Below are 61,558 nucleotides of genomic sequence, written 5' to 3'. Positions count from 1 at the left end.
CGGCAAGCTCACAACGGCCTTGGGCGACGAGGGTGTGCGCTGGCAGCAGTCCGCCGACAAACTCAGCGACGACATCGAGCTGCTTGTGGGCGATGTGTTCATTTCTGCGGCGTGCATTGCTTATTACGGTGCATTTACTGGACCCTACCGCCAGGAGCTTGTCAACCAGTGGACTGCGCAGTGTCAAGAGCTGGGCATCCCTGTCACCGACGGCGTCACGCTAAAGGGCTGCTTGGCCTCTCCTGTTGAGGTGTGTGTGAAGAGCTGCTTGTTTGCGTACAATTTGACAACCAACCCTGGTCCACTGGTGATCACTGGTGACTCTGCAGGTTTCGTTTCATGCCCTACTTGAGCAGGTTTTGAAAGACGAGCAGATTGTGATTCAGTCGCTGTACAATGCTTTGTAAGCTCGTTGACACTCAGCAGTACGAAATCCAATGTCTACAGCAAACCTATCACACACACATTCAAGTTGAGGCGTTTCAGTTCGTTGGAGTTGTGCCAATGTACCTGTGAGTGTGGTAGTGCTGTTAAATGATACATCATTCTCTCACATAGGTAACAGAAAGAACTAGAAACGATACATTATCAGTCTGCGTAAGCACAACCATCATAGGAGTGAGCTTGGGCGCAGGATTGGCCTTTGGCTCTGATGCAGGCAAACGCCATGTCAATGCCAGCGAAAAAAGAACACTTTTGCAAGGTAACAGCAGCTGTCGTGGGGTCTTTTACGGGTATGAACTACCTGTTAAATAAGTGTTACCCTGTGGGTATTTGGGCGCCTAGCAGGCAAACGTTGGAGGGCGTCTGCAGGTAAGGGAGTGGAACATCTGGGGTCTGCCCACGGACGATGTGTCCATCGACAATGGAATCCTTGTGAAACGCGGTCAGAGGTGGCCCCTAATGATCGACCCGCAAGGGCAAGCAAACGCCTGGATCAAGAACATGGAGGCAAAGAACGGCTTGAGGGCGATCAAGCTCACAGATAGCACGTTCCTCCGAACCCTGGAAAACGCGATCCGCGTGGGTAGCCCAGTCTTGATAGAGGACATTGGGGAGGCGCTGGACCCCGCCCTCGAGCCACTGCTAACCAAGGCAATCTTCAACCAGGGCGGCCGAATGCTGATTCGGCTTGGGGACACTGACGTGGACTACGATCCAAACTTCAAGTTCTACATCACCACCAAGATGGCCAACCCGCACTACCTTCCCGAAGTCTGCATCAAGGTGAACTCTGCAACTCTACCCGTAGTCCCACCAGACCCTTTGCATCATCAGTACCTGAACTAATGACCCTCGAACGAGTTGCCATGCGGAATAAGCACTCTGAAGTGCTGATGCATTTCAATCACAAGCGTTTCCGAAGACGCGTGTGCCTGAAATGCGCCCTTATCTGCTGCTTGCAGCTCAAACAGTCCAATGCTTGCCTGGTGACATCGCCATGTTCAAAGTGTATGCAATGCACATGGTTCTCCTCAGCGAAACACGAGTCATTGTGTTGGCATATGCACCGGGAAAGGGTGCTATGTAGCAAGCGATATCAACCATGGCATCAGTGGCATTGGGCGCCTGTTGCCACATACAAGATTTGAATTGCTTCGTTAGTTGCTGTTGCTGTTGAGGCTATCGATAGGGTCTGACGGACCTGTTGGCGTTGCAGGTGACAATCATCAACTTCACTGTCACGATGAAAGGCCTAGAGGACCAGCTGCTAGGAGATGTCGTTCGCAAGGAGCGGCCGGACTTGGAGGCCAAAGACCGGCTGGTGGTATCGATATCAAACGACAAACGGCAGCTGAAGGACCTCGAAGACAAGATCCTCAAGCTTCTCAAGGAGTCCCATGGCAACATCCTGGATGACGCCGACCTCATCAATACCCTCAACAATTCGAAGGTGCCCCCTTGTTTGCAGGCGCATGTGCTCGGTGCAGTGTTTTGCCAGGCCGAGTGTGTTTGGGTCCAGGCGCCTGGATATACATGAATTTTGGGGACAGAAATGGGATCTTGTTCTGACAAAACACTGGCCTGGTTGATCTGTAATGCGGTTTTTGTTTTACCCTGATGGATGCATTGTGTCAGTCGTGCTATGTTTCTGATTGTGGGCCGATTTCCAACAACCGATGAGGGCTGCGTGCGATCCATGCTCGGCATTTCTGAGCAACCTTTCAAGCCTCATCACTCACACCGAGCAAGTGTCACTCGTGTTGGATGCATTGTGGTCCCCGGGTGCTCAGCAATAAGGCACACCTGCATGTGGGAGCTCTCCACCATCTCCACCATCAGAGATTCTCAGACGAGAACGGTGTTATCTGAGCATTCATACAGCATCTTCGTGGTAAGTTACTCCCAGCAACAAGCAAGATAGTTCTAGTCACTATGTGTTGTTCAGCTTTGTCTGCAAGACAAGGGTCGTACCTGGCAATGACTGTGTCATTGTAGTCTGCTAACAACAACTGAACTCCTGGCAGTGTCTAGAACAGTGAGTGACAGTGCGACTATAAAGTGACATGTCAACACGCAGGTGACATCAGGGATGATCCAGGGCAGGGTGAAAGAGGCTGAAGTGACGGAGCGATCAATCAACGAGACGCGTGAAAATTACCGCCCGGCCGCGACACGAGGCTCCATTCTGTACTTTGTCATTGCCGACCTCGCACTCATTTCGCCTATGTACCAATACTCGCTCCTCTTCTTCACGCGCTTGTTCCTCCTGTGCATTGACCAGAGCGAGAAAAGCTCTGACGTGCCTGAACGCCTGACGCACCTGAGCACCTACGCAACGACGTTCATTTACAACAACGTGCAGCGCGGCTTGTTTGAAGAGCACAAGCTCATATTCTCCTTCCTCCTCACGACGGCGATTAGACGGCATGAGACGTCCGGTCCAATCATCTCTGCTGCGGTAAGACTCTCACTCACCAGAGCTGAGTGCCAGGATCCACAGCGAGGGCGCGTTTGCATTCGGTCGTCCTCCTCCTCCCTCTTGTAGTCCATAAAAACGTAGTCTTGCTACCAAGCCCCCCCCCCTCAACCCTAGGATAACTGACTGGTTTTTTAGGTCAGTAGGGTACCTAGAGCGTGAAAAGCAAAGCCACGTTACTTGCATCTCTTTGCTGATGCATGCGTTTGGAGTCGCCGATGTCCATGTGGATGCGGTAGTGTTGTTGATTAGAAGCACCATCCTCAAGTATGCGCATGCGTGAAATTTTCATGCTACATTTGCCATTGCTTAGTGCTGTGGGATGGTGTCCAGGAATGGTCGTACCTTGTTCGGGGACCGACTGGTGTGGTGAACGCCACCAACCAGCCGCAGGCAGACTGGCTGTCTGCGCGGGTGTGGCAGGAGGTGTTGTACATGGACGAGACCATACCGGCCCTCAAGGGCCTGGCGGCAGCCATCTCCGGGAGTCTCGATGCCTGGAGCAAGTGGGCCACCTCGGAGGAACCTCAAGACACTCCTCTGCCGGGCGAGTGGGAGGAGAAGGCGCGCGACTTCCTGCGGCTGATTGTCATGAAAGCGCTGCGAGAGGAGAAGCTTTTGTTCGGAATCGCACAATATGTTGGCGAACAGCAGGGCACGGACTTCAAAGAGCCCCCCCCTTGGCGGCTGGAGGATGTGTACCCTGACACAACCTCGCGAACGCCTGTGATCTTCATCTTGTCCACCGGCGCGGACCCAACCGCAATGCTGCAGCGCTTTGCGGACGCAAAAGGGTGGAGCCCTGGAGAGCGGCTGCATATGATCTCACTCGGACAGGGCCAGGGTCCGATCGCTGAGATGATGATCGACCAAGCGCGCAAGGTTGGCGACTGGGTATGCCTGCAGAATTGCCACGTGGCGAGCAGCTGGATGCTCAAGCTCGAAGGCATCGTCGAGGACATCGGGCGTGAGATGTCGGGTGTGCACGAGGACTTCCGCCTCTGGCTGACCTCAATGCCAACAGCGATCTTCCCGGTTCTCGTGCTTCAAAACGGTGTCAAGCTCACAAACGAGCCGCCGAAGGGCGTCAAAGCGAACATCAACCGGAGCTTCAATGACATGACGGAGGCAACGTATCAGGGGCTTGCTGCAAAGCTCGGTGCGTGGAAGAAGCTGCTGTTCAGTCTCTCGTTCTTCCACGCGGTGATCCAGGAGCGTCGAAAGTTTGGCCCGATCGGCTGGAATATCCGTTACGAGTTCAACCAGTCCGACCTGGAGTGCTCGCAGATGACTCTGCGCATGTTTCTCGAGGACAAGGAGCAGATTCCATGGGACGCCCTCGAGTATGTAGTCGGCCACATCAACTACGGCGGTCGCGTCACGGACGATAACGACCGGCGGTGCTTGATGTCGATCCTTCGGCAGTACATCCTTCCAAAGGTGCTGGACGCTGACTACAAGTTCACTCCTTCTGGCGTCTACTACTCCCCCTCCACCGAGGAGAGCACACTGGACGATGTCAGGGAGTATATCCGCAGCCTTCCGTTGTCGGAGGCGCCGGAAGTGTTCGGAATGCACCCCAACGCAAACATCAAGTTCCAGCTACAGGAGACTCGCAAGCTCCTGGATAATGTCCTTTCGATACAGCCGCGTGTGACGGGGTCTGTCAGCGGAAAGTCACCTGAGACGATCGTTTTGGACATGTCGGTCATGCTGCAGTCTCAAGTGCCGCAGGTGCGCAGGCAGCGATCACAGTACTTTGCCAGACTGCTTGCTTTGAGGTCTCAGATGCCTGCGAATAATGATTATTTGGGACGGAACAGGGGGGTCGAACCCCGCTGAGCAATCCTGTCACTTATGAGTTGTGAAGGAACGCTGTTTGGAAACCTCCAATAGAAGAAAGCACCGCAACGCCCAGAATTGCTTGGAAAGACATTTCAAGTAGTGTTTGAGCATACGAAAGCGTTTGCACGGAAAAAAGCAGCTTCAGCAGAAAGTGGAAACGTATGAACATACCATAGTCAATCTCCGGCCGCCAACTTGCTGCACGATTATGTGGAATATAATCGTAGCTCTGTGTCAGCTGTGCGCAAGCAGTGAGTGACGTACGCAATCCTACTCGGTCTGAGTCACAGAGTTTGTAGCCCGAGAGCATCGCTTGCCTGCTGAAAGCAGGGCTGTTTCGCATTTCGAAATGCTCATCAGCAGTCGCCAGTCTCGATACTTCACGCATCTTGTCTGGTTCAACCGGGCAGCAAACACTTGGGTTCGCCGTCTTTCGGTTGAAGCCACCCACCCACCCTGAAAATGATGAATTGTGTAGCATTCATCATTTTCTTGCTTCTTGTTCACCCCTCATTGTCACTCACTGATCCAGACACCGCCAGCTCAGGAGTTCAGTTGTTGTTAGCACAATACAATGACGCAGTCATTGCCAGGTACGTCCCCTGTCTTGCAGACAAAGCTGAACAGCACATAAAAGCAGATTTGTGCTGCGTTCGTATGTGGATACTAACGAACAAACAAGCTCTACTTCTTTGGGACCACATAAGATCAGGTTTGACGTCTTCCCTGCTCCTCGTGACACGATGGGCTCACTGATGATGATGCATCTTCTTACATAGCCCCCGCATCAACATGGACATTGGCAACTCCGACAACTACTTGGGAATCACTCGCGCTGGAATCGTACGGGAAACACTCGTGCTGGATATGTCACATTGAGGGATGCAAACATGAGTAAATGTTGCTCACTCTTGCAAGCAGCATGCAGGTAATGGACACAAGCAACGCAGTGCAAGGCTTGTTTGACCGCACCAGCACTGGGCAGCTTAATAGCCTCAGTGTTGTGCTGAGCCAAGAGATTGACCGTTTCAACAGGCTGACTTCTCAGATGCTCAGCTCGCTCGCCGAGCTGCAGAAAGCCATCAAGGGCCTGGTAGTCATGAGCGGCGACTTGGAACTGATGTTCCAGTCACTGCTGGGCAATCAGGTTCGCTGCCGATTTCTTCCAGCAAGATCTCTCGTGTTTTTGCCAGACAATTGGCAGTGCTGCACCCCGTTTTTAGCTTCCCTTGTGGTTGCATATTGGTATGAGCAATGGTCATGCTGTTTGCCAGCAAGATTGTCACTAGGGTGTGTGAAGGAGAGTATGCCGTGATGAGGGGGTTGATTGTCATTAGTCCCGCACATCCCTTCTTCAGGCGAGTTGCCAGTACTTCGCCAGATTGGGTTTGGACCCCGATAAGTGTCCCTTATATGCAATTCATGTTTTTGGGCATCAAGACCCAATCACACGGTCTGGTGAGTTGCAAATCAGCTTTGCAGCGGGACTACAAAGACAGGCCTCAATTTGCCCCTCTTGCCACACCTCCTTTGCACAGCTCTTTCCCAGGTATCCATATGGATGCAGTTGAGTTGTAAGCATACACCTCAGCATCCTCATCGCCGTCCAGGTTTCTTATCTGACAATGGTTGAATGGTATCGATGGATGGCAAGCGGGAACAGCACCTTGACGAGCCTCCCTGCATGGTCTCGGAAGTTCTGCGTAGTTTAGTGCACACCACAACATGTAACAGGTCGTGTGTTTGCAGGTGCCAGCTCTGTGGGCCAAGGTAGCGTTTCCATCGCTGAAGCCCCTGGCCTCATGGTTCCAGGACTACCTGCGGAGGATTTCGTTCATGAGCAGCTGGCTGACAACAGGGGTGCCCAAGTGCTTCTGGCTGCCAGGGTTCTTCTTCCCTCAGGGCTTCATGACTGGCGTTCTGCAAATGCATGCACGCAAGTACAGCATCGCAATTGACTCCCTCAATTTCGAATTCTCTATGACAACGTTCGACACTGTTGATCAGGTATGATGTCGTAAACTCACCAGAATGAGTCACATTCTTTCATAGGCACACACGTGCACGTTTGCTTTCGTGATCTAGTTCCACCAAGTTACAAGGCACTTTTGACGGAATAGAACAAAGGAAATGACAGGAAGTTATGAGAATCATGACAGGGTCTGTTTTGGTGCTGCTCGAGCACAGCTCATGCGCATTGTAAGAGATGTCTAGATGAAACTGCCGCATTCTTTTACGCCCTTTGATTCTCCTTCCCCACCAATGATGCCTGCACAAACTCCACTGTGCGTGCAGCAAAGCAAAACACACCCAATTCGGGAAGGTGTAACTTTTGAAAATGTTATTAAGCCTCAAACACATCAAATTAATATCATCATCAGGCATGCACTCCTGATTGGCCGCTCACTTGCCTGGCACGAAGCGAATTAACGCAGCGACTACAAACCAATTTCCCTCACAGTCCGGCTGCTTGATTTCTACAGCCCCAACTCAGGAGGCCTGTGACACGTTCTTTTAGCTTTAGGCTTGTCATAGCGCACGCTAGACAGAGAACCTATCAATACAATACCTTGCTTTCGTGCCTTGTGCTCAACGAATATCAATCGCACGTCCACCCAAAGGCCAGAACCAACATCAGACTTCTGCTCAAACTCGACGTGCCGTGCGAGAGGTTTGTAAATCAAACCAACCTGATTCTGGCACAGCTAAGATTCCATCCCTTTGAGTGCACTTTATTAATGCTTGTTGCCGTATGTGCTGCAGGTGGAGGAAGGTCCTGAGGATGGTATCTTTGTAGATGGACTTTGGATTGATGGAGCTCGGTGGAATAATGAAAAGGCACTACTGGATGATGCCATGCCGGGTGTCATGTATGCACCTCTTCCCATCATCCACTTCAATCCAGCCAAGGACTACGAGTTCCCAGCTGGGGAGTACGCGTGTCGCTGTACAAGACCTCTGTTCGGGCGGGTATATTGAGCACGACCGGTCAATCTACCAATTTTGTTCTGTATGTGTCTCTGGCCATCAAAGAGGGCACCAATGAGGACAACTGGATCTTGCAAGGAGTAGCTTTGCTTTGCATGCTGGACTATTGAATGTTTTGCATGTGATTGAGATCGTCGGCCTCAGATGTGTAAATGTTGTGAATCTGGCGAAATGATGTTGAATGTTGGCACACGTATTCAAACACTGGCAGCACACAAACCATCCTCACTGAAGGGACGTGCAAACAGCCTTACAAGGAATCAGGTTTTATCCAATGAGTACATTCCTTGAACGGTGACAATGATGACAGTACTCAATGCATAAGAACAAACAACGTTGGCATTTCGGCCTCTTGTCGAGCTTCACCTGTACAATGCTGCTGGGGCATATCAAATATACCATTCTGAGGTGAGGTGCTACAATTGTCAAAGGACAGTTCACAGACAGAAAATCCCTAACCCCAAATCAGTTGTAATCTTCTGCTGGTTCCACGGTTTTGTAAGCATGTGTACGTGGTGCTGCACACCGTGCCATGCACACTATGAGGTGATACACCTAATTGCGACTCATCACCGGACCGAATGACCAGGCCAACAGCAGTACGCTTCATCATTGTCCAGCGGGGTTTAGGAACCCAACGGTGATGACCATGTACACGGCGTAAGTGACCCAGCCAGCTGTGCAAGCCAGTGAGGAAGGCGGCCGCCATATGCACTGGCGGCAGCCAGGGTGATGACACCATGCACAATCAGCAATGCGCAACCCACAAGGACGGAGGAAGTCAACGTGACAGGCATTTCACTGCGGCCAGCTTCGCTCATCCAGTACGCAAACCCGGCAGGAAGTGACACTAGAATGTCGAAGAGAGGTCCAGCGTAGACTGCCGTCATGGCCGTGTTGATCTGGGATGACTTGCCCAGAGCCATGCTCGACGCAAAGTCTCCAAGACAGTTCCCTGCACATGGGGCCGCCTCTTGAGAACGGTCTGGCCACTCAGGTTCTGCCTCATCCAGGTTATAAGTCTTACCCAGGTCATGCTTTACTACAGAGTGCCACACAAAGGTTCCACGCCTCCTTCTGGCAGTTTTCTGATTGAACATCCTGTGTAGGGTAGCTTTGCCAGGGCTCTTTCCTATTTCTGGCAACGTAGCTCAGGGGATGCGCAGGTCAGGGCCTGTGGATGGCAGATCGTCGTTTGCTGTAAAATACACCACGAGGCATGATTGGGAGCTCTCACATGGCTGACGCCACAATTCACTGGCATCCAAATGCCCAAGCGCACTCCCCTGTTCACTGAATACTCAGAATTGGCCTAAAGCGTTTGGGAGTCGGGTCCCATGACAATGCCAGCGTCCGTTTTCAACGCAATACTGAGCTGCATTGATCCTCCTACGCCAGGGAGCGAGGACAGGAACAGCACGCACCCCACACAAGAACGGTACTTCCAAGTATATCGTGAGCGATGCCAGATATGTTTCCGAAGATCTCCAGCACTGCGACCAGCTCAACCGCCACCATCTGAATCCACAAGACGGCCACCCCAAACGATAGAAGCAAGGCCCCGGTGAGGAGGACGGTGAGCGTCTTTGCATCTGAGTCTGCATTTTTGTCGTAGGCAACCGCGACCTGCAAAGCGGTGATTTGTGTTAACAGCGTGAGGGGCGGTGCTTGTGCACACAGTAGGGCCAGTTGCTGGAATGTTTTCAGGTGCGTGTTGGATGATGAGACGTGCTGATAGATCATTTTGTGTCTGTTTATGTCATGTACAATCTGACACACAAGGGCAAATCGGTTTCCAGTGTGTGATGTCTGACGTGACGCTTTGATTGTATAGGGAGGTGCGAATTCTATTTTCGCACCTCCCTATATCATCTTCACAATAGGCCTCTGTGGTGTAAAAAGTTCTCTTCGTGGGAGTGCTGTGTGGTGTAGGTGGGTTCTCTGTGGATCTTGCCGCGCTCACGTGCAGGCGGTTGCCCTCACGAATGAAGGGGTAGCAAACAAGAAACCAGCAGCGGCTCAGAATGGACACACACCTTTGGAAGCGGTTGCTTTTGTAACGTTGGAGGGGGGGAGCTGGAGAGGAAATGCTCTCCAAGGATCCCGTCATGGACGTCGTCGGACGAGTAAATGCAGAAGTCCGCTTCCATTGCCGCTGCATCCGTTGCATTTTTAGCAAGGCCCGTGTGCTGCTCAATCCTCGCCATCTGCTCGTCGGGGTTGTGCAGCGAGACCATCTGAATATCTGCGCCGACTGGCCCATGCATGGTCATCTCTCGCTTCCTGATCGTCCCGATCATTGCGGTAGCGCCGACGACGAACAGCAGCCACGTGCCAGTGACCGCCAGCCACGCCGCAAATGACATCGAATCACGGAAGTAGAGTGCAGGCACCTGGGACGAGAGGCACGCAATGACAAGCAGCTTGCCGTTGAAGTGGCTCACGCATGGCATGTCGCTGGAGGAGGACTTGATCTTCTGCGCGGGGTTGGCAGGGTCTGCGTCAGGGTGCAGCGGAATCGGGATCGTGATGCGCTGCAGGAACGCGAGCGGGGCTGCCACGGAGGCCCATGCCGCTCGAAACACCATGATCACGCTCTTCACCTGCATGAAGAAAGCTTGAGCGTCCGTCGGCGGCAGCGTGTTAGTCACAAACGTCGTTCCGGCTGCAACGCCGACTCGGCCGCTTTCGGCGAGCGGCGACTTACGCGGGGGGGCGGAGTCATCGACAACAGGCACGGTGACCGTCAAGCCTGCGTCTTTGCGCAACCCTCCATGACCGGGTGCCGAGCTATTCAGGTCTGCGGGGCGCTCAAGGCCTGGCTCGTCTGGACCTGATGATGTCTTGATCAGAGCGGAAGGCCCTTCACCCCCGTCGGAAGCGACTTTTGCAGCATATTTGTCTTCGCCGCTCATGTCCACGGCGACGGATTGGGGGGATGCTGACGGGGGCAGGGCAGCCTCGAGAGGGTATGGCGCCGCAAAAGGGCGGCACTTCCATGTGACTAAGGCAGTCGGTGTGGCGGGCGTGGGGCTGCGGGTGGAGCTGCGGGTGACTCCGAGGGATTTGAGTGAGCGCCTGACTCGGACAACGAACGAGCGCGTCACCCGCTGCCGCACCTTTGCCCAGCGCTTGGCGCTACGGGTCATTTTGCTCCTAACGTCGAAGCCAATGATGCGGCCACGCCCAAGAAGCGCGGTGAACCTGCCGCGCCTTCGGGTGGGCGCACGGGCGCCCTTGCCGGCACGCCTGCGCTGGTGCGGCAGCCACCCTCGGTGATGGAAGTCTGCGATGAAGACCATGAGCAAGTAGCTAGCGTACACGACGATGCTGATGATGATGCAGGCCTTTGTGATGCTGCGGGAGCTCAGAGTCAGAAGCAGCAAGCCGGTTGCCAGCATGTACATCGTGATATCCCTCACCTGCAGCATGACACACGTGCCCTCAGCTCCTTGCTGCATGCATGGCATCTGGCTTGTCTACTTGCTGAGCGGCTGGTTGCCTGATTGCAAACGATACGGCAGCAAGGTAATGTTTGCTATGTTGCCATAATTTAGCTAGCCAGTGATGGCCAAGCTTCTACCTGATTACAGGAGCACTCAACGAACGACCGGTTACGATCGGATGGAACTTTCACGCACAGTGAAGCGAGTATACGCATGGGAAAACAAGACGACCAATTCATGTGCTCTGTAAAAACCTTCAACAGAAGGTCTCTGTTGCATTTGGATGTGTGTGAAATAATGTCAATCTGATGGCAGACATTTATCACCTGCTCCGGTACTGTGCCTCAGTCTTTGCTATGTTCACAAAATCCTGCTGTTGACGAGTCCGCACCATGGCTCCCCCGACTTTCATCTTGCCATCTGCCATGCGGATCAGCAGGCCGCCGATGACGCAGACCACCATCATGCCTGCGCCTACGCAACTTCCGAGTGCCATGTGATATCGGCCTCGCCGAATCGCGGCGACGTTGGCACTCATATCAGGGGCCTCGTTCGCCCATGCTAAGAATGTAACGGCTGTCAGTCTCGGGGGGCAGTGCAGCTGGGTGCTTAACCGCAGCAGCACAGGCGCCAAGAATGCCTCGGCGATATGAGAGACGTTCACAAAGAGCGCCCCCAGCCATATCACCAGCAAAACCTGCGTTTGCCTCGTTCACGTCATGCAGCTGGATCGGGTTTACAGTGTGCTTGTGTGCTCCATGATCACGCAAATCCATGCATATGCACGTTTCCTATCTGTATCTTCGGTGAGCGGTGACTCGTCGAGCACGTCATTCACAGAAATGGACGCCCAGCTTTGACGTTGCGGGACGTATCAACACAAGGTTCTTTCAGAAGATGTTTTACGATGTGCACGCCCAAGGCCAGTCATGACACGAAGTTGTTTTTTTCAGGAACCGAATGGTTGTAATCGAGCGTGCAATCACGCTCCAGTGTCATGTCTTGCAGTCCCGTGGAAAACACTCAATATCGTTGCGCATCACAGAAAAGGGAGGCGCACAGAAAACAGAAAGGTCATGAATCCACTGGTACCCATGTTACAGGTCAGAATTCTGTTGTAGTTGAAGAATCCCCCTGCAAGAGCAGCTCTCGCCTTTGGGTGCACAACGCGTTCTTACAGACACAGGCTACACACAGATGCAAAGTAGCATGAGACACATAGCAATTGAATGCAGCTGCAAAACCCCGAATTTCAGGTATGTGAAAGGAAGGATGCAAGGTGTGAGCTACGAACACCAAGTACTTCGATTTGCGACGCCTTTTCCTGATGCCGTCTGCGCGGTGCCTGTGAACCCACGCTGGTGATCCCTGATGATATTTCGAGAAATGAAACATGTCAAAGGAAGACTTCAGATGAATTTACCTCCAACACATGTGCTTTTCGCTAGCTCGCACGCTTGCGCTGCTGGCAAGCTGAACAGATTGTCGCACAGTGACATGTCTTGGACATTTGCAGTGGCCGCGTCCATAATGAAGTGCAGCGCTTTCAACTGACAGACAACATCTAGCTGTTCATGAGATATGATTGAGTTGCAAGTGGAGGCTAGCCATCTTGTACGATGGTGTACCTTGCTGCTATGCTCACGGCCGTGTGCGGCATTCCCAAATGGACTGTTACTTTTGACGAAAGATACACGAGATGCACATGCTTGGAGAGTGCGTTACCCGTATGCGCTCAAAAGGCAAACCAGTCACCTCAATCAAGGGTGGTGGTTGTGTCAGGGGACGGCTCTGCACAATGAATTATCTGATAGTTTCTTCGAGTTTTCCCTCGTTTCTGGTTTTCCCCCTCTGGCCACATGCCATCCAATTTCGTAAGTCGTCGTCTCAAATGCGGGGCTCGCACATCCCAGGCAACGTATACTTTACACTAGTGTCTAGAGCACCGGCTCGCACAGTATGAAGCAGGGTGTTATGATGAGCATGCTGCGCTGTTGCTTCAGCTCAGACGGAGGCTGTTCCTAGCAAGCATTGACGGAGGACAAAAAGGAGTATGGACACCATCGACTTGTGCTCGGATGGTGTGAACGCACTCGTGTCATTTCTTTGTTTCGCTCAATGTGCCATTGCTTTAACAGTTCGCAACCCTGGGACCATCGTGCAGATGAAGAAATCCCTCAGCCAAGCAAGCAGCAAAATCCATGCCAAGAACAGCCATCATCGCCTCGACAGCGGACGTGCGGTGGCTCGTCCGCTCAGGCGGTGCCAGCAAGTGCACTGTTCGGCGAAAGCTTCGCGCGCTCTTCAGCACCGAAGAAGAGAAGGAAGCTTGCAGTCCTGTTTGACGCTGCCGATCTTGAACCTCCAAACGGCTCCGACAATTTCGGTTACGGTGCGTGCGTTGTCTTTTGCATTCGAAGCTATTACGGTCTGTCACTGCATGCATGCCGTGCACTCAAATTCAAATATTAATCGAAGTGGCATGGGACACACGTTTCCAAACGGTTTTATGCAACAATTTCGTCAGCATTTCTCGTCTGGGCCGTTATTGGTGTATCCCTCGCCATACTCGCCATGGTCACGGTGTCAGTAGCCGGTAGGAGAGGCCTGGAGGAGACTCAGACACCTCAGAAACGACAGTCTGAAGGAAAAGCTGTTGACAATATAACAACATACCATGCTGTATCTACTCGCATCTGCATGGAAGTACACCTCTGGAATAGTTGGATAACATAACGCCCACAACAGCCCAGCAGAATGCCAAGCATGTAGTGTCATGGTAATATGCAGGCTCTGATGCGTGTGCACAAGCCGTGCAGGTGATGCCAGCACATCACAAGCTCACGCAACTGACGTACTGGCTGCAGCATATGCCACACAAGCTTCGCAAGTTGAACATGGCAGCGCGCAGATAGGACTCGCTGCTTCGCTGGATAACTCCCCAGGCGCAACACAGCGCGATAGTCCTCCCAGAGCTGCAGCTAAGCCCAGACAGCGCCTAGAAAAGGCAGCCAAAGACGCTGCCAAGCTGGTACTGTGCCACCTGTATCCAGCAAGCGTGATGATTGAGGCTCACAATCATTCCCAAGTAATACTTGGAGTTGCATCAATATGGATGCGGTAGTGTTGTAATGGGTACATCAATGCAATTTGCCTGAGAACATATTGATTTGCACCTGCAGTGGTATTGGCAGCAGCCTGACAGTGCCCTAACGATGATCTCCACAGCTATGTTTGTAACCTCAGTGCATACATTCGCTCGCGTTGTTGGCAGTGTTTCGCCAGGCAAATCGCTTTTGGTTCCAAACGCCTGCTAATACATGATTTCTGGTTGCTGGCCTGCAGCAAAGCAGGCAGTTGCACACGGCGCCGACTGTGCCCTTGACAAGAGCGAGGTGTCCCGCAGGAGAAAGAGCAAGCCGCAGCAGAGAAAAAGCAGCAAGCAGCAGCAGAGAAGGCGCGGAAGCAGGCAGAGAGGCAGCACAGAAGGCAGCGCTGGCCAAGGGCAAGGCTGACGAGGCGCGTGCCAAGGGGGCCAAGGCGCTGGAGGAGATTGAGGCTGTCGTTGACACAGGCCTAGTGCTGCTCAAGTGTGGCCGGCAAATCGTGGACGCCCTGCAACGAGAGAACATCAAGCTCCGCATCGAGCCGGGCAAAATCCAGGGCGTGGACGCAATTGTGTGGCGCCGGCACACTCCCTCGATGTACGCTTTGTTTCGACCGATGCCGTTTATGGAACAGAGTCCCTCGTGGATCGTCACGCAGCTTGTTGATGTTTGGGATGTTTCGTACGGCGCGCAGGGTTTTGCCTGTCGATGTGAGATGTGGGTCCAGATGCCCAAAAATACATGATGTTTGGGACAAAATTGGGGGTTGAAATCCGTTCTGGCAAAGCACCGGCTGCATCTCTCTTGGATTCGATGCGATCAAGTCACACACCGAGCAATCAATTCAGCAAGTCGACCTGGTTGTCGGGAACAAACTATGCAACGACAACACAGCACAAGCTGAGATCGCAACGCTTGTTTGCCCTTGCGGGGTGACTTGTCATCCTCCAAACGTGTATTGTCCGGAGGCTACACCTGACTGGACAGATGCCGCTGAGCAGTTGGTGTGAAGTTGGTGGCATCCAACCATGCCACATCCGTACATGTTTTTTTTTAGCAACTAACTTCAAGCGATCCGTTGGTTCGACTGCGTTTCACGTCAGTCGACTTGTATCTGATCGTTTGTTTGGCTCTTTGGTTTGGATCTTTGATTGTCAAAGTAAGCACGCTCGTCGCAGGTGGCCGGGGAGAACGCGGAGGTTGCTGTGCCGTATGTCCTTGTCATCCTTGCTGCGGAGAAAGCTACAGAGCTGCTGACCGACGACAGCAAGATGGCGTTGCTTTTACGCAACGTGGCTGACAGGTTTGGAGCGTCAGCACCAGTCTGCTGCTTCTAGGCTTGGACCGATACCTCACGAATCGCGAACGCCGGGGCTTTGAAAACTCCATGCGCGCAGGTCCGCCTCTCTCTGTCTCTCTCTTCTTGCACGAGCTTGGGTCTGCCAACCATCTCTGTCAATGGTCTTTTGCACTATGCCGCTTTCCCAGAGGTTCTGATTAACAGAACCTTTTGAACACCATTACTTAGATGGTGTTCAAAAGCAGGGTTGCAGGACTCTGTGGTCTGATTGAGCACGTTGGACTATGAACAGATCTCCAGCGTTGGCTTCTCACGCATGAGAGCAGACCTTCATGGGAAGGTGCCGATTTGGACTTGCCCATATCTGCGCTTCTGTTTATTGATAACACAGAGACACCGAGTCACCACAGCACAGGCCGTAACACAAAACCAAGACGCGCTCGCAACGGTACAACGACCCCTTAGGGCTTGTCAAAAACTGTGCATATATGAGTGCGTCATGTGTCGACTCTGCATCAGCGTCCTATAACATGTTCGGTCGCTCACCATACTTTGTACACAGCTCGAACGAGTCTCACAGCTGTGCAGGCTCATCGACTTCGGAGGAGTTGAGCAAGAGTACACTCATGGAGCGCCTGCTGATGCTTATCTTTAAATACAGAGGCGTCTCGTATCGCGACGTCTTGGACGAAGCTCAAGCAGCTGAGCACATTGTTTCGCTCTCCCTCGCCATTGCCCGACAACCATACAAGGTACGGGCCCTCTCCACTCAAGCGCTTGACAGCCATGCCCGCCGTCAATGCACTGTCTCTCACACGCCAAAATTAAGACACCGAAAGGCCGTGACTGTATTGCCTCACTTTCCTCCCCTTATCACACAGTCCGTGCTGAGGCAGAGTGATGGACCATCTGGCCCTGGAAGGCCTAGCATCTGCTTCTGATGCTGCCCTGCGGTGTTCCTGTGGCTGTCTTGAGCGACCCGCGCATACCATCGCATGTGACGTGCTCAGCGGTTGGAAGCAGCTGTTGCTTGTCGTGTCCGAATCGTATCTTGCGTATCAAGTAGCTGTCTCTCAGCACGTGTGAGCTGCGATGCCCTGAATGCAGCTGGTGTGAACATGGCATCGTAGTTCATGTTGTCCAGATTTGTGACAAGCACTCTTTATTCAGTATATCGTGCAGCCTATTGCTGTCTCGTGGAATGGGCAAGATTGCGTGGTTTGATTACACTTCTGCGTGATTTTCCTGACAGAGTATGTTGCCAACATCCATGTGGATGCTGTCGCGTTGTAGCAATGCGCCTATAAGGTCGTGCTGAGACGTATAGGTGGAAGGTTTGTCAGCATAGGAGACATGCACATGAGGTGTTGTGTTGCGCTCGTTCAGGGTGGTGGAGACTGGCTGACGGTGCATAAGCACAGCAGCAAGCAAATGCAGTCGGTACGCGGCAAGTGTGAGGAGGTAGGGTTGAGCAAAACTCGAGGGCACGTTTGCTCAAGCCCTGCACTCACTCGGCTCCATTGGCCCCGCCGATGCATGCGCAATCTCCCGCCGTTTCCACGGCTTGGAAGCCTTATGAGGCACATGCTCTCTCTCCCCCAAACTGCAGCCTGCGCTCCCATCGCTTCCCTGAAAAACTCAGGTCTGTACCCCCCCACTATAATGGGAACACATTCTGACGAAGGGGGTTGAGACCTGAGCTCCCCGTGGTATTCCTGCTGTGCATCCTGGAAAATGCAACTCGCTATCCTTTGTTGACATGGTGTCCCTGCAGTTTGGGTTGACATATCCCATTGCACCCACTTGGTTGCAGCCTGCTCATTCCCAGCAAGATGCAGGTTACTTCTGATTCTTGATTAGGAGTCTCGTGGTCATTGTCCGCGGTCACCCCCAACGCCTGGCATCACCTGTGCTGGCCATAGCTTGAGCCAGACATGTTCGCCTTCCTGAGTGACCAGATGTGCTCACGCTTCAGCATGTGATGTGATTGAGTCACATCCGAAACTTCGTCCTTCATACAAAGCTTGACCAATGCCATCTGCATAGCACTAGCATAAGCAACGGACGGTATGCGCCGATCTCTGTGATTTGGGTTTGTGCGTTCTGCACAGTGTCAGTGGACAGAGCAAAGCAACCTGCAATTTACCAGCCTGTAAATTGGCAAAGATCAGAGCAAAGGTAGCGTGGTAGGACATCACCGCAGTGCTTGGACAAGCCATCGTGTGTGCTGAGCTGTGGGTGATATGCAGGTGGCAGAAATGTGGGCCCTGTCGCTGCCAGCAAGCTCTACCATCTGTTCATATCCGAAGATCCTGACTCCACGTTTTGAAAAGAAGTCAAGATCAATTTACTGGGCATGACACATGACACATCTGCTGCGCTACCTTTGCAGCATTGCATCAGAGGCATGATTGGATAGTCACACCGGACTGCAAGCAACCTGGCACTTGTGACAACTGGCGTACTCCAGCATGCTTGCTTGCTCATGGCATTCTGGGCTTTGCCGCCATTGGAACAGCACCTTTTTTGTTAGGCAGGCCAATCTGACCGGCCCGCATAGGAGCCGTTGATTTTCTTGCATATGAATGTTGTGAGTCAAGCGTGATCGTCATGCATGTCTTTTTGTGTTTGCGACACTGAACTTAGAGTGTTTTTAGAGCGATACTGACCGCCATAATGGACACGATATTCGACAATGACGTCAGGATTCAGCTATCCAAGCGTGACGATGCACCATACTGAACGCCATTCCGAACGCGATATCGGTGCCAGGAATGAATCCCTCTGGGGGGGGGTCAAATTAGACAGCCATATCGAACACGATTTTCACGGGTGTTCCAAACGCCCAACCCTGTCCGTAACGCTGCTAGCGCACCACAGCGTTCAACACTTGAAAAACATACGATAATTTTCCCGTAGTCGACTTATATTTGTTTTGATCTGTATAAAGGCGGTCGCGCGATTCATTTCCGTGTAGTTTTGAGAAAGAAGTGTCAGTATGCTCCGCCTGGTCCAAACTGGCACAAGCATTATGAGGAATTGCTTCTAGACTTGATGAAAGACAATCCGAAGTATCGTCCTGTGGGTGGGGCGCTTGACGGGAAGATGGCGAAGAAGAATACTGCGTTTTGGGAGAAGCTGCTTGTTGATTTCCTTGCTCGACTGCCGGCAGTCAATGAGGAGATCAAGAAGTCCCAGACCCGCAAAAAAGCCATCAAGGAGCAGTTTACTGTCGATCAGCTCAAACGGAAGTACAAGGACCTGGCCGATAAGTACAAGGATTTGAAAAAGAAGTTCAGGGATCGCAGCTCCGACAAGATGGAACTGCTAGGAACTGGGTCCAATACAGCCGCGCGCATTGAGTGGGAAGCGAGAGAAGAAGATGTGAGGACTGCATGGCGTCTGTTCGACAAGTTCCACAGCATGAATAAGGACGTGGCGCGCTACGACAACAAGCACTCACAGGACTCTCTGACCCCTATCAAGCCAGTGGACAAGCAGCCCGCCATTCCCCCACCATCAGCGATTCTGCAACCTGATGATGATACTGCGGCGTTGGCGTTCCCAAACACTCCCGCTGTGGCGAGCAAATCGGAGTCGTCGTTCAAAATGTCGCAGGGCAGTGACAGCAGCGACGACGACAGTGAGGATGTGCAACCTGTGACAAAGCGTGCTAAGAGCTCAAATGATTCTACTGCTGTCACCTCGGCTCCAGCAAAACCGTCGGCAGACAAGAAATTCGGTGCGAAGCCGGACTGCGCCCCTGTCAACAACAGGGCCGCCCTTGCTGCCAAGAGTGCAGCGCATGTGAAGGCGCAAGCGTATAAGGAAGTTCAGGATGCAAAATGAATCAGTATGCGGCTATGTGGAGTGCTCGTGATGATGCTCGCCTGAAAGAACGTGAGTTGAAACTTAATGTGTTGCAGAATGGCATACACAGAATGACATTCACATTACCAGCGGTAGCGACGCGCAGACGAGTTTGTCGTTACAATACAAGTCGAGCATGCCATTGCAAATCATCAACTTATATACAGTTCTCTAGTCCACAATGTAGTGGATAAGCTAGAGACCTACGAGCACCCCAAAGGCCATTGCGAGTGCCCTTACGAGTGTCTTCACAAGCGTCAGCCCCAAACAGGCGGCGCTTCGCTACGAACTAGATAGACAGTCTAGAGAGCCCCTGAATATCAACATATTTTCCAACACTCCCCTGGCTCTCATGACTTCAATCCAAATTATTCACTACTCTCCTGATACAGCAGAGTATCATTCACAACATGAACAATGGATACTTGGAGGCGTAGCCCTACCCAAGATCGTCATTCCCTCCTGCACATGAGCTCCTCTTCGAGATGGGGATCACTCATACAACATCAAGGATCTTGATTCAAAATCGATCCATATTTATAACGTTCTTGTACTGCTACCCCACAGACAAAAATCACCATGCAAACACCTTGCAACGCACTCGTGCATACACCGTGTTCCAAAATTAATGCACACTCTGCACCGACATGCAACTACATGCATTCACAATGCCTAAACCATGCAAACGTTATGCACTCAGCATCTCAAACATGCATATACCATGTATAAGCCTATACACTCAGCATTCATACTTGACAACAACCATGTCTAAGTAACTTCATTTTGCAGATATCACGCCAATCCCAGGCAAACTGCCATGCACACACCAGGTACATACTTTCATGCATATGAACAGATGCATTCACTCAGCGCTATTTCAACGCACTTCCACATTAATAATCTAGACTGCTCACTCAAATCTATCCATGTAACGATTGAACTGAGCATCTGTCATTGCGGCCCCTATCATACCATGTGAAACATATGGCTTTGCAGTCTCACCAGACTTTGGTGCAAAGCTCACATTATTGCACTTGTGCACTTTCTTTTTATCACATTCTGTCACATCCTCAGAATCAGGGCAATCACGCTTGACATGACCAGATTTCCCGCATTTCCAACACACTGGTTCATTGGTCACAGGTCTAGAACCACCCCTAACTGACAGAGCATGATGCTTAGTATGATTTCCTTGCATGACCGCAATCTCTGCTTGCAACAGAGTCTCAAAGGCACTGTTGAACGTGACCTCAGCTTTCTGGGTCATCAACACAGTCTTATACATGTCATACTCACTAGGTAGGCCATGCAAAAGGACTTGGACCGTGTTGCAGCTGAGAATGCCAGGGATATGGAGTTTGTTAAAGAGCAGACTGCAGAATATAAGTCCATGGGCTGCAGTCCAATCACTGCTGCCAAAAAGGGCAGGGTTGCTTTGTATGCAGCAAAGGGCATTGAGCAACCACAGGAGAACTAGGCTGTCATTCATGCTTTGGCATATTACATCAGTGCTGCAATACGTATACAGTCAAAAAGTCCCTAAGACTGATGCCTAGTTGCAAGTCTGTTGGTTGCTGTTGCGCTGCTGGCATGTTGGCAGGGTTTACCAAGCAAGATGGGACATGCTATACAAGTGTCCTGTGCTTTACATAACTTTTTAGACAGGCGCAATGTTCAGCTCAACGATGAAGTCATAGCTCAGGGCATTGACAGGCAGCGAGTGGCAACAGCAACCAACAGACTTGCAACTAGGCATCAGTCTTAGGGACTTTTTGACTGAATACGTATTGCAGCACTGATGTAATGCCAAAGCATGACTGACAGCCTAGTTCTCCTGTGGTTGCTCAATGCCCTTTGCTGCATACAAAGCAACCCTGCCCTTTTTGGCAGCAGTGATTGGACTGCAGCCCAAGGACTTATATTCTGCAGTCTGCTCTTTAACAAACTCCATATCCCTGGCATTCTCAGCTGCAACACGGTCCAAGTCCTTTTGCATGGCCTCAGCATTAAGTTTCAACTCACGTTCTTTCAGGCGAGCATCATCACGAGCACTCCACATAGCCGCATACTGATTCATTTTTGCATCCTGAACTTCCTTATACGCTTGCGCCTTCACATGCGCTGCACTCTTGGCAGCAAGGGCGGCCCTGTTGTTGACAGGGGTGCAGTCCGGCTTCGCACCGAATTTCTTGTCTGCCGACGGTTTTGCTGGAGCCGAGGTGACAGCAGTAGAATCATTTGAGCTCTTAGCACGCTTTGTCACAGGTTGCACATCCTCACTGTCGTCGTCGCTGCTGTCACTGCCCTGCGACATTTTGAACGACGACTCCGATTTGCTCGCCACAGCGGGAGTGTTTGGGAACGCCAACGCCGCAGTATCATCATCAGGTTGCAGAATCGCTGATGGTGGGGGAATGGCGGGCTGCTTGTCCACTGGCTTGATAGGGGTCAGAGAGTCCTGTGAGTGCTTGTTGTCGTAGCGCGCCACGTCCTTATTCATGCTGTGGAACTTGTCGAACAGACGCCATGCAGTCCTCACATCTTCTTCTCTCGCTTCCCACTCAATGCGCGCGGCTGTATTGGACCCAGTTCCTAGCAGTTCCTTCTTGTCGGAGCTGCGATCCCTGAACTTCTTTTTCAAATCCTTGTACTTATCGGCCAGGTCCTTGTACTTCCGCTTGAGCTGATCGACAGTAAACTGCTCCTTGATGGCTTTTTTGCGGGTTTGGGACTTCTTGATCTCCTCATTGACTGCCGGCAGTCGAGCAAGGAAATCAACAAGCAGCTTCTCCCCCAACGCAGTATTCTTCTTCGCCATCTTCCCGTCAAGCGCCCCACCCACAGGACGATACTTCGGATTGTCTTTCATCAAGTCTAGAAGCAATTCCTCATGATGCTCGTGCCAGTTTGGACCAGACGGAGCCATACTGACACTTCTTTCTCAATAATACACGGAAATGAATCGCGCGACCGCCTTTATACAGATCAAAACAAATATAAGTCGACTACGGGAAAATTATCGTATGTTTTTCAAGTGTTGAACGCTGTGGTGCGCTAGCAGCGTTACGGACAGGGTTGGGCGTTTGGAACACCCGTGGGAATATCGTGTTCGAAATGGCTGTCTAATTTGACCCCCCCCCCAGAGGGATTCATTCCTGGCACCGATATCGCGTTCGGAATGGCGTTCAGTATGGTGCATCGTCACGCTTGGATAGCTGAATCCTGACGTCATTGTCGAATATCGTGTCCATTATGGCGGTCAGTATCGCTCTTAAAAACGCTCCATGAGAAACGCTCCATGAGAAACGCTCCATGCTGCTACGCTATTCATTCTGACGAAGCTAGTCACTACCGTAGCTAGCTAGAAACCTCAGATAGGCGGGATGGGCATCACGTGACAAACCCAAAAGCCGTCTCTCCAATCGCGACCGGGCTGCGCTTATGGATAGCTCCCGACGTTGTTTGACACTTTAACTGATTTGTTCATTCCTTACAAGTACAAACACCGGTTGACGTCAAATCTGCAGGGTGGTCCACCTCTGTTGTCCTCTTTGTAGTCAGGGTATGCGAGTGTGCATGCCCCAAATCGCACGAAGTGGTGCACGGTCTATTGCAAGCATGGCGTCCTCCTTTTTCCAAGAGCTGATTGCAGAGGGTGGGGCATACAAGTACTATTGTGATGGGGAGTGGAAGGTATCCACGTCAGGAAATGTGGTATCGATCAAAAACCCTCAATCAGACGAAGTTGCGTTCACCGTCCAGGCATGCACAAAGGAAGAGGTTGACCAAGCCTACACAAGCGCGCAGGTTGCGCAACGCGAATGGGCCAAGACGCCTTTGTGGAAACGGGCCGACTATATCACCCGTGCTGCTCAGCAGTTGCGCGAAAATGCAGACCCTATAGCCTCATCCATTTTGACCGAAGTGTGCAAGCCAGCGAAGGACTCGCTGACGGAAGTCATCCGGTCCGCGGACCTGATGATATACGTCGCAGAAGAAGGGGCTCGATTTCTTGGGGAAGGACAGCTTCTGAACTCGGACTCGTTCCCCGGTCACTCCAGGAACAAACTTTGCCTCGTCAGCAAGGTTCCGCTAGGGTAGTCCTCTGCATCCCTCCTTTCAATTACCCCGTCAACCTGGCTGTCTCTAAGCTGGCACCAGCACTCATGGCAGGGAACGCTTGCATCCTCAAGCCACCAACACAAGGGGCTGTGTCAGGGCTCCACATGGTTCAGGCCTTCCACAAAGCTGGCCTGCCCCCGGGTCTGCTACAATGCATCACTGGAGAAGGACGAGTCATCGGAGACCACCTCACAACGCATCCGAAGGCAAACTGCATTTCATTCACCGGAGGCGACGTCGGTACGTCTCCAGCAATGCCCACGCGGGCTGCAGTGTCGCATTCACGCCGTGTACAACAGTATGTTATTTCTACTTCGTTGGAGAACTTATTTGATGTACACGGTGAGCGAGTATGGGCGGATTCAGCGTCAGTCATGTGGCGCGAGTGTTCCTCAGACCGCGCATTCCGCCTGACCCAGCATGTGTTGTGATTCTGGCAGCAACGTCCAAAAGTGCTACAGAAATGCCACCGCCGTCTTTGTTGATGTATCTTTTTATAACACTACCGCATCCACGAGGAGTCCTCGTCGAGGACATCGGCAACGCCAAGAACTACTTGGGTCTCTCGGAGCTAAAATGCAGGCTGTTGTGTACACATACTCAAATAATTAATGGTGGCTTGCAGGTATTGAGATCAGCAAGAAAGCAGGCATGGTACCCCTACAAATGGAGCTCGGAGGCAAGGATGTGTGCATAGTGTGTGCGGATGCGGATCTCGACCTTGCAGCAAGCAGCATTGTCAAGGGGGGCCTCAGCTACCAGGGCCAGCGCTGCACAGCGGTCAAAGTTGTCCTGGTGGACAAGACCGTTGCGGACACTCTTGTCGCCAAGGTGGCTGCCCTTGTGAGCAAGCTCGTGGTGGGGCGCCCCGAGGACAACGCCGATATCTGCGCTGTCATCAGCAAGAGCTCGGCTGACTGGATCGAGAAACTTGTCACGGGTGCGTCTCTGGGATTCATATTGCTGTATCCAGCTCTGAGTGAATGGCTTTTGGCCCTCAGATGTTACATGGCCAGATGTTACATGCCCAGATCAAAACACAAAATCTGAGGCAAACACTACACAGGAAAAGACTACGGCCTGTCAGGTGACCGAGCACGTGCAAAAGCAGGTGAGTCTGAGATAGCTCACTATTGCAGGTTTCATGTAATGTGAACTGAACGCCCTAGTACACAGCACGAACGCCTTGATGAGAGCGGGACATTACCTGGGAGGGGGGTATCGCGGTGACTGGGACCAAGGGCTCTCATTTACCAGCCTTGCCCACATTATGTTGGTGATGTAACTCTCTATGGCGCACCGCATCCACATTGGCAACTCCAAGCGCCACTCAGGACTCAGGACGTTCCCAGAATATGTTCGCTGAATGGTCCCAGATGCGGTTCATGCTATCAGTCAATGAGAATGAATAGTTGCCCGAATGCAGATGTGATGTGCAGCGGTATGTATGCTGCCGTTTAAGCAAGTCGCTTGCGAGTTGTGGACTTATCTAAGTCAGTTGCACACAAGTGCGATAGATCATATCATCCAAACTCATTTTTCGGCGTGTCTTCTATCTGCAACAGCCCCAGCTGATTGATATTCTCGTGTAACACATGTCATCTCACGTAGGTAACCACCAGCACCCTATGCATGGCATGCATTTGTCTTGCCTGGGTACGCACTGCATGCATTCGTCATGACAGGCCATGCATAGCTGCCGAACCACACATGCGGTAACAGCTTGGCTGCAGCTGTTGCCTTGTTAGGTCTCGAATAGATCTCAACATTTTCGCGCCTTTTGGAGAGATGCATTGTAGCGGTGTCGGAGCAACTGTCCGAGTCAACAGAATTCTCTACACTTCCGCTCTTGCTTCTGCAAAGTCAGTAGCTGCTCCACCGGAACCCTGTCCCATCGTCGCTGCACATCATTACAGCATTCTGGGCAAAACACACACTTTCGCACACAGTGGGGTGGGTGAGCTTTGCAATGGGCCTGCACCCGTATGCAAATATGTTAGCATCTCCGCTACAATTTTGATTTCTCGCTCCGACATTCATGTATGCAAAAATGGCAAGAAGTGATAAGGAAAGTACGCGTGCAGATGCAAAGGTCCAGGGCGCTGTCTTTCTGGGGGAGTGGAAGCGTGACGGGAATCTCATTCATCCGTTGGTCATCGACCACATCACCCCCAAAATGCTGCTGGCGTTTGAGGAGCAGTTTGGGCCCGTGGTGCCCATCATGCGCATCAACACCGTCGAAGAAGCTATCACTCACTGCAACGACAACCGATTTGCGCTCCAAGGATGCGTCTTCACCAACGACATCAACGAGGCAATTCGCATCAGCGATGCCATGATGACTGGAACAGTTCAGGTACCCTTTCTCCCCTTCTTGCAGCAACGTGGGGAATGTCATCGTTCTTGCCCACGCTCATGTTTGTGCACGCATTCAGGACCCATGGATGCTTTGATTCGACATGAGAGCATGCCCCTCTTCCATGCGCGCTCATAGCTTGATCGAAACAACAATGATGCACAGGAGTGTTGCTTCGTTGCTCGTTTGTCATCTCGTTCCCTTTTATCAGACGAGGGATTTGCATCGAAACTGATAAACAACCAATTGCCCATGTGGATGCGCAAAAGATTAGGGCTGTGCAAAAGCACAGTCGACCCATTTGTTGGATCAGGACCTACACGATAAAATAGCAAAATCAGCATTTCTGGTATCAGACATAGGCTTTTGTACAGGCTTCCGCAAAGGATACATCAACATCAGCATCAACGTGTTGAGATAGTGCATGTATGTGAAACCAAGTGCTTGGTACTGGTCGACCGTCGCACGTTGTCTAATGATGTCTGATGACGCAACTGTGGATGCCGACCCATCGTTATTTAACGTTATTTAACCGCAGTGTAATGAGTGCTATTGCAAGCTTGTGCAGTTGCTGAGCGCCTGATCGCAACCTTGTTTCTTGGGCTTGCAAGCCTGTCTTTCTGCTTTGCCTGATTTCTTGTTAGCTGAACTTGTAGCTTTACTGGTACTTGTTGTTTGCTTCCCTGGCCCAAGTTGTCTTGCGGAGCATGATTGAATTGTTTCGTGTCATGCAGATCAATGGGCCACCTGCTCGCGGCCCAGACCACTTCCCCTTCCAGGGCTTTAGGGATTCAGGCATTGGGTCGCAAGGCATCAAGAACTCTCTCGCCCTTATGTGCAAGACAAAGTCAACCGTCATCAACTTGCCAAAACCTTCGCACACCGTAGGCTAGAAGCGTGACACCTTTTCTTGGTTTCTCTATCCTACGTAAACATGAAAATCTGACCTGCTTCTACTATGTACAGTTTGCGGTGAGTCCAAAAGTGTGATGTTGGCCGCCAAGTTGATGGTATGGTGTGTCCTGATCATCCAACCCGTGAATCTGGCCAGTATCGTGCATATATGTGTTACAACGAAGCGGGAAAGCAAAGCAGAAATAAACTGCGGACGACTCAATTCAAGAACACACGAAAGAAAGTAAAACCAAACACACAGGAAAACAAAGAAAGAAAGAAAAGGACAATCAAAACAGCCAGCCGACAAGACTAAGGGAGAGCAAAGCAGGAGCGCTACAACACGACACACCAACCCCTCTACTCCTCACCTGCCTCATCAACCGGCAGCTCACAACCCGGCATGAACTGCGGCCCACATTCTGTGCAAAACAAAACATGGACCGGTAATACATCTTCCCGTTGCCACGGCACAAAGCACAGCTGAGTTCTTGCCGGAACGAGCGCACAAATGCTGCCTTCGAAACACCTCCACTTGCAGCCGCCACATCGCCTAGGTCCGACAAGAAACGCGAAGCCTCTCGCCCAAGGCGCCCGAACGACTCAACTGCAAGCGGTATGAAATCGTAGCCGACGTCTTGACCAAGTGACTTAAACTGACGTCTCTTTTGCCTGCTCCGCCCGCAACACGGCAAAACCCGCATCACGAGCCGCGCCACGAACGTAGGAAGCTGCGGTAGGATGCGTAACCACGCAATCCCAGACGACGATGCGGCCCTCCGGCATAACAGCCAGAATGTCGCCACGCCGCAGACCAGCAGCGCCATTGCAGTGGCCATGAGCGACCAGACTGCTGTATGCTGGTTCCGCACTGGAAGCGCAACCAGCACGACGGATGGCCCGACGCCAGGCAGAAGCCCAGATATCGTGGCGTAACGTTGCCATCCCAGCAGTTTGATTGCAGACCATCGCATGATCTGGCTTCCCCGCATCTCCAGCTCCACATAGACAAGGCGGAGCTGCTACCCGAACAGGCACCCCGAGACCTAGAAGGTGGCGTCCAGCTGAGACAAAATCCTCATTGCTAAGACGCGTAGTGGCAGCACCAGGCAGCGCAGTGATCCACGCCGCGGAAGGACCAGTCGCAGCACTAAGGAGACGAGCCGCATCCCGTCTACCCGCGTCGGTGGCCACATTAAACGAGGATCGGAAGTCGCGAGCAGCGCGATCGCCAATAACTTGCGACACAACGTGCTGCACACCTGCCAACAATTCGGCCACCAAAGCGTCTGTGATGTCGCGAGAAGACTGCTCCCAACCACAGTCTGAAGCAACGCTGTCATAAACGCGTTGCCAAGCAGAGATCAGAGGAGCCCGCGCTACCCCAGTAAAGGGCATGCAAGCCGCCACACCTCCTGCCATGGCAGTTTGCGCATATATGCCTTGCTACTGGGGCATGTTTCGTTTACAGGGCACACCAACATCGCATCCCAAACTAGCAGTACATAGAAACCAAGCTCTGAACAGGTGAAAGGATACAAAGGAGGCTTGACAAGCACTCGTCATCTACAGGGCTGCGTTAGTGCTACCAATTGCAAGTGCAGTTGTCAACAAGCCAAATACAAGGAAGGGTTGTGCGGCTGCTTGGTACTTGACATCGTTGGCGATAGGATCTGGTAGGAAGTACTTGACTTGAGCAAAGATCTGCAGGCAACACAATTGAGATCACGTTTGCACGTGGGTTGCAATGCACAACACTGCAGGTGGCCGTGCTGTGTGGGGGACATGCAGTCACAAGCGTCAGCTTGGAGCAGGGCAAATGTATGTTGAGTTGCTTGTTGGCATGGTGAATCACAGATGTGCATGGATGTCTCAGCAGATATCTCAAAAGGAGATAGCACCTTGAGCAGACAAGCTTTTCAGGTACAGCCGGACTCTTGCACGCAGGCCTTCGTCACCATCATGCGTGGGTTTACATACAACCAACACACAAAATGTCTTTGCATACTTGAATTTGGAGCCTCAACACAACACTGGTTTCCATGTGGGTGCGGTAGTGTTGTAGAAAAATACATCATCATCATGCAGGATTGCGGGCTGCCTCAAAGCCAGCAACTCCCAAAAAGGACCAGGTTGTGCCATCCCTTTCATGCGTCACCTGTTAAGCTCTCATTTGTGACACCTCAACCTTTTGGTTTCCATGACAAGCGCGACAAAGCAGCACCGCTTCATCTGCCGTGTGAAGAATTTTCATATCTGTTAGAGGTAGCACCAAATGCAAATACATGCATTGGCTGTCATTCATGCAGCTGTCCGGCAGTCTGCACATGCATTGTTGTTCACTGCAAATTCACTGCAGCATCGATTTGCACCGGATTGGAAGCATCAAGGAGAGGGTGCGGACTCACCTGAGGCAGGATCAAGCAGAAGAGGACTGTGCCGTAAACAGGCTTGTCCAGGCCCCAAACCAAGTAAGCGGCGACGGCAAGCTGAGTCACATCGATAGATGCAGCACAGATGTACTTGGCTGTATCCACTCCAAACGCAACGGGCAGTGAGTTGAGCCCCATTGCACGGTCCCCCTCAATCGACTTGAAGTCATTGACGATAGCGATGCCAAGGCCGGCGATGGAGTATAGGACGGTGAGAACGCAGACATCAAAGCTGAGCTCGCCGAAGAGCGCCTGGCCGGCCCACCATGGGAGCGCGATGTAGGACGACCCTAGGGCGTAATTGCCCAGCCAACCCTCCTGCTTCAGCTTCAGTGGGGGCGCTGAGTAGATGTAGGATACGATCGAGCCACCCACCGCCAGAAGCACCATGATGGGGAACTCGTGGCCTGACCACCTGCATCACAGGCTCGTGATGATGATGAACCTGTTTACAGCGCTACCGCATCCACATGGACATTGGCAACTCCAAGCGACACTTGAGCGCCCCGCGTCGGCAAGGAGCTGATGATAATGATGTATTGTCAGCACCGGCCTATGTAGGGGCAATGCTATCATGTAACGGCGTTCTCTTCAAGTTTCAGCTCGCGCGAGCGGCCGCTCATTTATGACAGCATTGCTTGTTCCGACCGCTGACGTTCAATGAGCTGTATCGTTTCGAAGGTGCTCTCCTTCGTCACTTGTTGACATTTTCTGCCATTATCCATGTGATGTATTTGTTTGCATCCGAATGAACATTGGCAACTCCAAGTACGAATGCTACGCTCGTCAGCGCACGAGCTTAGGCTGGCGTCGTTGGCAGCAACGTTGTCGACATGGGAAGCAAGTTCATCCTCAGGGACTCATGAAAGAAAAGGACGGGTAGCGTTCTAACTGGTTATGGAGTTCTCACGACACGCAACGCTATGTGCATCAATATCAGTGCTCACTTCCGATGCTCCTTACTCACCAGTGATTGCAATCAGCAGTGACAGACAGACGAGACTCACGCAAGACCAGCCAGATTGCCAGCCAATGCTCACAAACATCCCGTTTCTGGGCCCCTGGACCCGTTCTCAGGTCAACTTCACCTCACACCGTTCTTCCAAATCAGGAACACAGGAACACACGTCAAATGGCGCCTCTTCCAACCATGTACAAGCCGTGAATGAGATCGTTGACAGGCAAGAGCAAATTCAAGGGGCTGCTTGAGTTGCTTGTCAAGCTTTGAGAGAAATATGCTGAAACACAACTAGCCAACACAGGAAATATCCCAGACGTTTCGGCATGGCAACGCACTTGTCGAGGAGAGCTGCAACTCCAATCCCACCGAGCAGCAGCACCCAGATCTGGGCAATGACTTCACCCTCTGATATCCGCCCCGAAGGAATTGGCCGCATCGGCTCATTGATGGCATCGATGTCTCGGTCATACCAATCATTGATGGTCTGAGTGTACCCTGTCAGTAACGGCCCCGACATCACCATGCATGTCAGAAGCTGAGCGATCTGTGTGGGATCATTCCATTGGTAGTGACCACTTGCTGCCGCGCCGCACCCCACACCTGCAGCTCAGTTTGTCATCAGGGTTGTTGTGTGCGTACACTGATCGATCCCAGATCTCCCTATCTGGGGTGAAAGGTGGTCATGACTTCAGCAGCTGGCGCAAGTAGTGCCAGATCGCTGGCATGAAGAACGATGACTCCAGCGTGATACATCACTCGTGACAACATATGAATGTCGCGCCAAATGTTTGGAGACGGACGCTACTGCTGCATGCCACCGAATGCCACGATCAATCACCTGGAGTTTACATGTACAAACCCTACCAACCCCTAACTTGCCTCTTCGTAGCAATCGCAACAGCGCCCGACGTCCAAATGGAAGGATCCAAACAGCCACAATCTCATATCTTTACCAACAACACTGGCGCATCTTGGTTCTCTCGCAACTTACCCCAGATGAGTGGCACCCACGTCACAGGCTTTGTCAATTGCAATCGGATCTTCCAAATGTCCGTCTCCAAGCCACCACCTCGAATACCCAAGAGCTGTCGTGCTGCCGAGTCCTTTTCAGTATCAGTCTGCTGCTGGGCTTGTGCGAATACTAGGCGCCTACCTGCAGCAAACGGGCACGTCATGCTATCCCACGCCAGCACGGCACATGCTGTTCCGTGCGAGCAAATAACTGCAAGCGGAGGTACGATGCCAAATCTAATCTGTTTTTCATAACATACCGACCGCCTGCCATACAGCACACATGCTTGCTCGATGCAAACTGCACCTTACCAGCCGTGTAAACAACAGCCAAGGCACATGGCAGCAAGCATGGTGTTTCCACCGACCATGAAAAGTACCTGACACATGTCGAGGGGCTGCGCGCAAGCTGCCGACCTGTGCTGCGCGAAAGTGGGCGCATCGCCCGTTTGCTGCGAGGGAGTTCATGGTTGAAATAAGCCCAGTGAATTGTGGAACAACAACCAATGCTTTCAGAAGAAATCGATAGCGCTACACTGTGCCATACAATTGCGGACAAAGGTTGGATTCATTCATTCTTATACCTGCAATCTGCACCCTACAATGATAATCTCGTGATGACTCATAGGTATGGACTCCATGGCATGGCCCATGCCCTGCGATGTGATGCCTGTACACTCAGACGCACATGTATTATGGTGATTGTTTTCTGCAGTTGGTTTCCTGCACCTGACAACAGATGGTGCAAGGACCGCCTTTACATCGTAAACGTCATGTGTCCTCCATGGGGTCCACAGCGACAGACTTGGCTGTCAGTGTCCTGTGTCTACGTATATGGCCAGCATCTAAATCTATCAGGATGGAACGACGAAGACAGACCTATAGGTTGGCTTTTTGCCGCTCAGTCAGAGCATATGGGAGGTTTGTGCACAAAAACTATTGGCAGTTTGTATCCACAAAGCAACCTGTTTGCAATATGCTGTCCCCACAAAAGATGTCGAAAATCATTGTATATTCATGTACACTGGTGTCCTGGATCATAAAAAGAATTGAATGAAGGGATTGGGAACAGTGCTTTGTCTCTGCGGACTCAGTGCCGACTCAGCCCACTTGAGGGCCTAGCCCTGCATTTATCAACCAAATGAAATCACAGCAATCTACCAAATAGATAAATAGGAACGTTTGTGCGGATTGTGTCAAGACGTATTTGATGATGCTATGGATGTGCAGCGTTGCACATCCCTGGTGCAGTTACCAGCATGTTGTGTACTCGCCGTTCTGGCAGTAGTTGTTAGTAGGCAGCCGAGGCGATAAGCAGGATTCCTGCATCTGTCATTTGAAATACCGACGCAATCCAGGACCACAGTCACCAAGGCCAGACTGAAAACTTTCAGACTGCCACCAGCTGTGCGGCGCGGTCCATCCAGCAGTGGGGCTGTTGGCTTGACGCTGAACGAAACATGGGCTGGACTGCACTCTTGGATCAGCAGCAGGAATGTAGTCTGCCCATCCAGGATAACTAGAATCAGTTGGCTCCAGTTGATGGAGCGAGTGGCTGTGCGTGTTTTTCAAATCGTGACACAGCTGTGGCTACTCGGTTATCAATCAGCTGCGCAAGCAACACATCAATTCCTGCACGCACGTCACATTATCAGTCGTTTCATGACATTCTGGGAAACCTGCCAATTAATATGAACAGAGCAAGGGCGCCAGGCCATGCTGCCCAGGCATGAAGAGGCTTCTTGCACACACGCAGCGTGTGCAAGTGGTTCTGGAATAACTTGAGTCTCTGTCAGGGTTGCTGGACGCACCAATCGGCTCCGCCACTTCAATTTGGAGGGACGGATAGACACCACGTGCTTCGTCCACTAGCGCAGGTATGTCTGTCTGTATATGCCGCCCTGGAGACAAAAAGTAAGGCGCGACTACTACGTGTGTTGCACCTCGAGCGACACAACATGCGAGCGCATCCAAAATAGATGGCGTAGCTATTTCCATGTGGGCAACCTCAACTAAAGTTCTGCCTGAAGTCTCCGAATACAAGGCTGCAAATTCTTCCAGCATGCTGTTGGACTCCTGTCGCCTGCTTCCGTGGTCGACGATAACTACGCCAAGGACCCCCTGTGTTCCTGATACAATGCTCCCGTCACCCACTGTATCCTCATAATATGTATCTGACATCCGTGGCAGCGCGTTGACACGCAAAGCCTGTGCTGGAGCTGAAAACAAGGAACCTCGAGGATCCATTCGTTGCCATGCAAGTACCATGGGCGCACGAGTATGCTGCTTTGACAACAGATGTGCTCGATATGTACTAATCATGGTTATATGGATTCGCCTCAGCAAGTAACTGCAACGGAGGTTGTAATGCACCTTGCAAATTATCCTTGTAAAGTGCTGTGACTGACGTTCCTAGAAATTGCCTGAGCTGTCATCCACTCTGGGCAAATGTAATCGCGAGCAGGTGGCCAGCCAGGTCCTGGTCCAGGGCCTGGGTGTTACTCGGTTATCAGGGTTTGGGAAGCCCAGTCACCAGTCATCGGAAGGGTTTCAATTCACAAATAACAACACGTCGAGTGAGCTCTGAATATGTTTGAAGGACCCTGGGCGTAACCGTAGCTCAGCCTGATTGTTTGGTCCCAGTTAGTGGAAGCGTTCATGGCATTAAATGTCCAGAACGGGACATTCACATAACACAAGGCTTGACGACCAAAATTCCAAAGCGTCAACATCGCAGTGAAACCTCATGTCGCATGCAAGATGGACATACTCAAACAGGACATTACAAGCGCACTTCTGGCAGTGTCGCGACATGTGGACGCAACCCTCACGTTGCAAGTCGTTGCAACCTGCAACCTGCTGGGTTTCGAAGCATGACACGTCAAACGGTTGGCATGAAGAGAAGGCGCTGCCGCATGGCCACTGCAATTGCACACAGACGCCCAAAAGCGATCTGCAACGGGACACCTCGATTGGCCTCAAAATGGTTACAATGGGGCCGAGCGCAGTCCATGTGGTGTCATTGAATTGGCCTGGGTTGTTGGGACTAAGAAGAGCGCCTCACTCAGCATCTTCCCAACCTTCTATGCGGCAAGTGTGCCGAGAGAGACGTGCTTAGTTGTCCACACCGTCCCTGTCCATCTCTGAACAGTCCGATGAACAAGAATGAAATGCCATGGATGGAGAAGGTTCCCATCAATAGATTACAAAAGCTCGCCAGGAGGGCTCGGTGCGTAAGGGGTCGATCCAGTGCTGCCAACGTACGCAGCAGGCGGGGGAGGAGATGGCGTCTCGCATGTAGCATCGCAAAGCTCTTTCAGCTGGCTGTGAGGAACCCCCTCAACATTGTAGTTGTCGAAGAAGTGTGTGGAGTGGTCGGCCTGTGGGCACTCCAGAGATAGGGTCGAGTTCGTGTACACCGCAAACTCACACGCGCCTTCGTTGTGCAAAGACTTCGCACAGGACCACTTGAGCATGTCCACGCACGAAATGGCAGAGCACGAGGAGCAGTCCAAGCCATGCCTGGGGCTGCGCAAAAGTGCGATGACGGCGACAATGTACACAAGGAGCACGCATAAACTCAGCACCAGCTGCCAAACCATGATGGAGCGCTCCGTAATGCTGCGGGACACCTGCATCAAGGGCTCTGAGTCATCAATGCGGACCTTATAGATAAGTGAGGCTCATGCTCACTATGAGCATGTGAAAGTTCGCAGTTGAAATCACTTGGGGTAGCATGTGTATGGTCAAATGATATCAGTTGGGACGATAGCATCCGCACTTATTTGTAAACACCTCTTTCATTATTTCTCTTCTTACATCTGTACGTACCTACACATCTTTACATGTGCATCATCGGCAGAACTTACCAATCTCAGGCCATAACAGAGCTGTCTGAGTGCTGCACATATCGGCGTGAGGTTCGACCATGGCATTGAGCTGAACTGTTGATGTAATGACGCAAGAGTCAAAGCGGGTGAGTAACCCCTACAAGGCCACCACATACAGAACGCGCAGACGGCAACGCACCGCATTGAAGCTAGGCAGCAGGTACGCTTGCGCGCACAGGCCCCCAAGGATGCAGCCAGCAAGGGTGGCCCAGGTGTCTGCAAACGGCGCTAGGCACAGGAGGATGTGCACCCCGATGCACAACAACAACACACCCATGGTGGCATATCGCCGCCGCATCGCTCTACCCCACGTGATGATGCCAACCATGGCCACGCCCATCGCCGCTGCTGGAATTGCGGAGGACACCACGTGAACGGTCTCTTCGACGGCGACCGACGAGACAAGGGAGCCACCAAAGCCGCCGACGAGCAAGCAGGCACCATACATCCAGAGCGGGATGCCAAAATGCGCATTGATGTACGACCACAGGGCAAGCGACGCGCTGTTCAGGATGAGCTGAGTCACCCCAGCGGAGAGCAGCGGAGACACAAACAGCCGCCACCACTCCCCGTCACGTGTGATGCACGGACTGCAGGTTCCCCAGGACTTGAGCATTGCCGCAGCCGGCACGCCGATCCAAGGGTTGTTGCTAATGCTCGTAAACTTCCAGTCGTTGTTCGACAGCATCCACAGAAACATGGCGAACCAGAGCAGCGAGATGCAGGATGCAGCGCTCCGGAACTGTTTCACACGCTTGGTGGAGTGTGCCAGCTGGGGGGGGGGGGCATTCGATTTTGCTAAACGCACGCCCGTGTGGTCGGCGTGCGCGATCGTGAAGAGGTCCTCGCTCTGCAACTGCTGTGCAAGGCGCTGGTCGGCGAGTTCGATAGCGGTTGGGGTGTAGACGGATCGGCGGGAGTGTGGTGTCGTTGCACGTGGAGGCGCCAATGGAAGGGAGGATCCCAGAGTGCGGGAGGCGTCTCGTCGGTCGTTCAATTGGTTGATGTGATGCTCAACACCCATGGGAAAGTTGGCCGGCCGCAAGTGCCCATCGACGTCCTGCACACACACCGCATATCTCAAGGTTCCTAAGGTTCCTTTCGAAAGTTCTTTGCTCATCAGTGCGTCCGCGCTAGGCACTGCCAGCATCCCTGCCCTTACCTATTGTAGACACAAATTCCCGGCTTTTGTTTTCGCCGCGATAGGTACCCTGCTGACCCAAGAAACCACACAATACTTTGCACAGTTGATGGCATTCATCATGCAATACTCGCCAAAAAAAAAGAGCCTTGCACTGATGTGAGAAGTTCCTCTACTGTGGTAATTCTCAGAAATGTGACAACATACAAACATCTACGCAGCACTGAATCGTACTTCTTTATCAGAATACAGCTTTGCCCAGGCTTGTCAAGCCTTTGGCACAACTCTTGTTTCATCATGTAAGCATGCACGGCAGACAGAACCTGTGGTGTCCACCAGTGTGTGCAGGTCAGTCGACTTGCAGGCCAATGCTCACTGCCTTCCTTCTGTAGACCATCCACCATGTCCGGCAGGTGCGTCATGGGGTGAAGAATATGGCCCTGGCTACCATAGTACGTCCTAGTAATGCTAATCAATCAGACTTGAGTGGACCCGTACGGTGTGCTCACCAGACACTTTTGCGTGCTTCCATGCACATCTGCAATCCTTTGTCACAAATCAAGGGTGGCGAACGGGGTTGCTATTCAGCATTGAGTTGATTAGATGTACACTGGCACTTGCCCTGCATGAGCAGCAAGGACAGCAACCAATAACCTGCCGATCTCACCTCACCACCAATGATTCGCCGGAATGGAAGTTCGACCCCCAGCTTTGCCCCTAAAAATCATGCATTTCCAGGCACCGCGACCCGCAAATTACAGGGTCTTGCGAAACGCTGCTCACCACTACTACTTGCAGACAGTAGTGTCGCTTGTATATCCCCACTTTGCAGAGAGATGAGCACGCACCAGGAGACGTGGGGCGTTCACTGCACACCAAGCCTTGATGTTGTCCCGCAAGCTAACATTGGGGTCCATGGTGACGGGCGACTCCAAAGGCCGCCTTGACGCAAAGCAAATGTTTGGATGCTTGCTCAAGTGGTATTCAATCGCCTGGCGCTCATATGACCGCCCCGACTCGAGCACCACCGGGTCGCGCATCACAATTCCTGACACTGGACACACATAGAACGGGGGCGCAATGTCCGCGTAGACCGTTTCATCATCAATGTCCCCACCCCTGTGCACCACGTTGCCCGATCCAGCAAACACCCCTGATGACTCTGCTGTGACTGGCCCGTAGTCCGAAGCGGTTGGTGGTCCCCCTGTGAGACAAAGCGTCGACACTGTGCTCGTCGTCCGTGTGCTGGTGTTGGCTTCGTAGAGGCTTAAGCCCTTGGCCTGCGGTGCGGTCTGCGAGGGCGAATGATGCAGGGAGAGCTGACGCATTGCAGCACGTGCGAGAGTATGGTCCCCTTTAGAACGGACTAGCAGGTCATTGTATATGTCGTCTCCTCCTGATGTCGCAACATCTCGCGGTATGGAGGCCGACGTCCCATCGCGAGGCGTCAGAACTACGCCTAATTGCTGCAGCGCGTCCAACGCCCTTTCATGGTCGCCGCCGAACTTCTCGACCACATCACGATAAAGTTCGTCATCTGCAGCATGAACGGGCATCAACTACCGTTCGCGGACCTCCCGAGGCCGAACATAAGCAAGCGACTGGCGAGGTTTTTGGTTCAGTGAAAAAGACTCGATGCCCCCAATTCTCGAAGCTCCCAATGATTTCTCTCAGACGACACAGGCACGGGCCGGCATGGCGAGGTTTGAAGTGCGTTTGCAACCCTGACATGTCGCAGTCACGTCGCTTGGTCGCTCACCAGGCTCTACATCCCCTGTCACACCAGCACACGCGGTAGGCAAGGTGGATGATACAGTGCTATTTGAAGTCGGAACGTTCTCGATTGTTGAGTCGTGCCCTGGCCATTGGCCTGGCAAGCAATGACATGGCTGGAGTGTATCAGTGACACTGTAGTTCGACAACCAAGACAATCACTCGCGTTGGTTTGAACAGCATGGCATGCATACATCAATACCTGCCATGCAAGGCATAAAAGAACAATTCTGTACGCTACCGAGGTAACCGACCTGCTTGGTTGGCTGGATGGAGAAAGCCATTGCCAAAGCCATCTGACGTCGCCATTATGGAAACCTTGCTACGCCCAGATCAAAGGGCATTGCAAACTACATCGTAAAGCATCATGTTCAACGGAGAACCGAGAGTGCATCTTGCAATGTATATTGCTCTGTGGGAAGCTACGCACAAGTTGTCGATGAGTAGCTTTGTCGCACACAATGATCTGGTGCCAAAACGCACGGCATGCTCTATCCGGGGTCAATATATCTGCCATCATTTACCCGCAGCTGCAGCACCTGGAGAATCACTGCTACGCGAGAGCCCACAGAAGATGATCAGAATTTCGACTTACCGCAGGCGTGATTCAGCAGCATGTGATTGGCCACAGCTTCAGCTGCAGCATGCGTTGCATTTTCTACATCATCTGGTTATTGGATGTCGGAACTAAGGGCTTTAAACTTAATGGCATGTAGAGGTTGTTGGCAAACTTTCCGCTCATCAGGGAAGTTTGGCGTACGGAACGACGTCGTGGACCCCCATTGTCAGGGTGCACCAACAATAGCGTGTAGCCAACGAGAGGAAATATTTCCAGACATGACGTTGAACGTGCACCTTATCTCTCTCGTGCAAACGATTTCGGTGCACGCCGCACATTTCTCTATCCCCTGAACATCGCCATGGCCGAAGCGTCATCGTTGCTGGGCGCTGTTGTGCGCCTGCTTGCGGACAGTAGTGACGAAAGCAAGTATGATTCCCATGCAACCAGATTCATGCTGCGTTGCGATGTTCACCATGTCTGGCGACTGCCTGCTGTGTCCGGGGGTTGTCAAGCGCCGCTCCTGCAATTCAGAGGGTTGGAATTGAACGTTGAATCTCACCATGTTCTCGTGTTAGTTTCGTCAGACATGTCGGAACTGGGGACCGTATTTACGTCTGCAACGTGAAGCTATCTGATAGGATTTCGGCAACCGGAACTTATTAGCCCGTCTATCATACCGCAATGGGCATCCATCCTAGGATCAAGCATCGGGACGTCAGCCCATTAAACACGCAAGGTGGAGAGCTCGTGGTCTGCCGCGCGCATGAAGCGCCAGGCATGCCTCTGAGTTGTGATGTCGCAACGCTGGCGCACTCATTGTAGAGTGCTTGATCGCTGTTTACTAGTTCGGTAACATGAATCGAATGAGGCGCGGTGCCTTGCAGGTTTGCAGGCTTGCTGCTGGCTACCCGAGTCCTCGCCGACGCCGACGATCACAGCGTGGAGGCCATCTACCATGCGGCAGGCTGCCCTTTCTTCTTAAGGCTCCTTCTGCCTGTGCGGGATCCACGATTCATAGCAACTATCCAGAAAACGGATGTGCTTCATCAGCAAACCGCAGGTGAGCTCCACTGCATGTAGTCGGAAGGAATAGCTACAGACAAACATTGTTGTCTGCGGTAGTTCAAGTCTCCATTGCGTCGTCACCCGGATCCTCACAACTTTTGCCTGTCCGCCAACCCTGATGATGCCATTCTGCAATTGTGTCCGTCCCTGCGTCACTTGTCTTGTAATGACAAAACCACAAAACCTGCCTTGTCGACTGCAAAAAGCTCGAATTGTGCAATGTGCCCCAACCTCTCGATCGTCTGCAGGCGTCGCTGTGGCGTTGGCAGTTGTGGCAGCTCTGACTCAGACACCAACAGTCGCGGAAGACCTCGATTTGCTGGAAGCCCTCCCAGCGCTGTGCAAGATCGTACGATGTCAGTCGCTAGCGGCGGCATGCAGCATAGCAAACATCCCGAAAGATGCGCAGCAAGACGCAGCGGCGGTCGCCGACAGCCTCGATGCTGTCGCGCACATGTGTGCGTATGGCGCCGATGCGACTGAGATTGCGCTCGATTGCAACGCGCTTACAGCAGTCTCCGCCTGGATCTGCTGCCACGCAGCATCCGCAGCACCTGCTGCCCTTGCCAGTGCGGTGCATTGCACGCGCTTTCTCTCCCGTGCAGCGCTGACTCGTGCCGGCAGGCCTTCAGGCGCCGAGAACGACCACCTGCAGATTGTCCACGGCATCAGCGCGCTTGCATTCCTGGTGGGCTACAAACAGCCAGACAAACTAACAGGACCGCACGAAGAAGGTAGCGAGGGGGGGGGGCTCGAACCCCTCAATCCCTTGGAGCCCAGCGCCCCTGGAGCAAGCTCGCTCAAGGTTGCAGTGGAATCGCCAATTGTCCAGAGCGAAACTCCGTGCGTGGGAGCATCGGCAGCCACGATGTCCGGCGTCGACACAAAAGCTGGCCGCTCCACCGAGGCAGCGACCGCTGAAGCGCCCGCAGGCCCGACCCAAGCTCCCGAGGAGTGGCGCACTGTGCAGCTGACTGCTCTCACCGACCTCGCCGCAATGCTGTTCCTCGCCGCGTCGCACCCTGCGTTGGTCGCAGGGTTGCAGGCGCCTCTGACACACTGCACCAGCCAGGCCGCCAAGGACGCCAGCCCCGCAGAGGACCCCAGGCTGCAGCGCGCCCAGCAGCTCTGGCCTGCGCACTTGAGGGCGGGGGTGCAAGTCGTGCTGAGCAGCCGCCTGCCACAAGCTAACACGGCGAGTGCGCTGTCGAGTTTGGACTCCATGGTGAGGATCTTGAGGCCCGTTAGTCTTTTGCACACCCCGCAGCACTCTGTGGCCTCTTGCTCTGACACTCCGGCAACAACAGAGCACACCGTCCTCGCCGTGCTTCTTCCAGTCCTCAAAGTGCAGGTGTACTCTCAACTTCAAGCTGCACTTCCTCGAACGCCGGCTCCAGCAGATGGCCCTGGTGCTGAGCGACCACCATCCACCGCGCGAGCATTCTTGGATGCAGATCCTGTCGACGTGGGCTCATTTGATCCGAGCATCATGTCAGCAGCTTGCATGGCGCTTCTCGAGGCCGTCATGGAGGTCATCATGCTGGCGGACGATGACTCAGCTGGGGGCCTGGACCTTGAAGATTCTGGAGATCACTGGCAGCCTCCGCATGCGCCGAGCAGAGAGTTCATGCCGATCCCGGATGAGCTTGTCTCGCAGGCATTGGAGACGTTGCATGCGTGCGCGGACTGCATGATGGACTTCATTAGCACTGTAGCAGGCGTTGATGAGGACGAGGACGACGAGGAGATTTGTGCTGAGCATGGGCCTGATGGAACGCCGCATGTTCAGCAAGCCACACGTGTGACCCCCCACGCGAGTGCTCAAACGGCGTCGCCCTGCGTGTTGCATGGTGCTCAAGAAAGCAGCAACACGCACTACCTGTTGCTTTTGGTGTGCCACACGCTGGGGCAGTACGTTGAGCTGGGCGCTGCAGTCGGAGACCAGTCCAAGCGTTTATCCCGATTGATTCCTCCGCTGTTTGCAACGATGACCTCCCTCTGCACGACTCCCGCTGCCGACAGCCGGCCTACGCCAACAGAGGCCGACCTGCCGATTGGAACAGGGGTGAGCCAGGTGTCACCGGAGGTGCCAGATGCTGACACCATGCCGTCACAATTGACGAGCCATGCGCTCGATGCGCTTCTTGCGTTTGTTCCTGGCCTCTATCATTACGCTGTCGCTCAATCCGCACACATGGACGCTGACTCACGCCGCGCCTGGCGCGTGTGCGTGCAGATGCCAGAAGTGAAAGTGCCGCTTGTGAGGCTCTTTGGCGGCATGACGTTCAAGCTTGAAGCCAAATGCGGCGAAATCCTCACAAATGCGGCACGCTCGCCCTTTCACATGCTGAGCGATCTCTTAGTAATTAGCCTGCAAAGTCCACAGCCAACAAACGGTTCTTCAGCGATGAAGGGGTTAGGGCCTGCGACATGGCCAAGCGGGCAAACGCAAGCCTGCAATTCGCTGGCGGACTGTGTGCAGCCATCATGTGGCCTCTTTGCTTCCGCAGCGAGGGAGGTTCAGGCTCTGTTCAAAGCGGTTGAGGCGCAATGTGTTGAGGGCAACACAGCCCTGCGGCAGCAACAGCTGGAACTTCTCCGAACCTGTGTGTCAGAGTTCATCCACACCGCCGTCTCGTTGTGCAGCGTGCTTGCTGTTCATGCAGTCCTCTCTTCCAAGGTGCCATCGCTCTCGAATGCGTCTGGTGCAAGCATAGCAGTGGAGGTGTCGCAAGCAGCTGGAGGTGCAGCGCAGACAGCTCGTGTGCTGGAGCTCGTCATGGCTGGCCTGCAAGTGGTTCTGGCGTCAGCACTTTGTCATGCGGGCCTGGTCTTGGATGATGATCTTTGGCCCATTTTCTGCAGCTTTAATTTCTCACCGGAGGGCGATGCTGTTTCCGGCCCTCTGTTTCCTTGGCTTGCAGAGAGCCTTTCTGCTGCTGTTGCGGCTGTGCGTTTTGTTGGTCGGAGCAGGCTTGAGCCAACTCTTCATGATGCATTCCGAAGGAGTGTCACACTTTGCATGATGCTTTCCCAAACCATCAAAGGGAATTCCTGGCTCATCCAGGAGCTGCGAGCCAAGACGTGGGTGCAACCAGTTCTTCACTCGAGTGCTTGTGTTGGGCGTATAGTACGTACATTGGAAGCAGTGCCTTCCACATTCGACTTGAACCTTGCCCTGCAAGCTTTATTGCATTTATTTAGGCTACATGATCGTTAGGTGCCATGCCTAGTTAGGGTAAGCAACCATTTTCAGCATGTGTAAGTGAGCCTGCTAATGCAAACTGTGTCCTGCCTCCCACCTGTAGGTAGTCGACGTTTCAGTTGAAGTGAGAGGATGCAGCACGCTCGTGGTGCTGCTGAACACCGTTTTTGTCAGTGATTCTCATATCACAACCCTTGCATGCATATAGAGCCATTCAGATAGTTGTCTACTTTAATACTGGATCCTGGCATGAAACAACAGTCGAAATGCTTTTCCTTCATGAGCACCAACATTTAAGCATGGATCATGGCCCATCCCATTTTCCATGCTGCACAATGGTGTATTACATCTTGCCAGTCTTCCACTCAACACGCAATTGTCACAGATACACGCATGAGACACTGCACGCTACTGATGATGCTCCTTCTTATGCGTTGCTCTCGATCGGGAAAATTCAAAGAGGATGACATAGCTAACGATCGATGATGAGGTCAACTACTACAGGATTTTGATCCAGATGAAGGCATCTTCATAAACAGCCATTGAGGCAAGGAAGTGCCTGGCATGAAAATGCCCTCCTCTTCTGATTATGAGGCTCAAAACATTAATTCATCCGATGGCATGTTTGCATACGCAACTCTATCAGATCATTGTCACGCTAACAGTTCAAGGCATATCCAAAGCCTTTGAAAAAGGGCGCAGCGCCCTTGCTGTACCCTATTTCGATTAGTCATCTACAAGGAATCATGTCCGCAGCATGGTCGTGAGCAGGCGATCACACGTTAGCAATCAATTCCTTACTGTTTAAGGCAAGGGTGAGGTGATACGCTCGGCCGCATTTGCGCAGACGTTCATGGCACGCATAAGCTATTCGTGCCATGAAACGCATCTCGCAGCAAGAGCCGATACTTTGAGGCTCAACCTTCAGGCAATACTCCTGTCGAAAGAGTCCTGGACGAGGCAAGCAGATGGCGGTCGAGGGAAGGGGAGGTGGTGAGGGGCTTGGCACGGTAGGCGGCCTGAGCAGGGTTCACTCGATACGCAGCCGAGGGGTCCAGATTATCTTGCGAGACGCGCTTGAAGCCGGAGCTAGAGAAGCACAAGCGTGAGGACAATCGGCGCATGAAGCTACAAAAACGTTGTGTGAGGGTCGTCCGCACGTACGGGACGAGATCGTCACCCTCGAAGGGAACGTACAACACCCGCTGACCGCGCTTGACCAGTAGCTCGGTGCCAAGCTCCTTGCTCATCTCTGCCATCCGAGTCAGGGCCACCTTGCGGTCTTTCTTCGTGGCCAGGTTGACTTGCGGATAAAAGCGCGCGAGCAGTTTGTTCTTCTCAGGGCGTTGCACCAGCGTCGTTGGGTGCAATTCCAGCCTCTGAATGCGGCGGCCTCTTAGCACTATCAGGTAGATGAAGCCGAGGTCGTTCCTCCTGTCCTTGTCCACCACGTAGTCGTTGATGAAAGCACCGCAGCTGTAGAGAATGATCCCCTCATTGTACTTCTCAACCCCCTGCAAAAACGCTCCCAGGTCAAGCTTCTGGCCTTGAGACGTTTTCCCTGCACAATGCGAAGTACAATGGTCGTATGAGACATCAGCGCTTCACCAGACCCTGTAATATGCAGGCCGCCATGCCTGAAAATGCATGATTTCGGAAGGCCAAAATGGAGGTCGAACCCCATTCTGACGAATCACTGCCAGCGATATCTGTCCTTGACGCTGCATGGTGCATTGCTTCCTGGATCACCCCCCGAATAGTCACACTTGCGCGCTCAACATGCGTGTCCTCGGACGCGATCGATTGGGTGCTGCCACATTGTATTCCAACCTCCCCTTCCCTGCACTCATCAACGTATCCCCGCTCCTTGACCCTCGAGACTACTCAATCGGCTGGTTCCACTAAGATGCAGTTGCTACGGTTTCACCGCTAACAGCAGTATCACCTGCACGAGCTGCTCTTCCATAACACACTGCTGCGCCAGACCGGGGTTCAGCCCCCAGTTTAGTCCTGGCAAGTAATGTATGATTGGGTATCTGGACCCAAAAAATCAGAGGGTCTGACAAAACACTGCCAAACAAACTTGCTCCTCGACATGCCTAGAGCTCCTGCCTTAGCACCACAACACACGTCGGACATGTTTGCCACCTGGTCGCACATGTTACCCATATACAAGCCCATCGCACATCGCACCTGGAAATTGTGGCTGCCATGTCCGTGAATGATGTTTGCACCAGCATCTATCATGTCTCTGAACACCTGCTGGATGTAGGCTGGAGGCTGCCCACGAGCCCAGATGGGACCCCAATGCATGCTGACTATGAGGATATCCACCTTGAACTGTGACTTGAACCGCGCAATCTTACTCTTGACAGCCCTCCGGTCAAAATCTCGTGCAGCAGGGTTGATGTAGTTGTTCCCCATTGACTGCATGACACACCCTCAGTGACTACAAGTTGTTGCACTGAGGCTAGTAGGAATAGCAAGAAGCTAGGTCTATGACAATGATTCGGCGCTGCGGGATCATAATAATAACAGTTCGCACCCTGGCAGAGCTAAGGGCTGCCCCCAGCCAAAAAACATGCATGAGAAACATCTGCTACAAAACTCCAATGACTCGCATTCTCATAGCCAGCCTGGTAGTAGTGAGTGCCTTGTGAGTTGGATTTATGAGGGCCTGTTGGCATAAAATTCAAGCGTTGGGCATGGTGGTGATAGTGCACGTCTTGCGATGTCACGCGGCAGTGCCAAGGGTCGCACCGTCGGCATAGCTCGCCACTCCTCTGGACCGTCGGCAAATGACATTACACCATATCGGACATCGTTTCGTATCATGACCCTCCCTCGCTCCGCATCTTGCTGGACGCCCACCCCCGCAAAACCCACATTTGCGCCCTGGAGGGCGGCCATTGTATCCTTGAGACCGACTGTGCGGAAGTCCCGGCTGTGTCTATTTGCCAGGCTGACAAAATTGACCCCTCCATGTTCCAATGCGCTCACATTGCTTGGGTCCGTGCGGAAATGCACCTCTCTATGCGCCAACAGCTGGTCGCTAACAGTGGCCTTTGTCACTGCACGATATGAGGGTATTGAGCCTTGTTGGACCTGCGATGTCGAGTTTACGCTTTGACAATTGGAAAGCAAAGCCAGAAAGCTCTTCCTTGGACACGAAGCCTTTGATAATGGGCGTTCAACTGTACCGTGAACACCTAGATGTCCTTATCGTTCCTTTATTGCACACCACATCGAGCACACAATGAAACCGTACCGGCGCAGTCCAGGTTGGCGCAGACGAATGCGGGCGCATCCAGCCAATTTCTTGCAGTATTCCCCCAAATTTTGCTGTGCTGTGTCCTGTCCTCGCTCAGCATCTGGTCGACTGCACTCATCAAGCAGGTTGAGTCGACCGAAATCAAGTCATGCCATTCGTTGATGCAAGAACTCTTCACGGCAATTCATTTCAAATTAAGACAAGTTCTCTTTTCCTGGATTAAGCCATGTCCGTCACTGTCCAGCAGCACCCGACTGAAGTTGTGGGGCGCACCATGCCGTCCTAGCTGTATATCTCCCAAAAGAACCGCGTAGCTGACAGAGCAAGGTTCTTCGATCAAGTGCTCCATGTTGAACTGTGGCTGCAGCAAGCCCACAGTCTGTTGGGCGTAAGTACGTCACGTTACTGAGCTGCAGTGGCTAACAGCCGGTTTGGCTGTTTGCAAGAAACAGAAATTGTATGAACTCAAAATTACAGCAGAAAGCACGCTGTATATTGCTCGCAGAAATGAAATGCACAGCTTGCCTCTGTGACAGCGAATGCTATGACGTTTTCGTTTGCAGGAGAAGAGTCACGACGGACTAGTTCGATTGCTGTTGCCAAAAGCAAGCAGAGCGCAGAAATTGCTTTCAGCACGGGAGAAGGATTCGAGGAGGTGGTCTCGCTGCCATCCAGTGGCAGCTTGCAAGGAAGCTTCGTGGCTTTGTGACAGTTAATTATGATGTCTAGAGATAACTTTTACCGCCGAGGCTCTCGTTTGGCGGGATACACGGGACTGAACGCGTTTGGTGCCGATAACAGGCTGTAGGTACCCAGGTCCTCTCGCAGATACGTCAAAGTCAGCGAATGCTCCCAGCCTAAATTTGCTCTCGTGCACCACTTACGGGTACGGTTGTGTCGACAATTGACCGTATTCCATGGTTCCGCCGTTCTCAACCGCCTGCATTACGTATGGTTACGCACATGTAGGGATCACGCTTTACAAGTAGCCACAGCTTGTGCTTCTTTGCAATATCCGTTCGGATCCAACACAAAATGGATGCCCCCCAAGTTGAGGTGCAAACGTCGACGGGCACTTTCACTGTAGAACTTTATATCAAACATGCTCCAAAAACCTGTGAAAACTTCTTAGGGCTGGCCAAGCGTCAGTATTACGATGGAACCAAGGCGTGCTTCCGCCTAACCTGCTTTTGGCTAGGACACAATCAAGCCGGACTCGTTTGGTTACATCCATGCATGCCGTACATGGTATATATCAGGTTGAATACTCTCGTCAAGCGTTGAGCATCAACTGTCTCTGGATCACCCACGCTCGATGCGCTGTTGTCTCATAGGGTGCACCCTATGCATTGTTGGGCTGATGGCCATACAGGACATGGCCACCATCATGGCCAATTTGCATAGGAAACATCAAACAATGATGTTTGAACTGATTTGTACTGCTCTGTTTGTACAGCTGGGCCTTGTGCGTGCCCGGCTGGTACATCACAGGATGATGTTCATCTTATATGCCCGGTCGTCACGTTTCTGGCGTGTGAATAGCGGAAGTCTCGTTGACAGGCATGTTCATGGGACCGTTGCCCATGCCCCAGATTTATCGGGGAGTGGTTGCCCTCTGTGGTCAGGTAACATTTTCAGCAAACTTCCTATTCACATGGAAGGTTGTGTCTTTCCACAGGGCAGATGACTTGCCCTTGAGAGGCTGACATGCTGCTTGATTCGCAGCTTCATCGAGTGATACCTGGGTTTATGATCCAAGGTGGGGACCCGACAGGGACTGGACGAGGGGGCCAGTCCATGTGGGGTGGGAAATTTGAGGACGAAATCAACCCCGAGTTGTCACACACAGGGGCTGGCATTCTCAGCATGGCAAATGCGGGACCCAACACCAACGGCAGTCAGGTGTGTGGCCTATGGCGTTTGCTTTGGCTTCAATTGCCTCTGATTGATATGGTTGCAAGCCATGCAACCTTCCATGGAGCTTCAAAGCTACATCGAGAGGCCCTCTAGTAGCGGCGCTGTGCTCTGCAAACCGATGATAGGATTTTAGGGCCCATTCCAATCGGGGTTTCGCCAGACCCGGTAATTTTCAAGTCACCTCCGCCTGAAAATGCAACGATTTTGGGGGGCAAATATGGGGGTCGTAACCCCATTCTGGCGAGTCGCTGAATCCAATGTCGTATGGATGCAGCAAAACGTGCACGATGATGATGAAGCGCAGCTGGTCTCTTCATGATGTTGTGCCCTGTTATAATGTTTTCTTACCGAAACAGAAAGAAGTTGAGATGAAGGCAAGTGCTCATGTCTGCAGTTCTTCATAACGCTGGGACCTACGCACTGGCTGGACAAGAAGCACACGATCTTTGGCCGGATAGCGACGGGCATGCCAATCATTCAACGGATAGGAACGGTACAGACAGATGCAAGTGATCGGCCCCTTGATGAAATCAAAATTGTCCGCATGAAGGTGCTATGAATGCAGAGAGCTACATGCCTTTCAACTTTGTTCTGCCGCTGTATCTGTTTTTGATATACTGCAATGCCTTGGATCTTGGCTCCTGCTGACAGCTGGTGACATCACGTCCAGTCGACTGACTGTACAAGGTGTCATATATTGTAAGATTGTGTATGAGGCCCTGATACTTCGATGACAAGCTTCAAGTCTCGAATGTCGAATTGTGAAGCAATGCTTTCAAACCCATTGTCTGCGCATTGGCGTGTTTGGCATTATTTGCCAAGCGTCTGCTTTTTGTCCGCCCATTTGTATAGCTGAAACACGCATTGTCGGAATCAAATACTTGTGCCACCTTCATCTTCCTCCGCATGGTTTACTCAGGGTATATGGCACTGACTCACTTGTCATGAGTCAGCAAATGAGGCTGCGCAGCCCTCGTGTCGGCAGCCTGCATGTCGGGCTGTTTACTTTTCTCTGTCCTCCTTTATTGTGGAGGAGAGTCGTCGAGCATGCCAGAAGGGCTTGAGTGGTGTGGCAAGGGTGGATGGGTGCTTTTCGCCCCGTCGCAGGATTCGCCTTTACACGGGTGGAGACACCCTTGCGATGTGAAGGGCTGTGGTCGGATGGCCGCTCGAGCCCTCGGCCCTAACAATGCACTGAAGCGGTCGCTGACTATGCGACGTTCGTGACCTTGAGTGCTGTGCACTGGCCCATGCAACGAATCTGGTTGTGGAATTGCCGAAACTGCGCTGGCTGGGCTTCAGCTGCATGGTGTTCTGTTCATTTGCCATGCTTCAAACGCTCTTTCCTTGCCATGTGAATTGGATTTGCCTGCAATGCAGAACGGAATGAGACTCTGCATCACCTAAGTAGGCCATGGCAATCTCTCGTATTGTAAACAACGACATTCAGATGGCTCGTACCATGTAATGCCAGACCGTTGAACAACCAACAGGCAAAATTTGCAGACAACTCGACCCTACTCCTGGAGTATGAATCACCCGAACAGGAGTGTGAATGACCCAATTGCTATCACACATTCTCACCCAATGCGTGCACTTCTGCACGTGCTGAGTTGTCACCTTCCACCACAAAAGTCAATCTGAAAGACTCGGTCTGCGGAGGAGTAAAGCGGGCCTGGTTTATCTGTGACGATGCGCAGTGTCTTTTGAGATGCTTGAAGTTGCCGCAATGCCATGCTGTGCCATCTGCTGATATTTACGTCATTACTGAGCAATACTGATTTCTCCGTGCCATCTGCTGATAATTTTAAGTTGATACCTAGTATTACTGATTTCTTGCAAGGCGGTGACACATTCTTTAAACACAATGCTAGCCGCGGATGCCCAACGGCATTCTTTCCGTATCCCAACAGCTTGATGTAAGGCATGAAGCGAACTGGCTAGGCACGTCCCGATCGGGCGCAGTGCACTTCTTCTGGCGCTCCCCCCAGTTGAATTATCATAGTTTGGCTAGCAAGCTGTCACCTACTTCGTAGTACCTGAAAGCTCGTGAAATAGGCCTCACTCAACATGCCTGCAACGCTGCTACCTGAAGGCCGAGCGGAAAGATAGAGCTTATGTAGCCTATGACGGCAAAAAAGGGTGCTGTCTGGGAAACCGTTGTATAACGTATTTATGACAGAGCTGTCATCTGTCTTAGCAGTTTCTGGGCATGATGACTGAAACAGTCTCTGACCGCAATATACCTACTCGACATGTTGACATTCCTCTTGTAGATTCCACCATTTCAGTGGTCCGCTCTAGTCGCATGCTCCAATTGCCAAACGGCAAGCACACATGCATTCGCACCTCAGGCTCATCCTGGTCCGGTGAGTTTGGAGTCAATTCAGAGATCATCGAGGCCAAAAGCGGCGTGTTTGCCCCAACAATCTTGCCTTCCTTCTTGCAGATGCCATTCTGCATGACATGCTCTCGCTTGTGCAGCCACTGAAATGCATCAAGGCCTTGATCCTGTGTTGAGTCAAAACCGAAAGGGCCGACTGTGTCGAGTCACCCACTTACGAAAAGATATATCTGTACACCTTGTTGCAATACATCTTGCTGCACGCTGCCACCGTTCGTTTGTGTCTTTGTTGGTTAAATACATTGTCCTGGTCAACGCGGTACCGTGGCTGCATTCCAAGGACAGCGTTTCAAAAAGCATTGGTGTCACACTGTTTCGTTCCACCCTCTGATTTTTGGGTCCAGATACCCAAAAATACATGAGTTTGCAGGTCAAAATCAGTTTCGACACCAAAACTGGCGAAGCACGGTGGTGTCATTCACCGAAAACAATGGCGTCGAGTCGCACCCGGTACAGCAGAAAGAGAGGCTCGGACTTCCCTCTGTGTTCCTTTGCCTCTTGAAGGAAGTTGCATGTCTCAGCTTTCACCTGCGCCGCAGGCAGCAACCTCTTTGCCCATGTAGTCCTTTCATTACATGCAGCTACTGAGCATACTGGGAGAAGCCCGGTGTAGTTGCATATAAATATGCATCTTTTGGCATGGGATATCTGAACCACAAGAATGCTAACGATCTTCGACGCATAGCCAAGCCTGGCACTGTGTATATCCAGCACTTCTTTGTCAGCACGGCGACAAAGCAGTGCCCGGTATACACAAGCACTCCTTTCCTGGTGGACATCCTGCCTTGACTGACCTGAGCGCAGATAGCTCAGATGCAGACTGCTGACGATACCAAACAAATGGGGTCTGTCTCCATGCCACCATCTCCATTTACCATTTCCGGACTTCAATGTCAACAGAAGTAATTCAGTACTTTGCCAGATTGGTCAACCAAGTAACCCCATTTTTGCAAACGGTCGTCATGCATATTTTCTGGCATCTAGACCCACGAATCCCATGGTAAATGCTGCAATGATTGCTACATGGCCATGCTGCCTTGCTCCTTGCAAACCAATGCGTGCCGCCATTCCGAATGGAGCGACATATTGATGACTCCATATGCTTGTATCTCACAAACAGCCTATAACCAGACTTCATTGCAGTGTAGCGGATTGGGGACCCACAGTACGCTGAGCTTACCGTCAAGAAAAGTAAACAAGACTCCTCCTCCTTTTCCATTCGTATCCTTTTGAATGTTGGCAGAACACTCTTGCACGTGCCACACCATTCCGAGTAAATTTCCACAACTGCACGCAAACGGCAGCTGTGAGGGCTTGCTACCTGGTAGAATGGGTGCCTTGCATGATGCCTTGGCGTGTTGCTGGTCAGGCTGCAGGATTCATGTGTTGCAAGAATTCCAGGTAGTTCTTGGACTTGCCAATGTCCATGCGGACGAGTGTTGTGAAACGGTGCATCGTCGAAGAAACATACCAAACAATATCACAATATCACAGTGAATGGGAGCCTGGAACGGGGTTGAGAGGAGGGGTGAAAAGAAAGAAGAAAAAGAAAATCAATCGGGAATCACGCCAGGTCCACGGAAACGAGCACTACGCCTACGAGGACACACCCAAAGGGTGACCGGGTTTGGTGCAATGAAATCTGGCACAGTGAAATGCTGAGACCAACGAGGCGTTTGGCTGTTGTCCCCTTTGTATAGTCAGGTAAGAAGTTCTTTGCTTCATGGCATAAGCGTTAATACGGGTCATACAATCTACTGGGTTCTTCCCCAGTCATCCATGCAGTGATGAGGATGAGTAGCAGGATGCCTGGAGGGTGCGCATCCCCAGTTCATAATGCTTGCTGAGAGTCTTGCAGAAGACTCCTTACGCCAGGTCAGGTGCACATAGGGCTCATGCAAGATGTGAACCGCCAGTCGACATAGCGTTTTGCATTTGCAGTGGCTCACCTCCTAGGCTCATATTATAGCTATGTGCCCACCAGTTGCCAGGATAACACCGAAATCGTGACCTCAGACATTCTCTGACTTGTTGTGATCATCATGGGGTCGTATCCGGCAAGTCATTTTGCTTCAGCTCGTCTCATGCCTGGAATGCAGGGGTCAGGCAGGAGTGACCTGTCAAGCTGGACATGCGAACGCCCGGACGGTTTCCATGGCGATAACTCATTTTACATAATATATCTGACCAAAAAAACTTGTTTCGTTCTCATGAATCATCCCTTGTTCTGAATTAGACCAAGGCATTATGACACAGTTTTCTTCAGGGTCGAAGGCCATGCAGCACGAAGCTCCTAGCATGAACAATCTCAGCAGCCTCAGTACCTTTTAGTCCTGGTTTGGATAAGTAATCTTCGAGCTGCTCGCTAAGCAGCACTTCGTATTGAAGCGGGGGCAGTTTCGCCATGGTGTCGCCCTTGGATATTACGCCTGCAGGCTACTTGGACAACGGTGGTTATGCCTCGAGCTCTGGTCGACTACTATATTGCTTGTATCAAAGCATACTTGACTTTGCTTGGAACATGTAAGTTAGCCTCCACTACGTTTAGTCCAGTCCATGAAGACAGCAAAGACAAATTCCTTGCATGAAATACCTGATGCGCGATTGCCGCTGCAATGGGCTTCGGTTGCTAGTCACTTGTACGAAACATGTCAGCATAGAGGGTACAGACGCGCGTCATGTATGGGGCTTACGATTGCCGCCATTCAGATACAGACATCAACGAACGGTGCTGCATAGGGCGTGAGCGCGTTGCGGTCGTTACACCCCTGCAAGCTGAGTGTGATGCATTTACCGTGTGAAAACAACTCAGCAAGTTCGCTTGTATCCTGGGATTTGCGATGATCATGCAATGAAATCAGTAGCTTCTTGTTGGCATGCACAGCTAAATAGCGTCTCGCGTGGTGAGGACCACACGGGAGCACCGCACAGAAGGCTCTGTGGCGAGTCACTTTCGAATAACAATTATATGAATTACCTGCAAATTGATGCATGAGAAGTAGGGGTTTTTTCAATGGCTATCGCTCAGTGAAGCTGCTGTCGACAACGTCTCCTTTCAGATGACGGCACCTCAGCGCTTCTACACCCCATACGAGGTGGCACAGCACAACAGTCCTGAAGACTGTTGGGTGTCATTTCTAGGAGGGGTTTTCGATTTGACAAGCCTCACGAAGGTACGAGTGTGCGTGTGTACATGTGTTGACAGCTCAGATGGAAACTTTGTCGTTTCAACTGTGCTCGACTTGAAACTGGACCATGCCCATGCAGGGTAAGCAAGGACTGGCAGTTGAGCCTATCCTTCGAAATGCTGGAACGGACATATCCCACTGGTTTGCCCCTAACTCGTGTTTGTTTTCCGGGCTTTATGCTCTGCTGCAAGGCAAGTTTTCCAACACTGTGGGGACGTCATCAACAAGGTTCTGCACAGTTCTCACATCCTGTAATTCAGCCAATGTTTGCAAGTCATGGCATTCATGGCGTTATCATGTGGATAGTAGCACACCCATGAATGCTTGTACCATGATGCATGATGTTGTCGCTGGTGCGCGAAGTGCAACCTTACCAGCCCTTGAATTACTTGCAAGGAGACCAGGGAAACTGTTGTCATGACAAGCAAACCATCCCTTTGAGGCATGCAATGTCCAAGAGGCCCTTTCTTGCAGCGTCATGCCAGCGTATTGCGTGCCAGCGTCTCTTTGAGTGCAGGTTTGATCCAGAGACAGGAGATGTCAAGACACAAGTGGACCCCATAACTCAGCTAGTCCGGCCCTACTGCCCTCAAGGTCGGTTCCTACAAGTACCACCCGTGGAGCCAACAGCGGACTGGGAAACCTGCTTTGGTACACCGTGGTGGAAAGACACTCGCCTCCAGGTATATTGTTGTTTCGTAAGCACCAGTCTGGCCCCCTTTTACTGCCTTTGCGACTTGATGCATGCAAGAGTTTATCGTCCCTAACATCCTCCACCGTGGAGAAGCTGCTGTCACTGGCCTGGGCAATGTCCTATTTGTGATGCCAAGCTCTCAAAGCTGCGACAAGAACCCACAAAAAACAAAGTGTTTGCCGAGGAATTGCGCCATGGATGGTCCAGGGATTGAGAGGTCTGGGAATGGAATGTGGGAACAGCGTGTTTCTAATCTCGCCTTTCTTGGTTTGCCACCCCAGCATTCCCCTGTCGATGGTTGATGAAACGTCAGCACTGCCGTTTCTCATCACGCACGCCCCGTGGCCCATTCTTGAGTTCTGTGCTGCCTACAGCAAGCAGACTGTGAGGCGGCACCAAGGCAAGGACGTGATGTGAGTTGTTTACTTTCAGCAGCGGATGTTGTCAAGCTTGGTGCAGCCAATTAAACATACAGCATCAAGTTGGGGAATGGAAGTTGATACTGTGTTCATTCACCGCAGAAGGGCAAGCTTTCCTGCCGGTGCAGAATGATTAAAGTGAAAAATGTGCTCACCAAGCAGGAAGACCACATGGAAGTTCCCAGCGAGGAGACAGTTGCAGAAATACGAGCGCGCTACCTGGCTCTCAACAGCCACGCCATGGCATATACTTGGAAAGCGTTTAAAAAGGACGCCAATGACTTGTTTGAGTTATTTGAGCTCAACATGAACTTCACACTTGAGCAGAACGGCATTGACGACGAGTCTGCCGTGTTTGAGGACCTCATGATTGGGACAGACTTCTACATCCCGGTCCTCCATCTGTACTGGAGCGATGACCTTACAGTAGCCTAATGTCTAGCCCGACGGCCACAATTCGCCTGCATCTGGCGTGCAGTGACAATGGTGGTTTTAGCTCAGCCCGCTTTTGAGTTGCGACGGCGGCTGTTGACACATTGCCTTGTAAACGACCAAACACTAGTCTCTCCAACGTTTGAATGTTTTGGGACATTGCATAATGGACAATAACTGGACGTGCTTCCAGATCGACGGTATATGTAACCCAGCTGGTGGTTGTCATCGATGGCCTGCAGTTGTCGATGCAAATGTGAATGGTGTGGATGGCATTCCCGAGTAGTTTTTGGGGCTGCTAATGTCCACGGAGATGCGGTAATGTTGTAAAACGTTGCGTCATCATCACCATGCTGATGTTCTTACAATGTTTGCTTGATATCCCGCATCAGCACGTTTAAACAAAGGCGTGTGTGTTCATGTCTACACAGGAGTAGAGTACTGAGTTCAGCTCTTCATAATCAACACATTACGCCTGTAACATATATGTACGGTGAATGGCCACTGCCGGTCGCGATTACTGCATGGAAGGGACTTGCCCATGGCGTTTATGCACTTGTCGGTTCTGCATAAGAGAGTTTTCAAGGTCTGGCTGATACGCTTCCAGCCGGGACAGTTGCTGTTGCAAGGAACGGTGGGGTTTTCCCCTGAGATCTGTAAGTTTCATTCGCCGAATTCGACGGCGTTTGCCGCTAGGATGGCTCATCAGCCGTTCGGGTTGTTGGGCCTCCTTCCGTCGCTTCCTTCTGCGTGCCATGGCACCATCTGACTCATCTGATGATGAGTCACTCCAATCGCACCGGCGCTGGCGCTTGCGTCGGGGCGCCCTGCGGCGCCTCCACCGAATGAAGAAATACCCACAAATGCATGCTGCTAGAAGGACAGCGGCAACACACCATGCGATAGCTGGCAAAGCCGTCACAGCAGTTCCTGGAACAGTCACTGCTGATGGGGGTGATGCGACCACGATGGGCCCGTCCCAGGGATCTAGCGGCGCTGGTGGAGATGTGGAGGATGCGCCTGGGGGGGGAAGTGGAGCAGACCCTGTACACCTGCGTGGCCAGAGAATGCGGGTGATGTTGCAACTCACCTCCAAAATCATCATAGAAGGAAACGCTTTGTTCCAGACCATCTCTTCTGTTGCCAGACCATATGATGATTGTAATGGACACGGCGATATGACATGGAAAAAGGACAATTCTTGAGCTCATGCCTTGATCAATGAATGTATTTAATACTCACATATGGTAAACTTGCATTGTAGATGAGCGTGAACCACAATCCAGATGGCCATTTCGTAGAATCGTGACACCTCGAATGTCGAAAGAAGTTGAAACGTCACCATGGATCTGAGGGCATACCAGACCTTGTCAAAAACGCTTTGCTGACTTTTCGTAATCCATCCAGGTTTGCAGACACATGCACAGCTGCTTCGATCACCGTTCACGCCGCACACCGGCTCCACGGCACAGCTGCTTTGTTGAGGCGGAGTGCCCTCAAGGAGTCGCATCAACATCAATGTCTTTTGCCAGCAGCTGCAGCGTTTCATCCGTGCACTAAGAAATCCTAGCAAAAGTATCTGTCATGACAGGCTTGTTGGGTGGTTATCGCTCGTTTCCGTCCGCATGCACACCTGGAGCAAACAGTCATGAGCTCTGTGCAGTGGATGTAGGACAAAATCTGGTAAAACAGGCTGACGGGCTGGCATACAGATGCATACACACGGCCCGTCATTACGGCTTGAGACGAGTACGTGTTTTTGGCTGCACTTGTGTCAAAAGAATGTACACCGTGCAGCCATCTTTCACACAACCAATGCGTCACGCAGGGTGAGTATGAATGGCAACCTGGCGCGTAGATCGGTGAAAGTCATCATTCTCACAGCAATGCAGAAGATGTCCTTCCTGTCGATTTCTGTCCTGACGCGCAGCACGTAATGCCGAACCAGGGGAGTGCTGGACACCAGGCTTCGACACCAGGGCACCGAGTTCGACGTATACGAACGCAGACCACCTAACGCACCTGCCATACGTATGTACATACGTGTAGGATGGCCGGCATTCTGCGTGGTTCTCCACCCTCGAGGTGGCTTTGACCTTAGGCACCAACGAACGGGTGGGATCCACACACGTTTCTGGTTACTAGAATCGCTGAGCTTCAAACTCCAAGCATTGCATGGGAGGGAAGTGCTGCCAGAACAAAAGCAACTGGCTAGCGAACATGCAGACCAAACTAAATTATCTAACATGCTAAGTCATCCATCAACAGCTGGCTGGTCCCCACCGGTCAAACGTAGGGGACCCTACACAAGCAGGTCATGCGAAGCGTATCCCCAAGCACCACTGTGTTTGATATGAGCGTCTACACATTGTTTACCATGAACAGCATGCTCTTCCTACCGACCACGAATTCAAATCGGACCGATCAATAGCAGCGGATGAGCCAGCAAAGTTCCCCTCACAATTCGCTGGGTTGCCAAGTGTGACAAGTCGTCCCAGTGAGGGCAGAACATGAACGGCAGACTCTCCTTCCTTGAAAGCGCAAGCGATGTTTCGCAAACACGCAACTCGAAAGCACACATCAATCAGGCGGCCACCTCTGCCTTGACGTCCTCAACCCGCACTCCATGAAGCTGAGTATCTTCGAGGATCTGGGTGTGCGCTCCCATGCGCTTGAGGACAATCGCGTCCCCTGAAATGCCACCAGACGCTCCTGCCGGGCGGCAGGCAGTTTCCACCATGGTTTTGATTGAGCTCTGCTTGTTCCCGTCCTCAGACAACTGCAAAGCAGACGTATTAAGTCAATGAAACGCACTCACATCCGGAGTCAAACCAGCACACGTCCGGAAGTATAAGTTGCCGATACGCATCATGTTGCACCCCCCTCCTCCTCATCTGCAGCAACAAGCCTTCAGCGGGAGCTATTGTTGATGATGTGTTGCTGCTCAGTTTAAAAATAAACATTGCGATGAATTATGAGCAGTTTACACCACAAAACAAAGTGCTTGTATGAGTGGATTTGCCTAAAGGAGGAGGGGCAAGAGGAGGAGGAGGTAATGTTGCGGCACTGCAACAGACAAAATGTCTTTGGGTTCGGTGATGTCTGGGGTGCTTCGGTCTCACCATGGCTCATAGCGTGCCCAACTTTCATGCGTGCTTGTGTCTGGCAGTGTGTTACGAGAAGCGCACCCGCACAAGGTTCGTCTCCTGCTCGATCATCCGCTGGCGGGTCTTGAGCCGTTCCATTGCAGTCGCGTAGGGCTCCTCAAGAGGGCGTACGTACCATTTGTGCGCCTTGATGCCGGCCACAGTGATGCGATTCTTCTCGTCCAGGTCAAAGATCTTGTCCAGCAGGTCTCGGCAGTCGCCCGACATGCGGTCTACGATGTCTTTGTTGCGGGGATTATGCGTCCAGTGCATGCGGATCTGCTCGTAGTGCACTTCATTGAACGCTCGCTGCTCATCGCCCCCCTGAGCGGTCTGGTGTTCGAATGGAAACGCCCCCAGAAGCATGACAAACAACAACACACCGCACGCCCACACGTCTGCGCGACAGCACATAATGATCAAAGCCAGGTACCTGGACGAGCTGAGAAGTGTCAGCCCTGATGCAGTGGCTGACTTGAAGAGAATGTCACGTACGTGCCGAGTGAAAGCGACTGGTGTGTCGGTCCATGCGAGATGTGACGGGTGCTGAAGGCACTGCTGCTCCTGCAAGCGCTGTGACAAAAAATGCCTCTTCTGGCAGCACATGGAGACAGTGAGGCACCTCCTCTTGGAAGGGCCTATCAAGACAAGATCTCACGAGAAGAGCTCACGCCACGTGGCAGGCGTACGAACGATGCACCGGTCCACCACGACCTGGACATGCATCGTCGCAGCAAGACGGTGACGAAGGTGCTTTGCAACTTGATTTGCCGTATCCCTATGAGTTTGATCGAATGTGCAAATCTTGGCCTTGTCATGGGTGCGCCCCGCTGATCAGAAAAATGTTTGACGATGCTCTTGAGTGTGCAGAGCATGGCGAACTGCGATTTGAAGAACTGTGCTGCATGCACAGATTGATGAGGACTGAGTGGGACTGCACAAGCTCTCTGGCATGGCCTGAGAATACTGACTTGTGGTACAGGGGTACCTGAATAGCCCCGAGCGTGACAGGCTCTCAGACAGGCCATCTTATTTCTGTCACTGGAAGGCGGCTGCATCGATTCATTCGAAATTGGCATCGTGTTCTGGGGCGGAGCCGCTGCAACACGGAAGCACACCTGAAGCACGGCCGTCATAGCCCCCCTGCCTCTTCTCAATGACCTGAGGGGCCATGTAGACAGGCGTGCCGATCATCGTGTGACAGTTGCTGGCGCCCATCATCTTTGCAAAACCAAAGTCACAGATTTTGATGTAGGGCGGGTTGTTGTTGTCAAGCAGCGTGTTGTCGAGCTTGAGATCACGATGCGCGATGTTATGGCTGTGGCAGTAGTCAACCGCCTCTATGCATTGCTGCGAGCACCAGCAACAAGCTGAGAGGAAGCGCTGTGAGAGGAAGGTCACGCTGAGAGAGGAACACAAGCAACAAGCAACACGCTGAGTGGAGGGTTACAAGATGGACGCTACCGCTATGTATTGATGCAAGCTCATGAGACGCACTGCATACGTGACAGAGGCAAACAACATCTGTTTCCGAGATCTTATTTGCCTGCCAACAGAGCCTAAGTGCTTGCAAGCGCCTATGGACAGCTACCAGAACGGAGGCCACACCACCCCTCCCGTGATTTCTGTTTGAGGGGAACTCAAAGGTTGTAAGGTCTCAAAAGAACCAGGTCATATGAACAGGCGTTTTGCGCACTACCGACGCATAGCATTCCGCAATGCGTGCTCAAGATGTCTGTACCCGGCCCTTGGCTTGTCGAGCAGTGCAGCACAGGCCTTTGAAGCAAAGGACAGCTCTTGTCAAGCAACGATCTGCAACGCTTGTGCCGACTGGCTCACATCGTTGTGCAGATGCAGTCTGGCTGAATACTTCACAAAAGTGCCACTTACACATGGACATTGGCAACTCGAGTACTACTTGGCAATACCCCGAAAGATTCAATGATACTGTTATCCAGGCTCATTTTACGTGATCAGGCCCTGCTGCATGCTGGCAGCGAGCAAGCTCACAGCGGGTAGAGCCAAAGTTGCATGGGATGCCGACTGAGTGAGAGGGTGTACCTGAAACAGATACCGTGCTTCGTTTTCACCCAGGAACAGGCCGTTCCGTTGATCCACAGTGTCGTATCGCGCACTGACATAGTCGGTGAGCGTGCCTCCCGCGGCGTACTCGAGCATCAGGCACAGGTGCGTGTCGGTCAGAAGCACTTCATGTGCGTTGACCAGATTGAAGTGCCCCTCGCCCAGCTGCGCTTGGATCAGGATCTCGTTGGCAATCATTTCTTTCAGCACCTTCGGAATCGGTCGCCTGATGACCTTAACCGCTTCTGCCTCGTTGGTTTGCTTCCTTACGCAGAGATAGGTCTCACCTGTCCCGCCTTTGCCCAGTGCCTGCACTCATACGGAACCCTATTACTCGGCGAAAATGGGAACAAGGAAGTGCATGCAGCTTATTGAGCATGTGAGAAGTGCGCAGCCCATCGTCTGCGATGCACTCTTGAGCTTCAACAGAGAGAGGCCAACAGAGGAGAAACCAGCAGAGTAGACTCGCACCGCAATGATGCGCCCCAGGGCTTCAGCATGCCGCCTGATCAAATTCTATGCGCGCAAAAACGCAGGCTGGACATGGACAGGGCATCAGTCCATGATTCTGCTTGCAAATCGGACTGTTCGAGGGGGGGGTGATCCCCAGGGGCGCAGGTACGGGAATCCCGTGGTTGGCATTGCCAAGACATCAATCGACACGCACCCGTATCACTGTGTGCGATTTCAGGCCGAAGTGACTCTGCGCCTCCTTCTGCCGTTCGATTGCGATGGGTTTCGGATCTACTGCTGCGGACTTTTTGGTCACGTCGACCGGCTTCTCCGGCTTTGAACCGCCGCAGCCCATAGCTCCTGCCGAGCTGGATACGCAAACGACAGTGGCTGCTTCAGCGAGGATAGGCGCTGTGCGTCAGCGTAAATGATGGTCTCCAACGCTCACCTAAATGTCAAACAAGGCAATCAGCATTGTTTCGCAACGAGTGCGCTGAACCCCAAGTCAAACCCCAAGAGTTCCTTCCTGCAACTACGGATAAGGCAGCCACGCCTTTCACAACCAACGGACTGAAATCCATGACCTCGCATGTATCTGCGCATGCAATAGCACCTGCGCCTTGCCGGTGTCGATGGCAGCTCAAAACACTCGGTATGCGAGCAC

At 52.2% G+C, this 61,558-nt stretch overlaps 4 protein-coding genes and 1 pseudogene across 4 annotated transcripts; 4 read left to right on the top strand and 1 right to left on the bottom strand.

The window, feature by feature from the left end:
• Positions 1-49: 49 nt before the first annotated feature.
• On the top strand, positions 50-4,762 carry LOC149810294 (uncharacterized; the record flags this gene model as incomplete). The annotated part of the gene is made up of 7 exons (XM_089994310.1): positions 50-307; positions 559-669; positions 790-1,227; positions 1,634-1,947; positions 2,080-2,335; positions 2,522-2,902; positions 3,254-4,762. Coding segments are annotated over 7 exons (3,267 nt in total), but the record flags the coding sequence as incomplete, so codon positions are not given.
• Positions 4,763-5,663: 901 nt separating this feature from the next.
• LOC149810293 (uncharacterized) lies at positions 5,664-7,744 on the top strand. Its single transcript, XM_089994309.1, has 3 exons — positions 5,664-5,912; positions 6,515-6,772; positions 7,529-7,744. Exons 1-3 carry the CDS (start codon positions 5,664-5,666, stop codon positions 7,742-7,744), a joined length of 723 nt encoding a protein of 240 aa, XP_089850435.1.
• A 15,350-nt stretch (positions 7,745-23,094) lies between these two features.
• On the top strand, positions 23,095-26,847 carry LOC149810292 (NADP-dependent glyceraldehyde-3-phosphate dehydrogenase-like; annotated as a pseudogene).
• A 1,567-nt stretch (positions 26,848-28,414) lies between these two features.
• On the bottom strand, positions 28,415-33,520 carry LOC149810291 (chlorophyll synthase, chloroplastic-like). Its single transcript, XM_089994308.1, has 6 exons — positions 32,950-33,520; positions 32,598-32,754; positions 31,233-31,519; positions 30,577-30,841; positions 29,257-29,695; positions 28,415-28,552 (listed from the first exon to the last, which is right to left on the bottom strand). The coding sequence occupies exons 1-6, from the start codon at positions 33,518-33,520 to the stop codon at positions 28,415-28,417; spliced, it is 1,857 nt and encodes a 618-aa protein (XP_089850434.1).
• Positions 33,521-47,194: 13,674 nt separating this feature from the next.
• Positions 47,195-48,635, top strand: LOC149810290 (peptidyl-prolyl cis-trans isomerase-like 1). The gene is made up of 3 exons (XM_089994311.1): positions 47,195-47,326; positions 47,885-48,061; positions 48,471-48,635. Exons 1-3 carry the CDS (start codon positions 47,195-47,197, stop codon positions 48,633-48,635), a joined length of 474 nt encoding a protein of 157 aa, XP_089850437.1.
• The last annotated feature ends 12,923 nt before the right edge of the window (positions 48,636-61,558 follow it).

This window comes from Nuphar pumila, unplaced genomic scaffold (genome assembly GCF_984573655.1).
Source record: "Nuphar pumila unplaced genomic scaffold, dmNupPumi1.hap1.1 HAP1_SCAFFOLD_399, whole genome shotgun sequence".
NCBI lineage: Eukaryota > Viridiplantae > Streptophyta > Magnoliopsida > Nymphaeales > Nymphaeaceae > Nuphar > Nuphar pumila.
Note: the sequence above shows the minus strand (reverse complement) of the source record. Positions and strands in the feature narration are given on the sequence as shown.

Coding starts and splice junctions, on each gene's coding strand:
- LOC149810293 (XM_089994309.1), top strand. CDS start 5,664: ATGTTGCTCACTCTTGCAAGCAGCATGCAGGTAATGGACACAAGCAAC. Junction 5,913..6,514: donor AGTCACTGCTGGGCAATCAG/GTTCGCTGCCGA, acceptor GTGTGTTTGCAG/GTGCCAGCTCTGTGGGCCAA. Junction 6,773..7,528: donor CGTTCGACACTGTTGATCAG/GTATGATGTCGT, acceptor TATGTGCTGCAG/GTGGAGGAAGGTCCTGAGGA.
- LOC149810291 (XM_089994308.1), bottom strand. CDS start 33,520: ATGGTACTTGCATGGCAACGAATGGATCCTCGAGGTTCCTTGTTTTCA. Junction 31,520..32,597: donor TGTGGTCCTGGATTGCGTCG/GTATTTCAAATG, acceptor GCTGTATGGCAG/GCGGTCGGTATGTTATGAAA. Junction 30,842..31,232: donor GTGGGTGCCACTCATCTGGG/GTAAGTTGCGAG, acceptor ACTGAGCTGCAG/GTGTGGGGTGCGGCGCGGCA.
- LOC149810290 (XM_089994311.1), top strand. CDS start 47,195: ATGGATGCCCCCCAAGTTGAGGTGCAAACGTCGACGGGCACTTTCACT. Junction 47,327..47,884: donor AGTATTACGATGGAACCAAG/GCGTGCTTCCGC, acceptor CTTGATTCGCAG/CTTCATCGAGTGATACCTGG. Junction 48,062..48,470: donor CCAACACCAACGGCAGTCAG/GTGTGTGGCCTA, acceptor TCATGTCTGCAG/TTCTTCATAACGCTGGGACC.